This window comes from Callorhinchus milii, unplaced genomic scaffold (assembly GCF_018977255.1).
Source record: "Callorhinchus milii isolate IMCB2004 unplaced genomic scaffold, IMCB_Cmil_1.0 Scaffold22, whole genome shotgun sequence".
NCBI classification, from domain to species: domain Eukaryota; kingdom Metazoa; phylum Chordata; class Chondrichthyes; order Chimaeriformes; family Callorhinchidae; genus Callorhinchus; species Callorhinchus milii.
Window position 1 is genome coordinate 8,182,041 of NW_024704763.1, and position 72,089 is coordinate 8,254,129.

The window sequence follows — 72,089 nt, forward strand, 5'->3', positions numbered from 1 at the left end:
CACCAGGGCAACCGTCACTCACTCCTCCCCCCGTTACCAGGGCAACCGCCACTCACTCCTCCCCCCCCCCCCCCCCCCCCGCCACCAGGGCAACCGTCACTCACTCCTCCTCCCCCTCCGTCACCAGGGCAACCGTCACTCACCCCTCCCCCCGTCACCAGGGCAACCGTCACTCACTCCTCCTCCCACCCCCGTCACCAGGGCAACCGTCACTCACTCCTCCCCCCCGTTACCAGGGCAACCGCCACTCACTCCTCCCCCCCCCCCCCCCCGCCACCAGGGCAACCGTCACTCACTCCTCCTCCCCCCCCGTCACCAGGGCAACCGTCACTCACTCCTCCTCCCCCTCCGTCACCAGGGCAACCGTCACTCACCCCTCCCCCCGTCACCAGGGCAACCGTCACTCACTCCTCCCCCCCCTCCTCCCCCCCCCCCCCCGCCACCAGGGCAACCGTCACTCACTCCTCCTCCCCCCCGTCACCAGGGCAACCGTCACTCACTCCTCCCCCCCGTCACCAGGGCAACCGTCACTCACCCCTCCCCCCGTCACCAGGGCAACCGTCACTCACTCCTCCCCCCGTCACCAGGGTAACCGTCACTCCCCCAAATCCCCACATCCCCACACCCCGTCACCAGGGCAACTGTCTCTTAGCCATCACCAGCGCAACCATCACTCCCCCGGTCACCAGGGCAACCGTCACCTCCGCAACGACCTCACCTCCTGAGTCACTCTCCTTCACACACACCTTCCGTCTGTTATCCTCGACATTCCTTTCCCACGTCACCTGTGGCGTTCCTCAGGGCTCCATCTCCTCCTCGATGTTTACATTCTCCCACTCGGCGATGTCAGCCACACAGGTTGGCTTCCACATGTATGCGGACCACACCACCCAACTCTAGCTCTGTTCTGACGAAGGGCCTGAAACGTTGACCCACTTCCCTCTCTCCATAGATGCTGCCTGACCTGCTGAGTGTTCCCAGCGATCTCTGCTCTTGTTTCTGTCTCTGTCCCTCCATCCTTGATTCCGGCACCACTGCCGTTGTCCGTCAGGTGAAGTCCTGGAATGAGAGCTAACTTTCTCCAGTTGAATACCGACAAGACAGAGGCTCTCTTGCTTGGCTCCCGCCAGTGCCTCCGCACCTCAGGCGCTGACAGCATCACTGTTAATGGACGCACACTCCACCTTACGGATGGTGCGGAACTTCAGTGCCTTGTTCAACTTTCTACTGTGTCTACTGTGGTGTCTACTTCCAAATGTCCTTCAAACTCCACGTCCGCAACATTGCTCAGCTCTGCCCCTACCTCTCCGCTTGGGCCCCTCTCCTTGATAATAATTGAATTTACCAAAAGTTATCAATTGGTGGCAGTAAAGCTCCACCGCGATACTGTTAATTCCTTCAATAGGAAGTCACGGATGAAAGAAATTTAACAACGGGAAACTCGCTTTAGGTTGGTCACCATTTATTTTTATTATTTATTGTACGTTACTTGACAAGGATGTCCCTGTAAAAGAATGTAATTTATTTTTATTAGAGAAAATTGTAACCATTGTTTGTATATTTTTTTGCCTCATTCTCTTCCCCCCCCCAAACAAACCAGAATTATCCAAATAAATGAAGGCCATTCTATTACAATGGCTTTGGGCTATTTTTAAAATGAGTTACTTTTTTTTAATATATATTTAAAAAATAGCCACACAAACTGAACTCGACTGACAGCCATTGGCACTCACAGGACCCACTTTGAGGAAATAGGGTTCTGCATTAAGGCCTTACAGACAAGGAATTCTCTGTCGTTTGGTTTGGTAACTCTTAAGAATGGCGATGGATTTCCACAGGTATCAGATATCCTCCTCTACATATTTCATCAGACAAAATACCTTCATGGGGTAAAGGCAAGGGGGAATTCCATAAAACAATGCCATCATCTGCATCCTGGATTTCACCTGACATGGCAAGAGCCTTGGGATGTCCTCTTAAATCGTCATCCTCACTTTCAAGGCCCTCCGCTGACTTGCCCGCTCCTACCTCTCTGACTTGCTGACCCTCTATGAACACTGTCCGCTCTCTCCGTTCAGCAGGCTCCAGCCTGCTCCTTGTCTCCCGCCCGACCCGACCCGCCCTGCCGTCAGCGGCCAGGCTTTCAGCCTCTCTGCCCCCACCCTTTGGAACTCCATCCCACAATCCCTTCGCCTCCCTCCCTTGCCTCCTTCAAGGCACAACTGAAGCCCTTCCTTTTCGACCTTGCTGTCAGCCACCCTCCTACCTCTCTGCCCTCCTCATCCAAACATTGCTCAGATCCTGATCCCCGATGTTCAGAGCGCCTTGATGTGAAAGGCGCTTTACAATTGTCATTTTTGTTGTTGCTGTTGAATGTATCCTTATGCAGTATATTTCAGTATTGTGTACACCTCTATTCCGTGTACACAAATACCAGATTTAGAAACTCTTGAGCATCGAGCAAAAAACCAGACCTAAGATTTGTTCTTTATGCTAATAAAGGCTAACTATAACTATGGCTGTAAGTAATCCAACAACCTTTACCCTAGTGCTATTGGATCTGTCTGAATCCTGTTGAGTTTCCTGGAAATATTGAAATAATGGACTTTTTAAAATTATTTAACTTAGACAATTAATTGTGTAACATTTGGAAATGATTCCTATGTTGGCAGTTTGTGGAAGTTACATTGGAATCAGTTTCACAGAGGTAGCCATTAGATTCGTTTGTCAAAAAGCCAAATGCTTATCTGTGGTGATAAATGAGCCTGTTAGTTGCTGCAGACACATGAATTACAGAAGTCTCATTTAGTCTTAAGATTTAATTGTCAATTGAAAGCAATTTTGTGTTGCACAAACAGAGAAAGCTGACACCAAGGTCTAATTCCTCTCATACCTTAACTTTATGTGTCAGTGATCCAGCTATTAGTGTGATCCGTCAGGGTAGTAAAACTCTTGCAGACACTCAAGGGAATGTTTTTCTTAAGATCTGAGTGGCACTCCTAGTCTGCAAAGAACAAGTTGTTAACTATAACTAAGGCTTTAATGAATATTCTTGCATTTGATATCAAGTCGTCAAAAATCCCAAAGTACTTCACAGGACTGAGACAAAATGAATAGATATGTTTAAAAAAGAGATAAACAGAGACTTGGGTAGTTGAGGTATAAAGAGGCAAAGTGAAAAGGTGAGCCATTGCTATTAAAAGATCTGCAAAAAACTTATAAACTTGTGAAAAATGCAGTGAGCTGAAAGGCCTCCTCTTATTACTGATATCCTATGTTCTAATTCCATTCTTTAAATGTTATATTGCACCTATTGTTCGCCTGTGAAAATGAATATTGGCAGGCATCACAGCTAAACCCAACTGTTTATATAGAGAGAATCAGGTAAACAGATGAGTTCCTCCTCAGGGAGAATGCATATTCCACTCCAAACACTCAAATTTCCATTTATAGGTGGGATGCATGCAACTCCCAGTCTGATTTGGATATTCTTAAACAGAGAGGGTCCAGGGAATGAGCAAGGAATTGGGAGGATAGAGAGTGTAATTATAGGAACGAACGGCGACACTAATATAGTGGATTGGATGGCCTCCTACTCAACGTTGGCCTATGAACGTGCCGAAATGTGAACCCACATGAATGACGCTATACATAGAGTGCAGTTGCTGCTGAATCCACAATCACTACACCTGACAGCAAATCCAGTGAAGCGTTTTGAGTCATTCGGATGCTGTGACAGACAGATGATGCATAATGCTGATTATCATGACATAGTCACCACTGTTAAGCGCTCTGAGATGCTAACCTGCAAGGAGGGCGTTATATAATAATAATCCTGGCATTTGATACAGCGCCTGATCTTCGAGACGTCGCAAAGCGCTTCACAGAATACACAGTAAAGTGAATTGACTGCATGTTTTGTGGGCGAAACGCGGCGGCCAATTGCGCACAGCAGCGTCCCACAGACAGTCACAGCTTGAGTGACCAAATTTTGTTTTGAGGAGCGATTATTTCCCCCGGAAAAGCGATCCGCCAGTCGACTAACAATCCGGGTTCCTACTTACTCCTGGTACACAGAGGCGGGTGTGGAGTAAGGAAACTTGCCCAACTGTGTCTCGCCCCCGTGCCCGGGAATCAACCCCACATCCTCTCGCTTGCGAGGCGAGGGCTCCAACCACTGAGCTACAGGACCTCCACAGGGTACAGCAGGAAGGATGCAGTGATGATGATGATGATGATGCCCTCCTGTGAAGCCAAGTGAGGACCAGCCAGGATGGCCGGAGCGCAAAGCATGCCGGCTATTGTAGTCGTGGACTCAGCCCGTGACGAGAGAAGCGCGCGTTGCACCGCGGGAACTACATCCCCCAGAGTGCACCGCGCATCTCCATGGTGACCCCCACCCCAGCGAGCTGCACCAACCGAGTTCAGGGGGAGTGGGGGGGGTATGGTGGCGGGTGATCTATCCCCAAATACACCCTGAAACTAACCGAGGACGGCGAAGCAATACCAATACAAACGCACAGGTTGATTAGCTATGAGTGCTCGGTGTGACGTGAGCAGTTGGGGCTCTGATGGCTGATCTTGTCGGGGTGTTTGTGAAGGTTTCCCCCTCACCCCCAGCTCCGGTGGTTCAGGCCGGCTGGGCCCGGGGTGGGGGCGGGGAGCGCCCGCGATGGAGCGGGAGGTGGAGGCTGTCGGCTCCTCAGCGGCCGCCGAGCGGCGGCACAGGGTCCTGGTGGCGGTGACGGGCAGTGTGGCGGCTCTCAAGTTACCAGAGCTGGTGCGTGAGCTGCGGGGTCTGCGTCAGGTGAGTGAGGGAGAGAGGGAGGGGGGGGAGGCCGCCATCACTCCCTCCCCCTCCCGCCCCCACCGTCACCATGGCGACAGGAGGCCCGGCCCGGCCCGGCCCGCCCGCCAGGCTCCGGCTTTGTTATATATATCCGACAATAAGAATAATAGTAATCTTTGCATTTGATACGGCGCCTTTTATCACATCTCCGAGGCGCCTCAAAGCGCTTCACCGGATACGCTGCCAAAGTCTAAGGTGTAGTGACTGTATTTCAGATCTAAACCCTTCAGCAGGCTGCCGCCTCGCCCCCTCCCTCGCCATCTCCAACCCCACCTCAAGACCCTCCTCTTCGACAGTGCTTTCGATCTCCCGACCCCCACCCCCCTCCCCCACCCCGACCCTCAGCTCGGGTCAGAAACTCTGCCCCTCCAGCGCCTTGGGACGTCCTCTCGACGTGAAAGGCACTTTACGAGTGTAATTTTGTTGTTGTTGTTGTTGCATTGGAAACAGCTGGGGCCAGGCTGGACTGACTGTCAGCTGATGTTGTGCAGGATTTCACTGCGTGCGGGTGTGCTCGCGGGTGTGCGGGTGCGTTCGTGCGTGGGTGTGCACGCGCAGGTGTGCGTGGGGATGCGGGTGTGTGTGCGCGTGCGGGTGGGTGTGCGCGTGCGGGTGGGTGTGCGCGTGCGGTGGGTGTGCGCGTGCGGGTGTGTGCGTGCAGGTGGGTGTGTGCGTGCGGGTGTGTGCGTGCGGGTGTGTGCGTGCAGGTGGGTGTGTGCGTGCGGCTGTGTGTGCGTGCGGGTGTGTGTGCGTGCGTGCGGGCGGGTGCGTGCGTGCGGGCGGGTGCGTGCGGGCGGGTGTGTGTGCGTGAGGGTGTGTGTGCGTGAGGGTGTGTGTGCGTGAGGGTTTGAGTGCGTGCGGGTGTGTGCGTGCGTGCGGGTGTGTGCGTGCGTGCGGGTGTGTGCGTGCGTGCGGGTGTGTGCGTGCGTGCGGGTGTGTGTGCGTGCGGGTGTGTGTGCGTGCGGGTGTGCGTGCGTGCGGGTGCGTGCGTGCGGGTGGGTGCGTGCGGGTGGGTGCGTGCGGGTGGGTGTGTGCGGGTGGGTGTGTGCGGGTGGGTGTGTGTGCGGGTGTGTGTGTGTGCGGGTGTGTGTGTGCGGGTGTGTGTGTGTGCGGGTGTGTGTGTGTGCGGGTGTGTGTGTGTGCGGGTGTGTGTGTGTGCGGGTGTGTGCGTGCGTGCGTGCGGGTGTGTGCGTGCGTGCGTGCGGGTGTGTGCGGGTGTGTGTGCGTGCGGGTGTGTGTGCGTGCGGGTGTGTGTGCGTGCGGGTGGGTGTGCGTGCGGGTGGGTGTGCGTGCGGGTGTGTGTGCGTGCGGGTGTGTGTGCGTGCGGGTGGGTGTGCGTGCGGGTGGGTGTGCGTGCGGGTGGGTGTGCGTGCGGGTGTGTGGGTGCGTGCGGGTGTGTGGGTGCGTGCGGGTGTGTGGGTGCGTGCGGGTGTGTGGGTGCGTGCGGGTGTGTGGGTGCGTGCGGGTGTGTGGGTGCGTGCGGGTGTGTGGGTGCGTGCGGGTGTGTGGGTGCGTGCGGTGTGTGGGTGCGTGCGGGTGTGTGGGTGCGTGCGGGTGTGTGGGTGCGTGCGGGTGTGTGGGTGCGTGCGGGTGTGTGGGTGCGGGTGGGTGTGTGTGTGCGGGTGGGTGTGTGTGCGGTGGGTGTGTGTGCGGGTGGGTGTGTGTGCGGGTGGGTGTGTGTGCGAGTGGGTGTGTGTGCGGGTGGGTGTGTGTGTGCGGGTGGGTGTGTGTGTGCGGGTGGGTGTGTGCGGGTGGGTGGGTGTGTGCGGGTGGGTGTGTGTGTGCGGGTGGGTGTGTGTGTGCGGGTGGGTGTGTGTGTGCGGGTGGGTGTGTGTGTGCGGGTGGGTGTGCGGGTGCGGGTGGGTGTGCGGGTGGGTGTGCGGGTGGGTGTGCGTGTGCGGTGGGTGTGCGGGTGGGTGTGCGGGTGGGTGTGTGTGTGCGGTGGGTGTGTGTGTGCGGGTGGGTGTGTGTGTGCGGGGTGGTGTGTGTGTGCGGGTGGGTGTGTGTGTGCGGGTGGTGTGTGTGCGCGGGTGGGTGTGTGTGCGCGGGTGGGTGTGTGTGCGGGTGGGTGTGTGTGCGGGTGGGGTGTGCGGGTGGGTGTGCGGGTGGGGTGTGCGGGTGGGTGTGTGCGGGTGGGTGTGTGCGGGTGGGTGTGCGGGTGGGTGTGTGCGGGTGGGTGTGTGCGGGTGGGTGTGTGCGGGTGGGTGGGTGCGGGTGGGTGCGGGTGGGTGGGTGCGGGTGGGCGCGGGTGGGCGGGTGGGCGCGGGTGGGTGTGCGCGGGTGGGTGTGCGCGCGGGTGGGTGTGCGCGCGGGTGGGTGTGCGCGCGGGTGGGTGTGCGCGCGGGTGGGTGTGCCGCGGGTGGGTGTGCGCGCGGGTGGGTGTGCGCGCGGGTGGGTGTGCGCGCGGGTGGGTGTGCGCGCGGGTGGGTGTGCGCGCGGGTGGGTGTGCGCGCGGGTGGGTGTGCGCGCGGGTGGGTGTGCGCGCGGGTGGGTGTGCGCGCGGGTGGGTGTGCGCGCGGGTGGGTGTGGCGCGGGTGGGTGTGCGCGCGGGTGGGTGTGCGCGCGGGTGGGTGTGCGCGCGGGTGGGTGTGCGCGCGGGTGGGTGTGCGCGCGGGTGGGTGCGGCGGGTGGGTGCGGGCGGGTGGGTGCGGGCGGGTGGGTGCGGGCGGGTGGGGCGGGGTGTGCGGGCGGGTGTGTGCGGGCGGGTGTGTGCGGGCGGGTGTGTGCGGGCGGGTGTGTGCGGGGGTGTGTGCGGCGGGTGAGTGCGGGCGGGTGAGTGCGGGCGGGTGCGTGCGGGCGGGTGCGTGCGGGCGGGAGCGTGCGGGCGGGTGCGTGCGGGCGGGTGCGGGCGGGCGGGTGCGGGCGGGCGCGTGCGGGCGGGCGCGTGCGGGCGGGCGCGTGCGGGCGGGCGCGTGCGGCGGGCGCGTGCGGGCGGGCGCGTGCGGGCGGGCGCGTGCGGGCGGGCGCGTGCGGGCGGGCGCGTGCGGGCGGGTGCGTGCGGGCGGGTGCGTGCGGGCGGGTGCGTGCGGGTGGGTGTGTGCGGGTGACTTTCCGGAAGAACTTTGATTTTCAAATTGCAAATGTCAGTTTTTATTATTCTCAATATTCCGAGGGCCGAAAATTGACGTTTGCGATTCTTAATGCAGGAGAAGGCAATCGGAATGTCACCGAGTGCTCGTGTTCATGCAAACCCAGAAATAGTGCCCTACTGCTGCTCACCTCCGAGAAACAAAACCGTGGGATGAATATTTGCACCAATACATACATAATAATAATCCTCGAAACACGACAGCCAATTGTGCACAGCAGCGTCCCACAAACAGTCATCGATTGAGTGACCACATTGTTATTGTTTTTTTTCAAAGGATTATTCTAAATCTTCACCGTTTAACGTCTCAGATTCTTTCAAGATCAGCAGAGTATTTGCCTGCAGGAGCATCAAAGCAGCATCCCAACTCTTCCCTCCACAAACTGTAGATTATAGGGGGACGTGACCACAGGCACAGTCGAATAGGAAGGTCTTCAGACACAACCTGAAGATGGGGAAGGAAGGGGCAAGGCGTTAGGATAGAGGAAGAGTCTGACCGAGCCTTCAGCTCCCCTCTCGACTCTCTTCCCCCTCCTCGCTCCCTCCCTTCCCTCCCCTCACCCTGACCATTTCCCCCTCCTCGCTCCCTCCCTTCCCTCCCCTCACCCTGACCATTTCCCCCCTGCTCGGGTCATGACCCAACTGTGCAGCGCCTTGGGACGTCCTCCTGACGTGAAAGGCGCTCTATAAATGGAATCTTGTTGTTGTTGTTGTTGAGTGTTCCAGAGTTTCAGGGCGCAGCTAAAATTGGTTATTCACTTCATAGCTGTTTGTGGGACATTGTTGAACACAGACAGTGTGCTCGACTTCAAGATCTTCACACTCTTGTTCAAATGCCTTCACTCTCCTGCACCTCCCTACCTCTCCGAACTCCTCACTCTCCAATCCACCACCTGGCACCTCCTGTTGACTGACAACTGCCTCCTGCTCGTCCCTCACACCCTCCACCCCACCATCGGAGGTTGCGTTTTCAGCCACTACGCCCTGAAACTCCTTCGCCTTGCCTCTCTCCCCTTCATCACCAACCGTGTTTGCAACCACCTCCCCCCACCTCTGAGGGCGCTGTACAAGTGAAAGTTGTTGTTGGAAGCAAATACCTGTAAAGTGCTTTGAAGTGTTTCATAGTGAAACACAAATACAGGTATTCCTGATGATAAGATTCCAGTCCCTTCTTAATCGATGAATATTTTCCCTTGAATGCATCAGTGGAGTCCTGTAGCTCAGTGGTTAGAGCACTCGCTTTGCAAGTGAGAGACCTGAGTCCAATTCCAGGCAGAGGGCGAAACCTTGAGGAAGTTTCCTTACTCCACACAGAGCCTAATAATAATCCCTCCAAAACCAAAAACAATAATAAATTGGTCATTTTCAATCTACGACAGTTTGTGGGACATTGCTGTGAGCTATTGGCTGCCGCGTTCGCCCACAAATATACAGTCAATTCACTTTACAGTGTGTTCTGTGAAGCGCTTTGGGACGTCCTCCCGACATGAAAAGCGCTATACCAAATGCAAGGATTATTATTATTATTCTCTACAGTAGGGGGCAGTGTTTTCCAACAAATTAATTGCTTCTGGACGTTGTAGATTCTTTAATTTGTAAAACGCAAAATGTGCCATGTAAAGGAGAATAAATACCAAGACTTGTTTACACAAACAGTTGTTAGGATGTGGGATACACTGCCGGGTGTGGTGGTCAAGGCAGGATCTATCTTCGTTTTTAGGAGGGAACTAGATAAATATTTACCTAGCAGTACGTAGTAACCCGCTTGTTAGTCAGTTAGTGGAATACTCCCTGGGGGTAATAATCCCTCCCAAAAATATATGGTCACTCAATCCATGACTGTTTGTGGGATGCTGCTATGCACAATTGACTGCCCACAAAATGTACAGTCAATCCACTTTATAGTACATCCTGTGGCGCTATATCAAATCCAAGGAGTATTATTATTAATAATAATATTTAAAAGGGGAACCTTTGCAGTGGTTTGGGGAAAAGGCAGGTAAATAAATAGCAATGACTGGATTGTTCTTTCACAGAGCTAGCACAGACAAGATGGACTGAATGGCCTTCTATGCTGTGAAAAATGATATGGTTATATGGCATATCATTTTGCAGCTTGGCTTAGATGGCAGCACTTTTTTGCCTCTGGGCTTGAATTTGGCAGGCTGACATTATTGCAGTACAGGTGAGAGTGCTCTGTTGGTGCTGCTTTTCAGATAAGATATTAAGCTGATGTTCTGCTTGTTTACTGGCGTTAGGTAGCAATCAAATTTCATATTAAAATATTTGAAAACAGAAAGGAGTTTCTTCCTATTGTCCTGACCAATAGACCCCTGGACGCACCAGTGATTGGGTTAACGGTTGATTTCCAAGTGCGAAATGCCGTCGACTATCCTCCAGGCCACAGTCGCTATGTTCGACAAAATGTATTGTGAAATGCTGTGAGACTTTTTGACATATAAGGTCTTTATAAAATTACAAGTTATTTTATGTTTTTCTTCTATTAAATAAAAGTAATGCAAAAATATAATCCCTATAAATCATTAATATATGCCAATTTACCAGAAATATTTTTCCTATGTGTTATCAGCTTGACACATTGGTAGCACTCCGAGTCAGAAGGTGGTGGTTTCAAATCCCACAGCGGGGCTTGAATGCACATAGTCTAAGCTGATGCTCCAATGCAGTGCTGGGAGCATTTTGCATTGTTGTAGGTGCCGTGTTTTGGATGAGATATTATACCGAGGTCCTGTCTGCCTTTTCAAGTGAATATTAAAGATCCCACAAACTATTTGAAAAGAGAAGGGAGTTTCTCCCAGTATCCTGGCCAACAATCTCCCAAAGAAAATTGGTGATTTGATTCATGGCTGTTTGTGGGACATTGCTGTGCGCAATTGTCCTGCCGTGTTTAGCCACAAATATAGTCAATCCACTTTACAAATATCCTGTGAAGCACTTTAAGCCGTCCTTCTGACGTGATAAGACGCTATGCCAAATGCAAGGATTATTATTATTACATTTCAATACGTTTTTTCCTTATCCTCTTGTAAAGTCTGTTTTGTCTCCCTCTCCCCATTCAACTTTCCATTTACTATAAAACACACCATTAAAATGTCAGATTACAGTACTTTAAGTGGCGACACCTGGATAGTGTGAGCATGGCTGTTAATTTGCACTTTAAGCAGTTTAAACATGTTTTTAAAACACTTGACACACTGCAGTTTAAATTAATGAGACCTGTATAGCAAATCAGAACTGGCTGCAGCATTGAAGCACATTTGGTGTTCCACCATCTGTTTCAAGTGCAACTTCAGATTTTTCATCATGACTTTCTTTTCATGATATCTCCTGTATTCCCTTGAGATCTCTGTGTCAGGGTGACTCAGTCGGTAGCACTCTGGTCTCTGAGTTAGAAGATTGTGCATTGAAGCCCCACGTCAGGACTTTGAACTCCCTGAAACTAATGCAGCATTGGGGGAGTGCTGCATTATTAGAGGTGCTGTCCTTTGGACAAGACATTAAACCGAGGTCCTGGCTGCCAGTTTAGGTGGACATTAAAGATCCTATGGCACTTCTCAAAAAAGAAGGGAGTTTTTCACAGTGTCCTGGCTCGTAATGCTCCAGGAAAAAATTATCATTCACTTCATCCCAATTAGTGGAACATTGTGGTGTTCAAATTGGTTGCCTAATTTACCAACAGATGCATAGTCACTACACTTAATAGTAAATCCTGTGAAGTGTTTTGAGACATCTCAATGACATGATAAGGTTCTGTATCAAATGGAAGGAATAATATTCCATGATGAGCACGTGCTCCCAGTCCAACACCAATAGGCACTCTATAACCAGGTTCTGGGAGATAGCTTATAGTATCCTGGACTGACTGACACTCCGAGATTCATCTATCCCTCTCCATTTCCACCATGTGGGAAATGGCTGCTGTCCACTCAGCACTTCTCCAAATTATCTGGGTGGATATTAGAGCTAACATTTATATATTTAAACATTAACAGTCCCGGGCATTGTAACATTCCCTTATAAAACAGACATATCTGGCACAGCTGAAGTATAACATAAGTATGTATGTATAAGTACAACAACAACAAAATTACATTTATAGAACACCTTTCACGTTGGGAGGATGTCCCAAGGCGCTGGACAGTCAGGGGTCAGGAGAACTTAAATATGTTCGCCTGCAAAATACATAATCACTATGCTTTACAATATATCCTGTGTAGTCCTGGGAAGAAACAGATGGGAGGTGAGGAGAAATTTTTTCACACCGCGTTTTGTTCAGATCCGGAATGCATTGCCTGAAAGGGTGGGGGAAGCCGATTCGATAACAACTTTTAAAAGAGAAGTAGCTAATTATTTGGGGAGGACAAGTTTGCAGAGCTATGGGGAGAGCACGGAGGAGTGGGATTGATTTGGAAACTGTTTTTCAAAGAGCCGGCACAGACACGATGGGCCAAATGGCATTCTTTTGTGCTGTATAATTCTATGATTCTCTGATTCTCTGATAGTGCTGTGAGGCGTCCGGCAGTTGCGGTTGTCTGGGAATGAGAGTAGGAGTGACATTGGAGTTCCAGCAGCCTCGGCTCTTGGTTCATGGTTGGGATTTTAGATTGACTTGGCCTGCAAAGAACGCAAGCTCGAGGTAGCTGTTGGTTGGGCAGAAAGCTCTGCGTTTGAATCCTTCTTTGAATCCAGCGCCTTGGGACGTCCTCCTGACATGAAAGGCGCTCAATAAATGGAATCTTGTTGTTGTTGTTGTTGTTCTTTGCTCACAGCACGGAAACTGCTCTGGTCAAGGTGACAAACGACATTTTATCCACCTGTGACCAGGGCTCCCGTTGCCTCCTCATCTTCGACCTGTCTGCTGCCTTCAATACTGTGGACCACTCCATCCTCCTCCATCGCCTCTCCTCTCACCTCAACCTTCACAGTTCTGTCCTTGAATGGTTCAGGTCTTATCTCTCACACCATCTCCAATTTGTCTTCGCCAATGGTTTCTCTTCCATCCCCCGCCACAGTCTTGTGTGGTGTTTCTCAGGGCTCTGTCCTCAGTCCCCTCCTCTTCAGCCTCTCCATACTCCCGCTTGGTGACATCATCCGTAGACATGGGGTCAACTTCCACATGTACGAAGGTGACACCCAACTCTATCTGCCTCCACCCTTGATTTCAGGACAACTGACGTTCTGAATATCTGTTTGACATCAAATCCTGGTTGAGGCCCAACTTTCTACAGCTGAATGTCAGCAAGACTGAAGCCCTCCTGATTGGCTTGGGTCAGCACCCCCGCACCTCAGGCATTGGCAGCATCAGCATCCATGGTTGCACACTCCAGAGTCTTCCTACCCCCACGCTCGAGTCTTGATCCCTGACTGTTTAGCAATTTGGGATGTCCTCCCGTGTAAAAGGCGCTTTACAAATGTAATTTTGTTGTTGTTGTTCTATCCCAAATCCGTGCCATGACCCTCTCTGCCTTCCCCCACCTCCACAACATCGCCCAGCTCTGCCACTGTCTCAAACCGCATGCCGCCGAGACCCTCATACACGCATTCGTAACATCCAGGCTCGACTACGAAAACTCCCTGCTTGTCGGCCTCCCTAACTCCTCCCTCCATAGGTCACAGATCATCCAGAACTCTGCAGCCCATGTCCTCTCCTGCACCAGGCTCCACGACCCTATCACCCCCATCCTCGCCCAACTCCACTGGCTTCCCATCACACAGAGGATACAGTTCAAAATCTTGGTCCTCGTCAAGGCCCTCCATGGTCTTCCTCACCCCTACCTCTGGGACCTCCTAACCCGCTACCAGATGCTTGCTCCCTCCATCCAGTGGGCTCAGGCCTGCTTCAAGTCCCCTGCCCTCCCCGCCATCTGGCACTCTATCCTGCAGTCCCTCCACCTCACCCCCTCCCTTGCTTCCTTCAAGGCACGTCTTAAGACCCTCCTCCTCGACTGTGCCTTCAGTCATCCTCCTTCCCTTCCTGCCCTCCACCCTCCCCTATCCCAACCCCCAGCTCGGGTCCAAATCATTGACTGTCCAGTCCCAATGTGAAAGGTGCTATACAAATGTAATTTGTTGTTGTTGTTATTGTAGTGGCTGAAAACGTGGCTACCGATGATGGAATGGAGGGCACGAGAGACATGCACAAGATTACATTTGTACAGCGCATTTCACCTTTTAATGCCTTTTTCGCCTTTCTCTGCACTCTCCGACCTTGCTGACCTCCTGTCTCCTCAAAACAGTATCTATTGCCTCCGTTCCTCCAGATCTGGCCTCCTCCTTGTCCTCCGCTTCACTCTCGGCGGCCGTGCCTTCAGCCACTATGCCCCGAGGCTCTGGAACTGCCTTCCTCACTCCCTTCACCTCGCTCCCTCCCCATTTTCAGATCTCTGCTGAAGACCTTTCTTTTCAACCGTGCCTTTGGTCACCTTCTTCCCCCTTCCCCTGGCTCGGTCCCAGGATCCGTTACTGTAAAGTGCTCTGAGATGCTGTCCAGCATGTAGGGCGCTATATAAATCCAAGTTGTTGTTGTTGATAATAAATGCAGTCCACAAATATACCCTGGAGGTAGGATGAGGGGAAGAGTTAAGCGGAGGTTCCTAGGGGTTGAACCAGCGCCTTGGGACATCCTCCCGACGTGAAAGGCGCTATACAAATGTAATCTTGTTGTTGGTCCAACTTAATTTGTGCTCCACCCTGAAAACCATTTAGTTCTGGCAATAAAACCAACTGCAGTTTTGGTCCTTAGTTTATTAGCTTGCCAATTCACATGTTTCAGTTCAAAACTAATGTGGCCCACGCAGTGCTAACACTAAATACACGTGTTAATCAGAAAGTTCACTACATATAGGATGTTAATTGAGCTTTAAAATAATTATTTCGGTATTTAATATAAGTAGTTGCCAAAATATTTCAAAAAACTGCCCACTTAGATTTATTGACGTGCTTAGCTGATGGCAGATTCTTCATTTTTCCTGTTAGTGGACATTTTTTCCCGTTATATTGACCTAAATCCAAAATTCTTTTTACCATTAATTCAGTGTTACCATTTTCCTGGAATAAAAGTTCCTGGTGCTTTTACAGTAAAAGTTAAGAATCTGACAACTCTCAAGCTGATGGAGTTCTATGGAAATGACGAGTGTGCATGAGAGATTTTCAGCTAATTAAAGTAATTTTTTTTGAGGGGGCAGCCAGGTCTGATCCACGCGGAAGTCTCTAAAGCAGGAGCTTCGCTCACAGGAAAATCCTTCCGACTATTTTTGTAACTGTGTATTTCTTTGATTCAAATGTAAATTGTCAAGCATTTATTAGCTTGTTGCCTATAATGCTTGTCTCAGTAACGTGAATGGACTTATGTTGGTAGATTTAAAACAGAGCGAGCTTTGACTGGATTCTCAGAAATAACCTTGGAAGGCCTTTCCTTCACCACCAAGTGGAGCCGTGCAGGGCTGGAATGTGCCCTGTCTGATCCTGATATGTGCTGTTAGCTGATTTCAGCTGAGGGCAGCCCCACCATTCAACCATGCTGCTGCTGGTACCCTTACTGCTACCAGTATCATCTTGGTTGGATGGTGAGATCCCTGTTCCCCTTAATCCCTGTACATTGGGACATAGGTTAGCTTTAATCATGAACACATCTTTATTCCAAGGTTATGGGAACACACATAATTTTCCAATTCAAACATATGTCAACATATGAGAAGAGAAAGTACAGTAATACGAAAAATGACAAGTTCACTGTCATCATCCAGATTTGCTAGGTTTACTAATTATTTACTGTTACATAGAGGAAGTAATAATAATAATAATATAATAGTTGTTGCATTTAGAAAAGCACCTTTCACATCGGGAGACGTCCCAAAATGTGAAGACGTGATATATGGTCAAATGTAGTGACTCTGTACTTGTTGGTGAACTGGCCAAGTGTGCACAGCAATTTCCCACAATCAGCCAATTTTATTTGTGGGATTGCTGGCCAGAACACAGGGAGAAACTTTGAGTAGCACCATGTGATCTTTAATGACAGGCAGACAGAACCTCGGTTTAATGTGTCTTCCCAAGGACAGCACATTCAACATTGAAACACACCCCAACACTACATTAGAGTCAGTTTAGTCTCTGTTACTTCAAGTCCTGATTGTGAAGCTTGATCAGACAACCATCTTACTCAAAAGATGATAGTGTTAACCAACTGAGCCAGGCTGACACATGAGGTTCAATAAGTTATTTAATGGCCTTTTTTTGCGCAATGTTGTGTTATCCTAATAAAAATCTCTTAACGTTTCAGCCACCTGCAGATCTGAAGCATTGAGATTGTGGTTACAGGAAAACTGCTGCATTGCATCATTCAAGATTACATTTTATGATAGTTAATAGTTACACCAAACACTTTAAGATATGTGTTTCCTGTAACTTTTTGCTGATAATAAGTGCTTTAGATTTGTAAATCAACTCAAATCCTAGGTCTGAAAGCAAGTATCGAACCATTTAAGGAAAACTGATCTTGACGATATTTCAGGTAGGTGGTATGCACTCTTATTGTTCAAAGCAGCAGAGTGCGACAATGTGACATACTGAGAGCATGTTATTGAAGGATTTCAGAAATTGAGATGAATGTTAGGAAAATAATAATAATAATAATAATCCTTGCATTTGATATAGCGCTTTTCACGTCGGGAGGACGTCCCAAAGCGCTTCACAGAATAGACTGTAAAGTGAATTGACTGTATATTTGTGGGCGAACGCGGCAGCCAATTGCGCACAGCAATATCCCACAAACAGTCGTAGATTGAAAATGACCAATTTATTATTGTTTTGTTTTGGAGGGATTATTAGATCCAGGTCAGTGGTGGGTGGCTGAGGAGAAAGGTAGGGAAGCTCCAGTGAGCTTTAGCGAATTGGAAAACAGAAGAACCAGCAAACGAAATATCAAAATTAATGATTATAATTAGCCATGAATGTTCTTTTTAAACTTTGCTTCAGTGCTATTGCATATAGCCAATATTGACCATCTGAAACCAGAGATTATACTGTTGTTATATTGAAACCTCCACTACAAACATTACTCCAGCATGATTATGAGGTAGAGCTTCGCTAGTAGATGGTTTGGTCACAGAGGTTTGGCATTGGTATAAAGAAGCACTGTTCAGTAACAGAGCACCTTTGAGTTTTGCTCTAATCTCAGTGCAGATGGACAAGCTGGACAGCATTACACATGGTCAACACCACCACAAGCTCTGATACATCCAGGTCTAATCGAGATTCTCACCCCTCTCTCCCATCGAAAACTCTCCTTGTCTACCGCTCCCTAAGCCCCCCGGCTCCTTCCACACAGACATCTCTCCTCTCTTCCCTGTCCCTCTGCTCCGAACGCCTGCTCATAATAGGCGATTTCAACCCACATCTAAACTCCCTTTGCACTACTTCTGCCGATTTCACTGCCCTCCTCTCCTCCCAAAACCTCACCTTTCATATAAATTCACCTACCCAGAACCGTGGTCATGCCCTTGACCTCGTTATCACCCACGGACTTGACATTTCCGACCTCAGTATAGTGGACAAGGCAATCTTGGACCACTTCCTCATCTCCTTCTCCTCTCACATCCCTCTCTCTTCCACCAAGCCCTCAACCATCTTCTAACGCCCTTGGAAAAGGCTACCCCCTGAGACCCTCACATCATCAAACATCCTATCCCTCTGGCCTTCCATCCGCGGAGAGCCTGAAGCAGCCATCCAGCTGCTCCATGATCGCCTCTCCTCCACCTTCAACTCCCTCGTCCCCCTGAAATCCAGGACCATCTCCAAACCCACCCGATCCCCCTGGTACAACAACCATCTCCGCCGCCTAAAAACCCAAACCCGGCTGCTCGAGCGCAGATGGCGGAAAACTGGCCTGACAGTTCTCCGCCAACTGTGGCTCGAGCATCTCCAAGGCTACCGCCGTTCTTTGACACACGCAAAAACAACTTCTACTCCAACATCATCTTGGAGGCTAAACACAACCCTAAAATACTTTTTTCCACCACCCACTACCTCCTCCCTGCCCCCCCTCAGGCCTCCTCCATCTTAATATCAAATGCCAAGTGCGAGGAGGTCATGGACTTCTTTTCATCTAAAATACACAACATCCACCAGGCAGCCTCATCCACCTGCTTCTTGTCACCCACCACCACGCCCTCTCTGTCCCACTCACCCTCCCCATCATCTGCTCCTACCACCACCCCCATCCATTCCTTCCTCCCCATCTCTCCCTCTCACCCACCATCACCTGCTGCCTCGATCCCCTCCCCACCAACTTACTGATCACCCAGCCCCTCCCTCCTCTGCCCACTATTGGCTGACGTCATCAACCAATCCCTACCGCCCTATTTCAAACCTGCCCTTCCTCGCTAAAGTCCTAGAACTCATTGTTGCCAATCAACTTCTCGCACACCTCCTCCCACTCCCTCTTCGAACCCCTCCAGTCTGGTTTCCGCCCACAGTACAGAGACTGCGCTTGTGAAAGTCAAAAACGACATCCTCTCTATCTGTGATCAGGGCTCCCTCTGCCTCCTTGTCCTCCTGGACCTCTCCGCCTTGTTCGACACAGTCGATCACGCCATCCTCCTCCACCGCCTTTCCTCTGTCATCCACCTCAGTGGACCGCACTCACCTGGGTCGAGTCCTACCTCACAAACTGCCAGCAATACATCTGCACAAACGGCTTCTCCTCCTGCTCTCACCCGGTCACCTGCGGGGTACCTCAAGGATCCATCCTTGGCCCTCTTCTCTTTCTGATCTACATGCTCCCTCTTGGGGATATCATCCGTAGACATGGGGTACATTTCCACATGTATGTGGACGACACCCAGCTCTATTTTCCCACCTCTCTTTGCGACCCCCAGTTCCCTGATGTTCTGTCAGCTGCCTGTCAGATCTCAGGGGCTGGATGAACGCAAACTTCCTTCGGCTGAACGTTGACAAGACGGAAGCCATACTCTTTGGCTCTCGTCAATGTCAAAAATCTCACGGTTCTCACCTTCTCCACCTAACCAACCTCCGCCTAAAATCCCCGAACCCGTACGGCGTCAGGTTCAACCCCACATCCGGTCCCTCACTAGTCCGCTTTCTTCCACCTTCGACGCATCGCCCGTCTCCACCAATACCTCTCCGAAAGCCACTGAAACCCTAGTCCATGGCTTTGTCACCTCGCGGCTGGACTATTCCAATGCCCTCCTCGCCGGCCTCTCATCCACTACCATCCATAAAATCCAGATTATTCAAAACTCTGCCGCCCGCATTCTCACCCGCACCAAACTCCACTCCCCGATCACCCCAGTCCTGGCCAGACTGCACTGGCTGCCTGTCCCAGAGAGAATCGACTTCAAGATCCTCACCCTTATCTTCAAATCCCTGCACTCCTCTGCAGCCCCCGACCTCTCTGACCTCCTCTCTGCTCAAAATAGTATCCGTTGCCTTTGTTCCACCGGGTCTGGCCTCCTCCTTGTCCCCCGAGTGCTTCGCTCCACCTTCAGCGGCCGTGCCTTCAGCCACTACGCCCCGAGGCTCTGGAACTCCCTTCCTCACTCCCTTCGCCTCGCTCCCTCCCTTCCTGTTTTCAAATCTCTGCTGAAGACCTTTCTTTTCGACTGCGCCTTTGGTCACCTTCCTCCCCCTCCCTCTGGCTCAGCCCCGGGATCCGTTACTGTGAAGCGCCCTGAGACGCCGTCCAGCGTGGAGGGCGCTATATAAATCCAAGTTGTTGTTGTTGAGCATTGAATCTCTTGCAGTTGGGATTATTGGTAGCAGGCATTGATTCTTTTGCATCGGTGTCTAAATCTCAGGTGGAAGATCTGGTTACTGGGAGTGAGCCAAGTGCTGCTCAACGTAGCTCAGACCTGTCCCTTTATACCTTTGTGCCAACCAAGGATACACATCAGCAGTTTGTGCCTGGTTCAGACCGGATCATTGAATGCCATTGTTCTCTTGCCCTCATCAATCAATGCAGCTATTTGTTAGCACTTCCTATAGTCTTCCAGACTTTCCCAGAACCTTGGTTCACTTACAATCAGCAACTTAAGCCTGCGCTTATCACATTCCACAGGCAGACCTTGACAAGAGCACCAGACATTCAGTACAGACAATCTTCCTCCTCCTTCAAACATCCTTAACCCTTGATGGTACATCATCCATTATACTGTCTATTAATTGGTATACCTCCTCCAACTATCCTACTATCGCATGATATTTCATTAGTCTTGTATTACTTGTCAAGCCACAATAGTTTAGATCAATAGCTGCTTTACTTCAAACGTACACCTCAACATCCAGTCCCTTTCCCAGAATTCTTTTATCCTTCCTGCTTGCTTCTCATTGGTCAATGTCCAATTGCAATATGCAACAGCCCCGAGGTCTATTCCTCATCACATCATGTATACAACTGTTAAAAGTATTCTTCAATTTCTATAATTAGTTTAAGATTACAATAACTAGTTTACTGTTACAAGCATCTTATAATAAGGCTACACAGTTTACTGTCATAAGTATTTTATAATGGGATTACATTTATAATCCAACAGAACATTAGTTGTGTTTGTTGACATGAAATGTACCACACTCCTAAATTTACTTTAGTCTTTGAAACATGTGAGTGGTTAATTAGCCTGTTTTCAATATGTCTTAATAAAAGACATGTTTTATCAATGCCAGCACATACTCAGACTCCTCCGCCTTCAGATTGTGTGGCACTTCAGATTTCAATGTTTACATAAAACAACTTGACAGAATTGCATGTAAAATCACCTGAAATCTTTGTTAGTTGGTGGTGGTGGGGGGAGATCCAATCGGCCATTCTCAAATATACTGTGTGTTCTTTCGGTTTTTGAGGCCCATGTACTGTAAGGATGTTTTGTACATTAAGAGAATTGTGGAGTATTGCAATGAAGGAAGAAGGTAAAGTAAACGCTGGTTCTTCCTGTGCAAAACCACTCAGGAAGCAGAAGTTTGTTTGCATCAGCCGCAACTATGCAATGCAGAAAAACCAGAGGTGCCTAAATGAAACTCCTATATCCTGTGAAGCACTCTGTCTGCTTGCCTCTTTCCGATCCCCAGTGAGAATTGTATGATAATTGGATCTTTGCTTTCCTTATTTTGTAGATGGAAGTAAAAGTGGTGACCACCCATCACGCAAAACACTTCTACGACCAGAAAGATGTCGCTGTTAAAATATACAGTGATTCAGATGAGTGGGAGGTAACGCATTCTCTTTAATTCAATGAAAAGTCAATGAAAAAGCTTGTGCAAATGTCTAGAAGATCTGAAAAGCGCTATATCAAATGCAAGGATTATTATTATTATATATGACCTGTTGATGACCCAGCCAGCCACCCAACACATTCAAATAAAACCTGTTCAACGTATGCAAATTACTAGCCACGATGCGTTTGCATACACCACTTTTGGCCACCTGGGTGGATCTTGCAATAAATAATTGTAATTCGTAGTGATAAGGTACCTTTCACGTCAAATTATATCTCCTGAAGTGCCTTACAAAATATAAATGTTTAGAAATTGAAGTGGATGTTTTTATATGGACAAATCTGCCAGCTAATCTGGGCCGTAAAAACAGCATTTGGTATAAGTCCTAAATTGAGAACTGGGACCTCATGTTTCAGGCTGACCAATGCAGTGCTGGGAGAGAGTTACATTGTCAGAGGTGTCATCTTTTGGATGCAACATTAAGGCCATTTTGTCCATTCAGATGGACAACAACAAATTACATTTGTTTAGCACCTTTCACGTTAGGAGGACGTCCCAAGGCACTCGCCAGTTAGGAATCCGCACCAGAGCTGGTGGTTGGAATCAAGAGGGGTGGAGGGTGCGGAGAGTATACAAATGGACATGGTACTATTTGAAAATGGGGAATTTTTCTCCTGGTGTCCTTTTCCACAAATTATCCAGTTAAATTGCTCATTCTCTTCATGGCTATTTTTGGGAGTATTGTTGTGCGCAAATTGACTGCCACGTTTGCATACAAATACACTTTGGCATAGCTAATAAAATACTAAGATTGTTATTATTGAATATATAAAGTTTTTTGTCAGCTTTTGAGCACAAGGATTTTACTGCTGAAATGAGAAATTGAATACTTTCCCACTTTGGTCATTTATTGCCATCATTGGACATTTCCTATGTCATCACCTACAAATACACAGCAGTCACTATGCTTTACAGTAAAATCCCGTCAAGTGCTTTGAGATCTTTTGATGACGTGATAAGATGCTATATCAAAAGTAAGCAATATTACAACAAGATTACATTTGTATTGCGCCTTTCACGTTGGGAGGACGTACCAAGGTGCTGGACAGTGTACAGCATTTCAGACCCGAGCTGGGGTCAGGTGGGGAGACCGATGGCATGGTGGAAGAGGAGGGTTTTGAGGCGGAACTTGAAGGAGGGTAAGGAGGGGGCGAGGTGCAGTGATTAGTGGATGGAATTCCAGAGGTTGGGGGCAGAGTGGCTGAAGGCTCTCCCGCCAATGGTGGGGCGGGTGGGTCGGGGGACATGGAGCAGGCCTTATTATTAATTTTTTATATATTATATATTTTAATATGTTTTAATAATATTAGTTGTTTTTTCTTGGTCTGCCGGTAGTCCGATACTTGTGGAATACCACTTCCCACCCTCTGCCAGTCTGAGTAGCTACCTTTTAGCCCTACTCTCTGTTTTCTGTCTTGTAGCTTACATCCTATCAGTCTGGCTTGTGTTCAAACCCAAATTCCGGAGGTGGAAGGTCAGTATCTAGCTAACCCACTGAATTATCTACTCGCCCAGTTAAATCCTAGTTGGGAAGGCTGTCTTTATAAAGCTAGTATTGTTCACATTGTGAGCAGTGGACATATTCTGAATTGATATCCTTTTCATATTAACAGAGCTTTAACCTGCTAGTCTCTCAGTATGATAGGGAATTTATTGTGATCAGAGTAAACGAGCGACTCCACACAACCAATATACAGTTCTTAGAACCTAAGAATAGAGGAACCAACTTTCACAGCCAAAAACAGAAGTCACTGGGAACACTCTGCAGGTCAGGCAGCTCCTGTAGAGAAAGGAAAGTGAGTCGACGTTTAGGGTCCACGATCCTTCGTAGGAACTGGGGCATATTAGGAGGGAGAGGCTTTTCAGGGCTAACAGGGCAAGGAAGACAAAGGAGAAAATAGGATAGAGGACGGGGGATAGTAGGTTAAAGAAGTTTTAATAATGAAAAATAAAGGGAGGGAAAATTGTAACAAAATAAGCAGACCGGAGAGAAGAAAAGTGTGTATGGGACCCAGATGATGTGGTAATGGTGACTTTCACTTCAACTCTAATTTAGTATGCTAATGTACAATTCCTCAAACAAGCCTGCCTTAAACCTTTTTAGTTCAAGGAGCGCATTGTTTGCCTGCGTTGATTTTCTTCCTCCGTTTCTTCTGTCTTCTGTAGTTACGACGCTTTATATTATGTTTTCTGCTTGTAATCTCCTGTTCTTGATTTCTCGGGTAGGAGGACGTTCTCTGTTGAAGGGGCTCTGCTCTCTCTCTTTACTCCATTCTCCGAGTCTTTATATCCTTGACGTTTTCCTCCAACTCAGGATACGTGCGACAGTGACTAATCCTTACATACAATGCAGATACTTCCTTTTCCTTAATCTTTGACTGCAGGTTTCAACATTCCCTATCTTACATCCCATGTTTTACATTCGATCCATCTTAGTCAAAATAACAAGGTATCCGACACAATAAGAAGTGACCTTTCCTGTTGCATTCTGTATGCCATCAGCTCTATTTTCCAACGACAAGCGAGTTAGATTTCATAACAGTCAGCAAATTATGTCACCTCAATACCTTTGTATTTTTGTAATAATAATAATCTTTGCATTTGATATAGCACCTTATCACTTCTTCAAGACGTCTCAAAGTTCTTCACAGAATACGCTGTAAAGTGAATTGCCTGTATATTTTGTGGGCGAAACCCAACAGCCAATGAAGTAAAATGGTGTGGCATTTTGTACCAAACAAACATTTCTTTCGGTAAATTGATGGAAAAACATTGTAACTTAATCATTTTTAGGGCATTTTCACAAGAACACATAAAAACTGGTGCCCAAGCCCAATTGATTTTCTGTGTTTTTTCACAGTGCTCTATAATAAGGCTGCTTTCCTCTTAATATCCAGGTTTATTCAGCACCTTAGGATGTTTTTCCGACTTGAAAGGTGCTATACAAATGTGATTTGTTGTTGTTTAAAGCGGTCCGGGATGCTACCTGACATGAAGGGCGCTATATAAATTCAAGTTGTTATTGATGTTCCGGCTCAAATTGCAGGCCTTTCAAGATTGAGTTGAAAATTTATTTTTGTTGGGTTAGGAGGGAAGAGAGTTTTAAGATTTCTTGTCCATTCAACCAATCTGTCCAATGGTCAAGTAGTTGATCTGTTCCCAGGCTCCTACCAATCACACTTGCAAAACAACCAGCTAATTTCATGAGAATGTCTCTTTGCAACTCTCCTTCCCTAAGGAGAGAAGTTAGTGTGAAAGGTTCTCTGATGAACAAAGATATGATTATATAAAGCAAAAAGCAAGAGTTAGCGGTTTTCCCCTGGTTTCTTTACTTCCTCCATTTTTTTTCCTCTCATTTCCTGATGATTCTGACACATGCTAGCTCACCATGATGTAGCTCAAATGAGATTATTGTGGTTTAGTCCAGACACATTTTTGAAAAAGTATTTGAGTGGAAGAGAGAATCTCTATTTAACTCAACCCATCATCCCCATGCTAGAAGGTGGCAGGACAGGTAGATAAAGCTGTTAAAAAAGCATAGGGGATACTAGGCTTTATAAATAGGGGCATAGAAAACAAACGTCAGCAAGTTATGATGAACCTTTATAAGAGTAGAGTTTTACTCAGCGAGAGACTGTGTGGGCCCCACACTTTAGGAAGGATGCCAAGGCATTGCAGAGGGTGCAAAGGAGATTCACCAGGATGGTACCAGGAATGAGGGACTTCAGTTACCAGGAGAGGCGAGAGAGACTAGGATTATTCTCCTTGGAGCAGAGAAGGTTAAGAGGAAACTTAATAGAAGTTTTCAAAATTATCAGAGAATTTGATAGGGTGAACGAGGAGAAGTTATTCCCACTGGCGGATGGGTTAGTAACCCGAGGACACCGATTTAAAACAGTTGTTAAAAGAAACAGGGGAGGTGAGGAGAAATGTTTCATACAGCGAGTTGTTGGGATCTGGAATGCATTGCCTGAAAGGGTGGGGGAAGCCGATTCGATAATAACTTTTAAGAAAAAAGTTATACCTTCTGTCCTGTATAATTCTATGATTCTTGCATCAAGAATTACAGACACTGGTTAGGAAAAGGAATCTTTTCCCAACCTCTTGCTTATGTTGAGGCTTAGCTGGAGCTTCAGGATGGTGGAACCAGGGAGTGCGTTAAAGTGCAGGCAGCAGGTAACATAGGCATGAACGAGAGTTTTGGTAAACAAAGCAAAATGCTAATAATAAAATTGATGTTATTAAAATTGTTATAGTGCAATCAGACCTATGTGCTTTGCTCCCACAGGTATGGAAAAAGAAGTCAGATCCTGTGTTGCATATCGATCTGAGGAGATGGGCTGATCTCATGGTGATAGCACCTTTGGATGCCAATACTCTAGGAAAAATAGCCTGTGGAATCTGTGATAATTTATTGGTAAGTTGATGATGGATTAACAGTGAAAGAATGCTTGAAACATGAAACTGGGTTTTGTTTCATAATGCACAATAAACAACAGCAATATCTGAAGATAATAATGATGCTTGCATTTGATATCACAGTATATCGCCCCATCTGATCTCGTGGTCCCAGAATGCCCACTCCATCATCCTCCTTTCACAGCATCAGACTTGTTTTAAATGAGTGCAGTGTACCCGGCAACTTGTTCCTGGCAACTTTTTCCAGTTATTAATTACCTTCTGACTGACCGCCGGGTATTCTAAACTTCTGCCCACTAGTTCAGCTATCTTGGTGCATCCTAATGTATTGTTCTGGGTTTACTTTTTCCAATCCCATTTAAGTAACGTTTTTCACATCGGGGCTGGCTCAAAGTGCTTCAGCCTTTTATGTATCGTGTGGATGCTACTTACATGCCTCAAAGTAGATGAAACCTACATACTTCAAATTTTGTGCAGATGAAACCTACACATCTCAACTCAAAGTTCCTTCTGAAATTCAAACTTCCTTTTTAAAAAGATTTGTCAGATAAAATGTTTCTCATGGCAGCCAACGAAATGTGTCATATGAGCTACTCTGAATTTTAAGTACCTCCAGTCAAGTGATTCAATGATTCCTTTCAGGACATGTGAACTACTTTCTGAGCAACTATTTGCACAATTTCCTGAAAACAGCCAAACCCACACTCAGTCCCCAAGGGAGACTTTTCTTGTTAGTTTCCGCATTTCACATTGTGCATCCTACGCTTCACGTAAATCAAGATTTCCTATTAATCCCTATTTTGGATTAGCTGCAGATGTTTTTCATCACTTTTTAATGATGCTCTGAACAATGATAGTGTTCTGCTTGAAACAGAGTAGATAGTATGAAGAGGAGTCCCTTCATAATGTAAAGGTTATTTATAGTTCAAATGCTCCCAAGTTACAGTGTGGCAACAAACTGTGTAGAATTAAAAGCAACTCAATTTGAGCTGTGTATGAAACAGCACCTTTGTGAGTGAAGAAATTTGCCTACAAAATAGTTACTCCATTTTACAATATAACCCTGTGAAATACTTTGAGGGGTCTTCCCGACATGAAAAGGTGCTATATGTAATGGAAGGATTGTTATGGTTATAAATTTTTCCTAACCTCTCCCCTAATTTTTCTACTGCAGTTCTGTTCCCATCTTTCTTTTGCACGTAATTTCTTATATCTGTCTGAACACCGCTGACCATTAGTTTTGGCGTAGGAGGAGATTAAAGCATGCTCAAATGCCCACTTCTGTGTGTGCTTTTGCTAAGGTTCTCCCCATTATTTTGAATAGTCCCTCATACTCGGTTGGGAAGTTCACATAATGGTGACCGAGAGAGGGTGAGGTGAGGGGTCATCTTAAGCTATGTGCAGCTATGCTATGTGCAGCTTATACCACAAGTTGCTTTTCAAAATTCTAGGTAAAGATTTTCGTCTGTGGGAACATAAGGGCACATTTTAGTAGTGAATCATTTTAAATGCTTTGATTAGTAAGAATGGTAGTTTCCATTTAACTGCACAGTGATGCACTGAGATGACAAATCCAAACATAATTTCAGCAATTTGTTGACGTAATTTAACCACTTTAAACCTGCACTTTTGTTCTTGATATTTTCCCATGCTATAATACCAGGAACACATTCAGAACCAACTGACTAAGATAGACACTGACACAATAAAATGGGCCGAATACCATTTACTGTGTTGTACTTTTCAGTCATTCCGTGGTGTGGCCAAATTAGGGAGTAACCTGAAGATACTGGACCGAGCAGGGGGGGAATGGTCAGGTTGAGGGGAGGGAAGGGAGGGAGCGAGGAGGGGGTAGAGAATCGAGAGGGGAGCTGAAGACACTGTCGAAGAGGAAGGTCTTGAGACCGGCCTTGAAGGAGGAAAGGGAGGAAGCGGTGAAGGCACTGGGGGATGGAGTTCCAGAGCCTCGGGGCTGAGAGGCTGAAAGCCTGATCACCGATGGTAGGGCGGTTGGGGAGGGAGGTGTGGAGCAGACCGGAGCCAGAGGAACGGAGGGTACGGGCAGGTAAGTAGGGGGATAGTATGTCGGAGAGGTAGGAGGGAGCGAGGCCGTGAATGGCCTTGTAGGTGAGGTTGAGGATCTTGAATTCGATCCTCTGGGGGATGGGGCGAGCGAGGGTGGGAGTGATGTGGTGGCGAAGCCTGGTGCGGGACAGTACACGAGCTGCAGAGTTCTGAATGACCTGCAGTTGTGGAGGGAGGGCCGGGAAGGCCGGCGAGGAGAGAGTTCCCATAGTCCAGCCTTGAGGTGATAAAGGCGTGGACCAGAGTTTCAGCAGCGTGAGGGGTGAGGTAATGGCGTAGTCTGGCGATGTTCTGGAGGTGATGGAAGGCGGTGCCAGTTGTGGCGCGGATATGAGGAAGAAAGGACAGCTCAGGGTCAAACAGAACACCGAGGTTCTGTTTAAGTAAATTATTCTTTCTGTTTTTAACCTGAGGCCTTTGACGGATACAGAATGCTCATCGAGGAGTGGGGGGAAACCCATTGGTGTCTGCTTGCAAAGCCATTAGATTTAAATGTTTTCCTATTTATTTCCCTTTCGTCACACTCTCTTCTCACCCGCCCTTTCCGAACCATTAATACATCCACTTTGAGTGGGAAGTACAATGTTTTTGTTCACGCTTGCAAATGATTTAACGTTTCTCCTTGTAGGAGGGCGGGCAGGGGGATTACAATTCCTCAGCGACAGAATGACTCTCAAAGCCCAAAGTCCAACTTGAGAATCATTGTTTAGTCATAGGATTTTAACCATGATTTTTACCTTAATGAAGTTCCCATAAAGTTTTATACACTGCCTGTCAAATGTTGACGACATAGTTTTAATTTTTGTGTGAGATAACTCTTGTAAACCCCCATTCCCAGTGCAGCACCTATTTGTTGAGCTGAAATTGTTTGCAAGTACCTGTATCTCTCTTAACCCTTTTCTTCCAACTTGAGGCAACTGAGTCAATCTGCAGCTCTGTATGTTTTACTGCAAACTTTCACCATTTCACCAGCAGAAATCTACATTTGCATACATGAGGGAGAAGGGAATAGAGAGGTTTCGGGAACAGACTCACGTGGAGGTTAAACACCAGCACAGAGTTGATGATCTGTTTCAGTGCTGTACAGTCTAGGTAATTAATTTGTGCACTGTATTAGGGTCGAATGCATCACAGATCTGATGTAATAAAGTTTATTGTCTCCGTGGGAGGGATGCTGGTAGAATTAGGATAATTAGTGTGAGGTTGTAGCGTCTGTCTGAACAGTTAGGAGATTGTACCAACTGTAACACTGCATTTCCAGCATTCAGCCAGCGGAGACCGCTAGAGCATTTACAATTCACTTGTTGAATCAATTTGTTAGAATTCACTGAATTTTCAGAAGCAGAGCTTAACATTGAATCGGCCTAGATTCATGTGAAGAGTGATTTTGATGCTAAAGGTGCATCACAAATGGGCTTTACTTGAAATAAGAGTGGAATATACAAAACCTCCAGCTGGACCATAAAAGCTCCATTGATAGCGATGCAGTTAGAACATGTAAACATTGAAGATTGCCCAGGATCTGCTGAAAAACAAAAGGAAAAACAACATTACAAGACATTACACCAGACTTGCCATCTGGACTCTCTAGTTTTGAAGAGATTAAAGTTGCTCAAGCAAGATACTTCAATAAGATTGGAACACGACAGCTTTTTCATTAAAAGAAATCAACAGATGCAGTAATCGCAACTGTGAAGATGCAGGAAATAGGGGGAGAGAGAGAGAGAGATGGGGACACTTGAGAATTTATGGCTCTGTTAACTGACAAATTGATTTGTCAGACTTCAAATAGACTTTTAAAGCAATGAGCAATCGAGCACTAGTATTGTTGACTTAAAAAAAATGGATGAATTGGTGAACCAGAGAGTTCACTTGTGCCTGCCACGCAGTCTTGAGTTCAGTTGGTGAGTGTTCCTGCTTGATATCCTCATTCCCACTAGAGCTGAGGTTCCCAAACCTCGTCACAGTGAACCTCCCTAAGCCAAGGATAAGAAAACATTGCACCTCCCCACAGTTCTCCAAGGCAACATAAAGTACTGAATATCCCATCTGCCGCCAGAATATGAGCAACAAGTAGAACAGTTACAATAAGTACAGTTACAATAAGAGTATGAGTGTCAGAAGCACCAGTTCTGCTTCACAAAGCCCCTCGGTGCTATCCCACGGCTCTGCCCAAAAAGGAGCACAAATCGCAACTGCCAAAACAACTGCACAAACAATCCAGGAAATCGCAACACCAAACAACTGCAGACCATGTGGGTACATTACCCACCCGTCTAACCCGTCGGTGGGAGGAGTGAGCCTACCTCCTCGCTGTACAAAAGTGGAATTCCGGGTTGCAGCGTGGTTAGGTTATGGTGGGGTTTGGCTGTTACGGGCAGTGCCGTCACAGGGCCTGGCTGTTGGGAGCAGCCGGAACGCTGGGTCAGGCCCACTAAACCCACGTCTGTTGGGAGGCACACAGCCGTTGTCTACCTCAGCACACATCCGCACCCTCTTTCTCCCGCCCCCGGGAACCTGCTCCAGATGATCCCAGGATCCATGGTACAAAGCAAAGCATCCTTCTAAGGGTTGCAAAGAGTGAGCTGTACTAACATTGAGTGCATTCTCCAGAAGTTGTGTCTGAATAGGAAACCAGGTGCTAAATAAAACTGCTCAAGTTATAGCATTAGGTTAGCGACTGGCAAGATAAAAGGTGTCCTAAGTAGATTCAAGACATCCAACGTTATTCATGAAGGTGCTTCCTTTACTTTTCATTATGATTTCTGTTAATGGTAAAACTTTGAAAGTCACTTTATCAGGCCAAACCATGATCTCATAAAGCGCTGTGTCCTGTGCACAGGGTGGAGATAAAGCTTAAACTTGTGTGGGATATAAAAGCAGTTTGTAACTTCAGCTGACATCTTATCTTTGCTTGATTGAATATAATGAGCAGCTGCATTCAAATGGTTGCGGATTGCAGGCTGTTTTTGGCTGCCAATTGTATCCATTTGACTGAACTAATTGAAAGTCAAATAATGTAGTTCTCATCTGGATTGTTACCCTGTGCTCTCCCCATGAGAATGAGAGAATAACGATTCCGTTTGCTTGTCCTTCTAAAACCACACTTGATTGCGAGGTCAGTAGTTCAACACCCAAATGCTTTGATATGTGTTTCTTAAAGTCATTAAGAAACTTCCTTGGAGTTTCCGACCATTTGAAGATCAGTGGGCAAAAGAACAGGATGCGATTTATCAAGAATGTAGTTTTCCTAATCCGTCTTTGACTGATGATCTGTGATGATCTACGTGCTGTATCTTCCAAACCAAATATTTTGAAATATGACATTCTTTGAAATGTTTCAAAAGGATAAAGCACTATAAAAATAAAATGTCTTTACTCATCCTGTATAGATGGAGACAGTGCAAGTGCTGCTGAAGAGCCCCTTTCTGGACCATTTTATTTTGGTTCTCCGAGATATCTGTCAGTTCAACTTCTTCACTGTCCAATGGTTAGGTCCTCAACTGAAACGCTGAAGGTCCCCAGAGGGCCTGGAGTAGATCCTCTGTCTTAAGCAACCGTCAAACATTTGCATCATAGGGTTTAGGGTCTATATTTGTCAATGGCATGAATAGTGGCTCTTGGATCCACTTAAGGGCTTGAGGGATACTCATCTTCATGGAAACAACAGCAAGTTGCATTTATATAGCACCTTTCATGAGGGGTAACGTCTCAGAGAGCTTAACAGTGGCGGAGACCGACACCGAGCTAGAGGGAGGGTGTGTGTGACCATAAGCACAGTTGAAGAGGAAAGTCTTCAGGCGTGATCTGAAAATAGGCAAGGCGAGTTCCAAAGTTTCAGGACGTAAAAGTAGTTTTCCACTCTCCTGTGCAGTACAGCTTGACTACTTAAGATATTGAAGGACAGATTCAGGGCATCTCTCTCCCTGGAGGCATGCACACTGCTTAACTAATTTTGGAGAGTACAGGTTGGCAAGAGCGAAGGCTTGGGGATGCCAACTGTGCTGTGTGTTGGGGTACTGTGGAGTTAGGCAGCTAGAGATCCTAGAACGCTCAGATGAAGTATTGCCTGTCTGTCATCGCCTGTGGCATGTGCAGTTAATGGTCTGATGAAAATTCTCTCTTCATATTTCGTTACAAACCAAAGGCAGTTAGTTGGTTTTATGACCTGAGAAGTGAAAGATGGATATTAATTGAATAGGAACATAATAAATTATAACAAACTATGACTAATTACTCTGTCAGATACTTGAAATGTTGCAAAGTCCTTCAATACTTGATAACAAGCAACATAATAATCTACAATTATTGAGCTGTTCAGACTGGATTTTCTGGCAGGTGATTGACAGAGAAAATCATATTAGATCATATTAATAATAATAATAATCCTTGCATTTGATATAGCGCTTTCACGTCGGGAGTCGTCCCAAAGCGCTTCACAGAACACACTGTAAAGTGAATTGACTGTATATTTGTGGGCGAACGCGGCAGCCAATTGTGCACAGCAATGTCCTACAAACAGTCGTGAATTCAGTGACCAGATTATTATTTTTTAACGTTTATTTGATTCAAGCCGTGGAATCTGAGGTTAGTTTGTCAGAGATTGGAAGTTGACCCCTGAGTTGTCAAGTCAGGTCAATGGCCTTTCCATATTCTTGACATTCGTGCGCAAGGGCGCACTTGACGTATTTGACTGTGTGTTGGGGTACTGTGGAGTTAGGCAGCCACTGTTAAGCTCTCTGAGACGTTCCCCCTCATGAAACACTTGACATTGAAAATGACCAATTTATTATTGTTTTTTGGTTTTGGAGGGATTATTATTAGGCTCTGTGTGGAGTAAGGAAACTTGCCCAAGGTTTCGCCCTCTGCCTGGAATTGAACTCAGGTCTCTCGCTTGCAAAGCGAGTGCTCTAACCACTGAGCTACAGGACTCCAAACAATATTAAACAAGCGTGTAACTTTAGCACGTGTAAATCAACATGGAACTGAATGTTCCATTCATTGTCCTGGACCCTCAACTATCTTTTCTTCCCCACATCCAAGCCATGACCCGCTCTGCCTTCCTTCACCACTGTAACATCGCCCGACTTTGCCACTACCTCACTCCTCAGGCCGCTGAAACTCTGCAGCCTGTGGATGGAGGAATTGTGAAGGCCGAGAAGCAGGGCATTTGCATAGTCAAGCCTGGAGGTGATGAAGGCTGCAGAAAATCCAGATCACTGCAGCTCGTGTCCTCTCCCGCACCAAACTCCGTGACCCCATCGCCCCAATTCTCGCCCAACTCCATTGGCTTCCTATCCTTCAGTTCAAAATCCTGGTCCTCACCTACAAAGCCCTCTATGGCCTCGCCTACATCTGCGACCTCCTAACCCCCTACCAACCCACCTGCTCCCTCTGCTCAGCCTGCTCCGGCCTCTCCACCCCCCGACCCACCCGCCCCACCATTGGTGGGAGAGCCTTCAGCCACTCTGCCCCCAACCTCTGGAATTCCATCCCCCAATCACTCCGCCTCGCCCCTTCCTTAGCCTCCTTCAAGTCCCGCCTCAAAACCCTCCTCTTCCACGATGCCATCAGTCACCCCCCTTCCCCTCCCCTCCTGACCTCAGGTCTGAAATGCTGTATACTGCCCAGCTCCTTGGAACGTCTTCCCTACGTGAAAGGCGCTATACAAATGTAATCTTGTTGTTGTTGTTGTCCTGCTTGGGGAGGACAGGTTTGCAGGACTGTTGGGAGAGAGCGGGTGTGGGATTGGTTTGTACGGCTCTTTTCAAAGAGCCAGCACAGACGTGGTGGATCGAATGGCCTCCTTCTATGCTGTATAATTCTATGATTCCATGAGTCACTTTGTAGCTCAAAGCCATCTATTATTTGGAACTAATTTAAACTAAACTCACAATCCAGGGTAGTCCTGCAGGTGTGCTGCAGTGTCATGGGTGCCGTCGTTCAGATGAGACATTGAATTGAGGCCCCAGTTCAGGTGGACGTTAAAGATTCCCATGGCACTATTTGAAAAGAGTTTGAATGCGGACAACACCCAACTCTATCTCTATGCCTCCACGCTCTATTCCAGGACCTCTGTTGTCCTGATGGATGAGAGCCAATTTTCTCCAGTTGAATAATAACTGGCCTTCCTGTTTGGCTCCTGCCAGTGCCTCCTCAGCTCAGGCGTTGATAGCATCACTATTCATGGATGCACTCTCCAACTCACTGAGCCAGTACGGAACCCTGGTTCGACCCTCAACTGACTTTTAAACACCACATGCATTGCCATCCATGATCTGTCCTGCGGTTGATTTAATGTAAATGGCCCAAGAATGGGTGCAGTGACTATGCCAAAGAGCTGTTCGAAATATTAGAAGCTTCTCTTTGCTGTTGGTGCAATAGGTCACCTGGTTTTCTGCTTATTTCCATTGTATTGAAATAAGTACTGAACGAATTTGCATAATTCCAAGGATCTGATAAACATAATGCTTAGCCACAATTTTCTTCTGTGTTCTGTGCAATTGTTTTCCCTTGTCGGTCTTCTACTGATCATTTTTGGGAAGTGCCAAACTACCAGCTCAATTGCCTATCTTCTTTCTCCTCTTCTGAAACTTTGATTTGGTTTTCCACAGGTGCCAAGTTCCTATTCACATGTCAACATACACCATGACTGTCAGGAAGGGAGGGAAGTAGAGGTAGCATTACAATTCAACAACAACAAGATTCCATTTATAAAGCGCCTTTCACGTCAGGAGGACGTCCCAAGGCGCTGCACAGTTGGGTCATGACCCGAGCAGGGGGGAAATGGTCAGGGTGAGGGGAGGGAAGGGAGGGAGGGAGCGAGGAGGGGGGAAATGGTCAGGGTGAGGGGAGGGAAGGGAGGGAGCGAGGAGGGGGAAGAGAGTCGAGAGGGGAGCTGAAGGCACGGTCAAAGAGAAAGGTTTTGAGACCGGCCTTGAAGGAGGAAAGGGAGGAGGCGGCGAAGGCACTGGGGGATGGAGTTCCAGAGCCTCGGGGCTGAGAGGCTGAAGGCGGTTGGGGCGGGGGACGTGGAGCAGTCCGGAGCCAGAGGAACGGAGGGTACGGGCAGGTAGGTAGGGGGATAGTAGGTTGGAGAGGTAGGAGGGAGCAAGGCCGTGAATGGCCTTGTAGGTGAGGATGAGGATCTTGAAATCAATCCTCTGGGGGATGGGGAGCCAGTGGAGGCGAGCGAGGGTGGGAGTGATGTGGTCCCGAAGCCTGGTGCGGGACAGTACACGAGCTGCAGAGTTCTGAATGACCTGCAGTGTGGAGGGAGGTGGCGGGAAGGCCGGCGAGGAGAGAGTTCCCATAGTCCAGCCTTGAGGTGACAAAGGCGTGGACCAGGGTTTCAGCAGCGTGAGGGGTGAGGTAGTGCCGTAGTCTGGCGATGTTCCGGAGGTGATGGAAGGCGGTGCCAGTTGTGGTGCGGATGTGAGGGAGAAAGGACAGCTCAGGGTCGAACAAAACGCCGAGGTTCCTGACTGGCTTTGAGAGGTGGAGAGTGCAGCCTTGGATGCTGATGGTGTCAGCGCCTGAGGTGCGGAGGCGCTGACGTGAGCCAATCAGGAGGGCCTCGGTTTTTCGCACGTTGAGCTGAAGAAAGTTGTCTCTCGTCCAGGACTCGATGTCGGACAGGCAGCTGTCAGGACATCGGTGGTCGTGGAGTTGAGAGTAGAGGAGGAAAGGTAGAGTTGGGTGTCATCCGCATACATGTGGAAGTTAACTCCATGTCTGCGGATGATGTCACCGAGGGGGAGCATATAGAGGGTGAAGAGGAGGGGACCGAGGACAGAGCCCTGAGGGACACCACATGAGACAGTGGCGGGGGTGGAGGAGAAGCCATTCGTCGAGACAAAGTGAAGACGGTGAGAAAGGTACGACCTAAACCATTCAAGGACAGTGCCTTGAAGGTTGAGGTGGGAGGACAAGCGGTGGAGTAGGATAGCGTGGTCGACCGTATCGAATGCTGCCGATAGGTCGAGGAGGACGAGGAGACAGAGGGAGCCCTGGTCACAGATGGTCAGGATATCATTGGTGACCTTGACCAGGGCAGTTTCTGTGCTATGGGCAGCACGGAAACCTGACTGAAGGGGTTCAAAAAGAGAATGGGTGGAAAGGAAAGAGCGCAGTTGGGAGGCGACAACTCTTTCCAAGACCTTGGAGAGAAAGGGGAGGTTGGAGATGGGCCGGTAGCTTGATAGCTGCGACGCATCAAGGGAGGGTTTTTTCAGGGTGGGCGTGATGATGGCAGTTTTTAATGGAATGGGGACAGAGCCAGAGGAGAGGGACAGGTTGATGATGTCAGTGATATGTGGGGCAAGAAAGTGGAGCTGGGAGATAAGGAGTGGAGTGGGGATGGGGTCAAGGGAGCAGGTGGTTGGTTTTAGGGATAGGATGAGTTCAGTGACAGAGGGTGGGGAAACGGGTACGAAGGTGTGTAGGGGAGGATGGGTAGGAGTCGGAGTGTGGGAGGGAAGGGGTGGGTGGTGGGTGGAAGTTGGAGGGGAAGTGACCGCGGAGCGGATTCCCTTGATCTTGGATTCAAGGAAATCCAGCATCTCCTCGCAGTGAAGGTTGGAGGAGATGACCTGCGCGGGGTGGCGGGGGGGACGGAGGACGGAGGACGGAATTCACCTCAATCCTGTCTACATATACGTACTGAATAATAATCATTGAATTTGAGATAGCACCTTATCACATCGTCAAGATATCTCAAAACGCATCACAGGATATACTGTAAAGTGTATTTTTGCGACAAAATCACTTTTAAGGCGCACATCAGGAGCAGGAATCATGGCTGACCAGTCTATAGCCCATCTCGTCCATCATCTACAATGCAGTTTTAACTAGTTAAATTCTAGCAGTTACCTCTGAGGCCCTCAAGCTCTTGTCCACCTGCATCGAATATTCTCCAGAATTAGGTACCCAAGGAGAGCGTGCACATTCCATTCCAGGCAGAGGCACATTTCCACAGATAGGTGGTATAAATATGGTATTTTTCACAGGTTTCCTCAGGTAGGTGGAACTCCTAATCTAATTTTAGATACTCTTAAAAGCATTTGTTGGATTTTCACTAGGTACCCAAAAAAAAGTATTTCTCTTATTCTATTATATCTTATTCTGAAAGAATCCAGGAAATCTCAGAGACCTAGATTTCATATCATTTTCCTGCTCCTTATAAGTGATGCTTTTATTTCTGCAAACAAGGATGTGCAAACAAGGATGCATTAGGCCACTAAATACATACAGTCATTGCACTTAACAGTACATCCTATGAAGCGATTGGGTCATTCTCCCGATGTGAAAAGCGCTACATTATTGTTATTTGCTATCAGAGGTACAGAAATACAAGGAGATTGTTTTCACAGATTCTAACTTAAGCGCGCCAAGATTTTACCCTGCGTGAAAGGCGATATATAAATACAAGTTGTTTTTGTAGGTTTCTACAACAACAACAACAAGATTCCATTTATAAAGCGCCTTTCACGTCAGGAGGACGTCCCAAGGCGCTGTACAGTTGGGTCATGACCCGAGCAGGGGGGAAATGGTCAGGGTGAGGGGAGGGAGGGAGCAAGGAGGGGGGAAATGGTCAGGGTGAGGGGAGGGAAGGGAGGGAGCGAGGAGGGGGAAGAGAGTCGAGAGGGGAGCTGAAGGCACGGTCAAAGAGAAAGGTTTTGAGACCGGCCTTGAAGGAGGAAAGGGAGGAAGCAAGGCGAAGGCACTGGGGGATGGAGTTCCAGAGCCTGGGGGCTGAGAGGCTGAAGGCCCGACCACCGATGGTAGGGCGGTTGGGGCGGGGGACGTGGAGCAGACCGGAGCCAGAGGAACGGAGGGTACGGGCAGGTAGGTAGGGGGATAGTAGGTTGGAGAGGTAGGAGGGAGCAAGGCCGTGAATGGCCTTGTAGGTGAGGATGAGGATCTTGAAATCAATCCTCTGGGGGATGGGGAGCCAGTGGAGGCGAGCGAGGGTGGGAGTGATGTGGTCCCGAAGCCTGGTGCGGGACAGTACACGAGCTGCAGAGTTCTGAATGACCTGCAGTGTGGAGGGAGGTGGCGGGAAGGCCGGCGAGGAGAGAGTTCCCATAGTCCAGCCTTGAGGTGACAAAGGCGTGGACCAGGGTTTCAGCAGCGTGAGGGGTGAGGTAGTGCCGTAGTCTGGCGATGTTCCGGAGGTGATGGAAGGCGGTGCCAGTTGTGGTGCGGATGTGAGGGAGAAAGGACAGCTCAGGGTCGAACAAAACGCCGAGGTTCCTGACTGGCTTTGAGAGGTGGAGAGTGCAGCCTTGGATGCTGATGGTGTCAGCGCCTGAGGTGCGGAGGCGCTGACGTGAGCCAATCAGGAGGGCCTCGGTTTTTCGCACGTTGAGCTGAAGAAAGTTGTCTCTCGTCCAGGACTCGATGTCGGACAGGCAGGCTGTCAGGACATCGGTGGTCGTGGAGTTGAGAGTAGAGGAGGAAAGGTAGAGTTGGGTGTCATCCGCATACATGTGGAAGTTAACTCCATGTCTGCGGATGATGTCACCGAGGGGGAGCATATAGAGGGTGAAGAGGAGGGGACCGAGGACAGAGCCCTGAGGGACACCACATGAGACAGTGCGGGGGGTGGAGGAGAAGCCATTCGTCGAGACAAAGTGAAGACGGTGAGAAAGGTACGACCTAAACCATTCAAGGACAGTGCCTTGAAGGTTGAGGTGGGAGGACAAGCGGTGGAGTAGGATAGCGTGGTCGACCGTATCGAATGCTGCCGATAGGTCGAGGAGGACGAGGAGACAGAGGGAGCCCTGGTCACAGATGGTCAGGATATCATTGGTGACCTTGACCAGGGCAGTTTCTGTGCTATGGGCAGCACGGAAACCTGACTGAAGGGTTCAAAAAGAGAATGGGTGGAAAGGAAAGAGCGCAGTTGGGAGGCGACAACTCTTTCCAAGACCTTGGAGAGAAAGGGGAGGTTGGAGATGGGCCGGTAGCTTGATAGCTGCGACGCATCAAGGGAGGGTTTTTTCAGGGTGGGCGTGATGATGGCAGTTTTTAATGGAATGGGGACAGAGCCAGAGGAGAGGGACAGGTTGATGATGTCAGTGATATGTGGGGCAAGAAAGTGGAGCTGGGAGATAAGGAGTGGAGTGGGGATGGGGTCAAGGGAGCAGGTGGTTGGTTTTAGGGATAGGATGAGTTCAGTGACAGAGGGTGGGGAAACGGGTACGAAGGTGTGTAGGGGAGGATGGGTAGGAGTCGGAGTGTGGGAGGGAAGGGGTGGGTGGTGGGTGGAAGTTGGAGGGGAAGTGACCGCGGAGCGGATTCCCTTGATCTTGGATTCAAGGAAATCCAGCATCTCCTCGCAGTGAAGGTTGGAGGAGATGACCTGCGCGGGGTGGCGGGGGGGACGGAGGAGTCGGGTTGTGGTGGAAAACAGTAGCCTGGGGTTGTTCTTCGCCTCCAGGATTATCCTGGAGTAGAAGGACGACTTGGCCGAGGCTAGAGTGGAGCGGTAAATTTTGAGGAGGTCCAGCCAGATTTGTCGGTGGACCGTTAGGCCAGATGTTGCTATTGGAGATAAGCTGAAGTGATCTGTCTGTGAGCTGATATAGACTCGATGGGCTGAATGCCCTCCTTCTACGCTGTAGATTTCTACGTTTACCATTTCGAAAACTGGTTGTAGTGAATTTGCAAAATGTTCTAGGAGACGGACTGGGCTTGTGCCACAGAGCAGAGGGATGATAAGCTGCATGTGATTAATGAGGATTGTTGAGCACTTGATCAAGCTATTTAAATCGTATTCATATATGCACGATTAGAATAGTGCTGGGAGCATGATTGTGGAGGTTCGCTCTTGACCAATATTCTGCAGCTTATGACTCGTCCAAAGCATGACATCTCCCAATGCAACACACCCTAGCATGGAGTGTCAGCCTGGACTGTGAGTTCAAAGTCCAGACATGTAGCCTGAGCCCACAACATCTGAGCCAGAAGCAAGAGTCCTACTTCCTGAGCCAGGCTGAAACCGAGGTTATCGAAGGTTAATTAAACAAGAATATTTTAAATCGGTTGATTTCTCCCTTGAAGACGATGACTGAAGATAGAAAAATTCTGCCAAAACAAGAGCCCAGTGTTACACTAATGGATAGTAATAACAGTATTGGGTATCAGAGCAGTAATTTGTCCACAAGACCATAGTTGCACTTCAAAACACTGAATTTCTATACACCATTGTTATCTAAACCAAAGCATGTATCTGCTTCGCCCAGCATTGCGTGTGTCAAGGATTACTTGGTATCTATTGCTGAAAGAGTTGATAAGCATCGCTCATAGACCCATTTCGCATCTATTTGCTGTGTGATAGGAGCATTTTCTCTTGTGTTTTTGGGTGTCTCACTGAATAGATAACATGAATCTTTATCAATCAGAATCAAGTGCAGTCGGCTGGCTTTGACACCATTGGCTTTGACAGCTAATCTATGTTGCACATTGCAGCCTGAAGAGCATTGGAATGAAAAGACCTTTCTTGTCCATTTGGCTGATCCCAAAGTCTCAAAAACAAGTTGTGCGCTACTCTGTCTCGGACCTCCATTTGCCAAACAGCTGTCTAATTTCTTTGGAATTTGCTTCCCTATCTTCCTTCACAATCTGTACTGGCTCCCTGGGTCGCCTATTCCACAAATTCACTGCTCTCAAGTCATTAAATCGGAACTGTCTGTTCACCTTCCATCTGCGGAGGGGAGCGCTTGTCCATTATTCTAGACTCTTTGACTGGGTTAAACACAGAATGATCTTGACTTCACTACATCAGCGTTGTGCTTGCTGGACTCTCCAGCTCTACACAAAATGCTTTACAGGGAGGAAAACATAGTAGAATTAAATGGTAACACTTGTATGTTCCCTACAGGCAAGTCAAGACGTTTGTATCTTTCACCATCCAAGAGTCGCTCCAAATTGCTCTCCTCTTTTTCAAGGCACATTTCAAAACATACTTTTGTCATCTTTCCTCTCCCCACCCTGCTTGGCTTCCACTCCCAGCTCGGTGCCCGTCCAGCACTTGTGAAGTGCATGGAGATGTCCTCCCAACATGATGCTATATAAGTGTAAATTGTATTGTTTCTGATAGCATCAAATGAGCAGATTTCACTGATCTGCAACCTTCGTAATAAGTCAAGCCTGCAGTGTCATTAATTCTTTCCGTTTCTCCCCCCCACCCCCTCTCCATCACAGACTTGCGTTGTCCGAGCCTGGGATATGAAGAGGCCACTGCTGTTCTGCCCGGCCATGAATACAGCAATGTGGGAGCATCCCATTACAGCAACGCAGATTGAAACACTGAAATGCTTTGGTTATATTGAAATCCCGTGCATTGCAAAGAAACTAGCGTGTGGAGATGAAGGTTGGTGATAACAACAACAAATTACATTTCTATAGTGCTTTTTATGTCGAGAGGAAGTTCCAGGACGCTGGACATCCTAAGGCATCCCATTTCATCATCATAATATGGTCCTGTAGCTCACTGGTTAGAGCCCTTACCTCACAGAAGACCTGGGTTTGATTCCCGGCAGGGCGATACGTTGGGCAAGTTTCCTTACTCCACACATCTCTGTTTACCTAGCAGTAAGTAGGAACTCAGTTGTTAGTCAGTTGGCGGATCGCTTTTCCGATGGTAATAATTCATTCAAAATAAATAAAAATAAATCGGTCACTTCAATCCACGACTGTTTGTAGGACGCTGCTGTGCGCGATTGGCTGCCACGTTTCGCCAACAAAATATATAGTCAATTCACCTTACACTATATCCTGTGAAGCGCTTTGAGACATCTCGAAGACGTGATAAAGCGCTGTATCAAATGCAAGGATTATTATTGTTGTATGTATTGGTACAAAGTCTATCCCACAGTTTCGTTTCTCGGAGGTGACATTCCGGCTGCCTTCTCCTGCATTAAGATTCGCAAATGCCATTTTCAGCCCTCGGAGTATTAAGAATAACAAAAACTGCCATTTACAATTTGAAAATCAAAATTCTTTAAAAAAGTCACCCGCACGCAGTTGAAATCTTGCACAACATCAGCTGACAGATAAGACAAGCCTGGCCCAGCTGTTTCCAATGCAACCTGTTAAGGTGTTAAGATCTAAATTCAGATTTCAGATGTTCGAAATTCAAAAATCCATAATAATAATAACCCCTGTGTTTTTTATACTGTTATCTCATTAAGTGCCGCAAGACACTTCACAACAAATTGATTGTATTTGTTAGGTGAACATCACAGCCAATTTGTGCACAGCAGTGACCCAGATACATCCAATTAATAATTGAAGGTTTTGGGCAGAATACCAGTGGAAACTCCCTTCCCTCTTCAAATAGCCAGGAGGCAGAGAAGCAAAAGAAAGGAGATTTGGAAAAAGGAAAGAAGCAAAAAAATTAAGAGGACTGCAGGCTAAACTTAGCAAATGCAAGGATTATTATTATTATTAACATTATGAAGGATGCAGATAGTGACATGAGCTCTTTAACATCCACCTGAATATGCAGGTAAGGCCTTAGTTTGAAGTCACATTTGAAGGACGGCACCTCCAACGATGCAGCCCACTCGTACTTTGTACTGGGGTGTCAGCTTGACCATATCCTCCACATAGGACTTGACCTGGAAACTGCTGATTCAAAGGCGAGAGCTCTACCAACTGAAATTTGGAACATCTCAATCGCATCACAATTAATCCAAATATTTTATTTATCAGCTAACATTGTACAAGATTTCAATCATGTTTGGGGAACTTTTTGAAAGAACCAGAGCTTTTATTTTCCAATTACAATTCTGAGTGTTGACTTGCAATTCTTAACCCGCACAAAACCTTTCTGATTTTCCAGTAATTTGAAGAATAGTGAAGATTAATGCCACGGTAACTTCAGTCTGCTGGGAATATAGATGCTTCTAGAAAAGAATTATACTAATAATCCTTGCATTTGATGTAGCGCCTTATCACGTCATTGACACGTCTCAAAGTGCTTCACTGCAAAGTGTAGTGATTGTATATTTTTGAAGCAAAACGCCCACACAATTCAGAGGAACAAAGGGAGTAAACATTGTTTTCTAACTGGGCGCTTTCAAATCCTGTCAGCTTAACTGTGTTACCTTCAAATAAGTTATCATTCTACTTAGCTTTTACATAAAGTAAGAAAGATTAATTTAAAGATTTATTAAGGAAATTACAATTAAAGACTTCAGATGGTTAGCAGGAAGGCTCGACACATTAAATTCTAGTGTTTTCAGTTATGATAAGCCTGCAGCCATCATGTTGAAAGTGTTTAAATTGCTTAGAACTTCAAGAAAGTTCTCTGTAGCATCAACAGATTTATTTTTTTACTCTGTCTCAGAGGGTGTGGGCGATGTTGGCGGTGATTATTGCCCTGAGTGGGTGGTAGTGCAGTCTGTGTGGTGATGTCGCTCCCACCATGGTATTGGGTGAGGAGTTTCAGGCTTGTGGAGTCCTATAGCTTAATGATAAGAGCACTTGCCTCGCAAGTGAGAGACCTGGGTTTGATTCAAGGTGGGGCTAAACTTTAGGCAAGTTTCCTCACTCCTCACGCCTCTGTTTACCTAGCAGTAAATAGGAAACTGATTGTTAGACAATTGGCAGATCGCTTTTCCGTGGGTAATAATCCCTTCAAAAAAATAGTAATAATGTAGTCACTCAATCCACAACTGTTTATGGGACACTGCTGTGCGCAATTGGCTTCCGCTTTTCATCCAGAAAGTATACAGTCAATTCACTTTAGCATATATTCTGTGAAGCACCTTGAGATATCTCAAAGACATGATAAATAAATAATAATCCTTGCATTTGATATAGTGCTTTTCAAGTCTTTGATTCACTCTTTCAAATGAATTGACTATATATTTATGGGCGAAACGCAGCAGCCAATTGTGTACAGCAATGATAAGGTGCTATATCAAATGCAAAGATTTTTATTATTATTATTGTTGTTGTAACCCAGTGATGATGAAGGAACGCTGATATAAGCCTCCGTCATGATGGGGAGTGCCTGGAAGGGGCACGTGGAGATGGTGGTGTCCCCATTGATACCACTGTCTTCCTGTACGGTGGAGGTCACAGGGCTACGAGATGATGCAGTACTTTCTGGACACGATACGTCCTCAACCACAAAGGGTCAGTGAAAGAGAGAATGAATTGACCTGAGTATTATTCCCCTGTGGTCAAAGTGGTAGTCGCGTGATAATTGTCAACGTTGAGCTATCTTAGATTCACTTTCCCTCCAGTTTATCTGCAGCTACTTGTATTTATAATCTGCCTTTCATGTATAAGATTATCTCTCGGTCTTAACAGAAATACACAAGTGATCTTGAAAGCAGTGAGATGGGTGGTGAGGCTGAGCAGTTTTGCAAGAGCGTAACAGAGGGCTGAGGTGTGGTGGCTCCAAGTGCTTGTGACATTATTGATTCATTTATTTGGCAGAATATTGAGACACTTGAGAATTTCAGCCATTAAAAATAGGCCCCTACTTGCTCTAATGATGAATTATTCTAAAATGTTAATAATAGTAGTTGGCTTCACGTGTTAATTTTATTTCAGAACGGAAATGAAAATCAGATCCATTTTTAAAATTCCACTAACGCCCAGTGCAAGGATTATTGTTATTGTATTATTATTCAACCCCATATGGGTGTTAGGAATAGAATAGGCACAGTATTCTTAAGGGCAATGGCTGACTTGCGGTCAGAATACAAACATTGTCACTGGCATGTATCAAAGCATTGTACTAACAGGTGAATTTTAACGGGAATTTATGTACCTAACAATACAGTCTTATTCTTGTGGGTCCAAGTGAGGAAAAGCAGCCTCTGAACATGCAAACATTTTCCAATGCAAATGTTATGGCATATTTAATAAGGAAAAGAGGTTTGTCCAATGCAAATCCAAATGTGCAGCTGATAAGCTATCAAGTCTCAACAGTTAACAATACTGAGTTGTGTAGCTTGGTGATTACAGCATTCGCCTTGCAAGGAGAGGACCTAGGTTTGCTTCTCGGTCAGGTGCGAAAACTTAGGCAAGTTTCCTTATTCCACCTCTCTCTACCTAGCAGTAAGTAAGAACCTGCTTGTTGGTCGATTGGCGGATCGCTTTTCCTGGGGTAATAATCCCTTAAATAACAACAACTTGCACTTATATAACGCCCTCCACTCAGGGTAGTGTCTCAGAGCAACGTAACACAGGGTAGCATCTCAGTAAATAAATGTTGTCACTCAGTCAGTTTTTGGGACTTTACTATGCACAACTGGCTGCCATGTTTCACACATAAAGTAGCATCCACTTTACAATATTATCTGTAAAATTCTTTGACACGTCCCATTGACATAATAAGGCGCTACATCACATGCAAGGCTTAGTATTATTAGTTTATTATTAATAATAATGCTTGCATTCGATGTAGGGTTAGGCATTTCAGAGGAGTGTTTCAGAAAGTTGGGGCAACAAAAAAGGAAAGGAAGAACGCGGGGGAGGGAAGGCTGAGGAGGGGAGCGAGAGTGGACTTCGGGCCTCGGGAAGGAGGACATGGAAAAAGAGAAACTTTAGGGGAGGGAAGGAGAGACGCTCTGTATAAAACAAAATAACTTGTTTGAACCTGTGTTCAGTGTTTGCAGCAATGGTATTGTGAATGCGCTGGTATTCAGTGTGCCACAACAACTTATATTTACTGTATATAGCACCTTTCACCTACGTAGTGTCTTGGGAGTGCCTAACAGTGGCGGGGCCTTGACGCTGACCCGGGAGATGGGAGAGGTGACTGTAGGAACGGTCGGAGAGGAAGGTCCTCAAGTGAGAACTGGAGGAGGGGGCAAGGTAGAGGGATTGAGACTGAGAGTTCTGTAGTTTCTGGTAGAAGTGACTGAAAGCATGGCCGCCAATGATGGAACGTAGGATATAAGGAAGGGGATGAGGGATGTGCAGGATGATGGACCCAACTAAATAAAGGGGCGGGTAACAGAGTAGGATATAAGCAGGTCAGAGAGTTAATGGAGTATCAGGGAATGAAGTGGTTTGTTTGCGTGTGTGAGGATCTTATAACTAATCCTTTCTGCAATAGTGGAGCCTGGCAAGGACTGGGATGGTGGGGGCGTGGATTAGGACCCAGTGACAGAGTTTTGAGTTAATTCTCAACTATCCTTTCTACCCCACATCTGCGCCTTGACCCGTTCTGCCTGCCCCCACCTCCGCAACGTCGCCTGGCTCCGACACTGTCTCACACCGCAGACTGCCAAAACCATCATACATGCCTTCATTACTTCGAGGCTCAACTATGCAAACTCATTGTTTGTCGGCCTCTCCAATTCTCCCTCCACAGGCTGCAGATCATCCAGAACCGTGTCTTCCCCCGCACCAGGCTATCACCCCCATCCTTGCTCAACTCCACCGGCTTCCCATCACACAGAGTTCAAGATCCTGGTCCTCATCTTCAAACCCTCCGCGGTCTTGTTCCCCGCTAGCTCTCCGACCTCCTAACCGCCTACTATCCTGTTCGCTCCGTCCACTCAGCGGCCTCCAGCCTGCTTCATGTACCCGGCCTCGCTTGCCCCACTATTGGTGGGTGGGCCTTCTGCCATCTGCCCCCATCCTGCAGTCCCTCCACCTCACCCCCTCCCTCACCACCTTAAAGACCCATCTCAAGATCCTCCTCTTCAACCGTACTATCAGTCTCCCTGCTTCCCCCTCTGCCCTCCACCCTCCCCCACCCCCAGCTCGGGTCCGAAACTCTGTCTGTCCAGAGCCTTGGGACGTCTTTTCAACTTGAAACACACTATACAAATGTAATTTTGTTGTTGTTGCTGTTGTTAATCGGACGTTATGAATGGTGGGAGCTGGGGAGACTGTCGAGGAGAGCATTGAGAGATAAATCAAGACAGGAGGTGATGAATGCTTGAATAAGGGTTTCAGTTGTGTTGGATATGAGACCACAGTGTACAGAAAGAGACTCGAGCTCTGTGAAGAAGAGCATTTCACTACATAAATAGTAATGTAAATCCTTTCTATATATAAACATTGTAATGGCAGCAGCACTGTTTAATGTATATGTCTTTCCCAGAAGCTAAGGTGTGCTGGATTAATCCCACTTAACATCCTCAAACATTCATAAACCACTCTACTCTCCCTGGTTATTATTCTCGTGATCATAAGAAACTGGCTGGTGCATTCACCTAAAATTACAGTCACTTACATTTGATAGCAATTCCCTCTGAAACACTTTTGCCGTATTTAATTTTATTTAGTGAACTGCTGCCTCCAAAGATGATCAACATGTGTGTGTGCATGTGTGTAATCTCGTCTAATGACTCAATTTTAGTTATTGTCAGAAGATATCTGTGCTCATCTCCAATATTTGAAAGTTAAGACAATTAAAATTGTTTCGATTAAAGTTATACTGTACAGTGTTGGTTGCTTAACTGTATGTCAGCAAGCATTAAGCATTGTACAAGGTATGGGCAGAATATACATTTATATTGTGACATGAAGAGAATCGTTTCGAGGCAAATAAAGTCCAAAAGGTTAGTTGCCTCACCCCAAAACATTATGCAAATTTTTAATGCAAATTAATTTAATATTCGAATCGGATGACTATCCAATAGATAGCTGACGCGGGTCGGTTATATCCTCAATTTCCTTCTAGTTGGCTAGGATTCCTAAATGAGCTTTGCATGTACTTGTCTTATACACAGTTCAGGAGAACATTCTGTTTCCAATGTGTAATAATATAAGAAGATAAATGCTGGACGAAAAAAAAACAATGTCCATCTAGTTCTCCTTCCACCTTCCTGGCGCTTGCATGAACATTTGTCCCAAACTGCCTACCGATGTACTATCCCATACTGTTATTTCCTCAAAGAAAACAATCTAATCTGTGTTCTTAAAATACAATGTACTACTACAACAACAACAACTTGCATTTATATAGCCAGGGGAAGGGGACTTTAAGCAGGATCAAAAAGGAAGGTTTTTAGGCGGGATTTGAGTGGGGAGGGAGGGTGCAAGGCGGAGGGATTGAAGGAGAGAGTTCCAGAGTTTCGGGGCATAGTGGCTGAATGCACGGCCACCGATAGCAACAACAAGACAGTTCCTTTACATCTGCCTGAATACCAAGGCAGACGGAAGCTAAATTAATAACAAATATGTGAACAGAGGGGGGAGTGGATTATCCTAAAATCGTACACTGTCACATCAATCACATTATTCCAGCATCTTTCAGTGAAGAGTCTGAGATGAATTAATTCAGATTTGATTTAACATGTGGAATGGCTCGAGCTGTCCACTTGACGAAATATTCCATTGAAAATATGCAGTAACCGGCCACAAACAGCCAGATGGTGTGAGTGCAGTGGGAGGCTTCCATACTCTGTATCTCAGTCATTCTAGATCTACTCAATAAGACATCGCATCATGTACTCCAGCTGTAAAAGACAGTTGTCGCGGAGATGATTGCAGGCTAGAGAAACCGTTAGCGTAGAGAGGTTGTCGAGGGATAGCAGTCAAATCGCTGCCTGTCATTTTTCGCCCAGAATTTTCAGGGAGCAAATTTGTGAAGTATTCTGATGTGTGTTGGATCAGAAATTCCAAGAATTGTTTGGCAGACACTTTAAGGCGTCCCAACCAGTTTATGAAATTTGCTGCAGTTCAGCTCAATAGAGAAAATGCATCTGACTCTCTCGGCTGTTCAGAGTTGAAACAAAAGAGGGGAACTTGGGGTGGGGAAAAGATATATTTTGTAAAATGCAGCAGATCTGTGACCAACTGGATGGTCTATTGCTGAGAAGAGCAGCAACTTGTTTGAACATCTCCCAAGTGCTTCACAAAGAGCTTGCAGGATGTGCCTGGTGTTTTCAGCTGCTATTTGTATCCTCCTTCACAGTCCATTTCAGCAATATCCTCAACCACAGCTCGAGTCTGTTATCTGTACGTCCGAGCCTGGGACCGGCTTAAGAGCTTAGCAGTTGAGATGGCTAATGTACAGAGTTACCAATGTTGGCATTGTTTGTCGGGGTGGGGGAGGTAAGTGTAAATACTGAACCAGCTCCAATGTGATGTACTTGGCAATGAATGTCAGCATTGAGTCAGTCATCTGGTGTGATGAGTTGTCCGGATGCTAAGTCAGGCAGGTCTGCACTCTCCAGAGCACTACTGATGACAGCTACCTGGCTTGTCTGGCTCATTGTCAGACTCTATCAATGTAAAGCCCTCCGTGCATGAAGGGCCCTATGTAAATGCAAATTGTATTGAGCGCTCTGAGACACGACCCTGCGTGGAGGGCACTATATAAGTGCAAGTTGTTGTTGTCAGCAGGGCTAGGAAAGACTCTTCCCACGCACCCCATATTAACCCTCCAAGCCAAAGATCTAACAGGTAGAGTGGTCCTAACTGGATAAGCAGCAAGAAGCTAGCGAGACAGTGCGCTCTGAAAGCTATAATATAATAATACTCGCATTTGCTATACCTCCTTTTCACATCTTCGAGACGTCTCAAAGCGCTTCACAGAATATACCGTACAGCGAATTGACTGCTTCAGTTTTATCTGGTTAAACCTCCAGCAATCACCCCAATACACCCTCTGGATGAGGATCCCAAGTCTTGGCTCTCACCAACTTCCACCTAATACGCCTGAATTCAAGTTGCGGGGTGCGTCCCGACAGGGAGAGAGTGCGCATTCCATTCCAGACGCGGGAATTTCCAAATGTGGGTAACATAACGTGTGGAACTCTAGGAAAGGTTTCGATACTCCTGAAGCACAGTGATTGCTTTCAGCATGTGTCAGGCATTCGACTGACCCAAAAATATTTTTTCTCAACTTCCAGTTTTCTCTTGCAACAGATCCGCTCATTTTCTCAGCTTGCTCTTGTGTTTTCCTGTCTGAGTTCGGAGCAGCATGTTTTTAACTCTGTGTCATAATACTGGTCTTGTTTTGCACATTCGGGGATGTGACCTTGTACTTTGTTGGCCAACTGCTGTATTTTGTTTGTGTTTTAGGTTATGGCGCAATGGCAGAGGTGTGCACAATCGTAGAGAAGGTTGAGGAATGCCTGCAGCAACGTTTTCCTGCAGCAAATCAGGATGAACCTTGAAAAAAATACATTCTTTTATTCTTATTCGGAATGGCATCCTACATTGTACTCACAGCATCGGTCTTGAGTTCTTCCCCTTAATTGGGAGAAACGTGGAATTGTTTTGCAATTCAGTCGATTTGCAGTTAATGGAACTACAGTACTGGGATTCACATCGATTCTTTCTTAGCAGCTGAAGGGCACCAGATCGACAGTCAGCCTTTAAATACACAAAGTACTGACTTGTGACTCATGCTGCCAGCATCGTTTTGCAGCTGGATAATCCCGAGAAATATCGCAGAGGTGACTGAGCATTCCCACATCACTGGTACAAGGCCCCACAGAGCCTTTTAGCTTTCCTCTTTCCCTCTGACATCAGATGCTTTCAACACCGTCATGAATCTCGCCTGGTTAATTTCACTCATGTTCTAGCCCAACCATCGCATGTGCGTGGTTGACAAATGGTCCATGGTTAAATTTTAATATCAGAGCAAGTATTGGACTTTTTAGCGGCTTGGGACGTCCTCCCGAGCTGAAAGGCGCTTTACAAATATAATTTTGTATTGTATTTTGTATTGTTTAGCTTGGACGTGTTTGGCAGTCTGGAGGCCGGCCTGATCCAGGCGTATTGTGATGGATTTATTGCACTACGACTGTTCCTTACATTTATTTGCATCTCCACAGCTGTTATCATTTACCCGCATCGCTACTCTGGCGAGTCATTGCATTGTTGGAGCATGAGGCGAGCTCCTGAAAGTCCTGCCATGCGTTGTTTCCCACGTTACTGGCGCTCAAATTTTCTACAACAAACTTACAAAGAATTGCCTTTTTTTTAATGGATATTTATGACCCAAAGATCAGGCGCTGAGGTTAAAATAATCCATCTAAAATGGCTGTGCACTTCATTTATCCATATAAATTACCTCTACATCACAAAGTAAAATGAAGCCAGAGTCTCAGTATTTTTTTTAAAAAGAGTAATGCACAAAGTGCCCTTTTGTTTCTTCCTCTCCCACTGCCCCCGCCCCTGAACGATGGCTCAGCAAATTTATTCTGTGAGCTGCTAAACCATGCCAACTAGGAAGTTGTTGGGTCAAGTGCAATATACAAGCTGAGTTAGAAAATTTCAGAGCCGGGTAGACAGCTTGTGCGTTTCAATCGGCTTCAGTAGCCTGAGTCAAGAAAGAGAAATCAGGCAGCGTTCCCGTTCCTGATTGCTATCTAATGACATCTCCGCCCCTCCCAACCCCCAGAAGGCGATTGTGTGTGAAATTTACAGTACAACAGTACAGAACTGCAATACGAATTTACATTGATATAGCACCTTTCACATCAGGACTTCCCAAGCCACTGAGCAGTCCAGGGTTTGACCCGAGCTGAGGGTTGTGGGGTGGGGGGGACAGATGATCGAAGGAGCGGTCAATGAGGAAGGTCTTGAGGCTGACCTTGAACGAGGCGAGGCAATCTACACCAATATCAGGCCTGAATAATTTGCGTACATTTCTCTCTGGCATAACAACAACAACAAGAAGATTCCATTTATAAAGCGCCTTTCACGTCAGGAGGACGTCCCAAGGCGCTGCACAGTTGGGTCATGACCCGAGCAGGGGGGAAATGGTCAGGGTGAGGGGAGGGAAGGGAGGGAGCGAGGAGGGGGAAGAGAGTCGAGAGGGGAGCTGAAGGCACGGTCAAAGAGAAAGGTTTTGAGACCGGCCTTGAAGGAGGAAAGGGAGGAAGCGGCGAAGGCACTGGGGGATGGAGTTCCAGAGCCTCGGGGCTGAGAGGCTGAAGGCCCGACCACCGATGGTAGGGCGGTTGGGGCGGGGGACGTGGAGCAGACCGGAGCCAGAGGAACGGAGGGTACGGGCAGGTAGGTAGGGGGATAGTAGGTTGGAGAGGTAGGAGGGAGCGAGGCCGTGAATGGCCTTGTAGGTGAGGATGAGGATCTTGAAATCAATCCTCTGGGGGATGGGGAGCCAGTGGAGGCGAGCGAGGGTGAGGGTGAGGGCGAGGGTGAGGGCGAGGGTGGGAGTGATGTGGTCCCGAAGCCTGGTGCGGGACAGTACACGAGCTGCAGAGTTCTGAATGACCTGCAGTGTGGAGGGAGGTGGCGGGAAGGCCGGCGAGGAGAGAGTTCCCATAGTCCAGCCTTGAGGTGATGAAGGCGTGGACCAGGGTTTCAGCAGCGTGAGGGGTGAGGTAGTGCCGTAGTCTGGCGATGTTCCGGAGGTGATGGAAGGCGGTGCCAGTTGTGGTGCGGATGTGAGGGAGAAAGGACAGCTCAGGGTCGAACAGAACCCCGAGGTTCCTGACTGGCTTTGAGAGGTGGAGAGTGCAGCCTTGGATGCTGATGGTGTCAGCGCCTGAGGTGCGGAGGCGCTGACGTGAGCCAATCAGGAGGGCCTCGGTTTTTCGCACGTTGAGCTGAAGAAAGTTGTCTCTCGTCCAGGACTCGATGTCGGACAGGCAGCTGTCAGGACATCGGTGGTCGTGGAGTTGAGAGTAGAGGAGGAAAGGTAGAGTTGGGTGTCATCCGCATACATGTGGGAGTTAACTCCATGTCTGCGGATGATGTCACCACAGGGGGAGCATATAGAGGGTGAAGAGGAGGGGACCAAGGACAGAGCCCTGAGGGACACCACATGAGACAGTGCGGGGGGTGGAGGAGAAGCCATTTGTGGAGACAAAGTGAAGACGGTGAGAAAGGTACGACCTAAACCATTCAAGGACAGTGCCTTGAAGGTTGAGGTGGGAGGACAAGCGGTGGAGTAGGATAGCGTGGTCGACCGTATCGATATAACCCTTGTTCAGTAATGTTTTGCTATTTATCTTATATCATCTATGGATGTTACAGTAGATTAACTTATTCTTAATTTAGATGTTTGATCACTGAGAACTCATATGATCTGTTACAGCAGCGCTGATATGCTGTACATATTCTGACCCCCAACGTCTATTTCCATTAATTTATATCTTTCGTTTATTTTAAATCCTTCACATATTTTAATCCTTGAGTAGTGCAATAATGAAACCATCTCAAACACACGTTCTCACATTTTATTGTTTCTTCACATTTTCTTACAACTAACATCAAAGATAACATTTAACCCTCAGAGCTACAACCGATGGTGATAGATCGATGCTTGATCCCCTGTGGTTAACCTGTAACATCCCACAAATAGATGCTAAACAAGTGACCAATTTTTATCCGACCAGAAAACCCGGAGAAAGACATCTTTTTCAAATCATACCATGGGATCTTTGATGTCTATTTAAACGGTCAGACGGGACCTCGGTTTAATAGCTCACCTGAAAGACGGCACCTCCAACAATCCAGCGCTTTCCCCAGCACTGCACTGCAGTGTCAGCCTAGACACTGAGCTCACATGGCACTTGAACCCACAAGCTTCTGACACGAGAGGGTGAGAGTCCAACCAACTGAGCCAGGCTGACACGAGGAAGCAGAGGAAAGAAATCTCATTGAATTGCTTTGGGATTCACGACTAACAGGCACTCCACTAAGGCGCTTAATTTGATTTCAGGTCAGTTAGCTCTAGGAGCATAACACAATATACCAATTGTAGCTTTCAGAAAATTATTTAATATTCATGTAAACCACTATATGACGAAAGCACTTGCATTTTCTACAAGTTTCTCAGAAAACAAGGTTGTACTGTATTACAAAGCAGCATGGAAGAGAGTGGGTGGGGGTTGGGGATGTGGGGAACAACCACATATTCCCACACACTAAATGGGCACATTTATCCACCCACTTATAATGAGCACTGTATTCTACCAGTTAGAGAATGCAATGAAATACATTATATTAAAGAATGCAATTTAGAAAGTAGTGAAACTGCCCTTTGGTGATTTCGTAAAGGTTGAGAGAGTCTCAGCTGCCTTAACTTTCCTGAAGTGTGCCTCCACCAGATGAAAGACGTGCTGCTGATGTTATTCGAATCAGTCCGAGTGACTGATTTGAACGTGTCTGTTTGTAAATCTTAATGACTCACAAATCACCCAAGCCTACTTTCTTGACAAGAAAGATGGAGAAGAATGATGCTCCTCTGATGCTCCTGGCGAAACACTAGGATATAAAGTGTCAGCCTGGCTTAGTAGGTCGCGTTCTCATCTCTTGAGTCAAGATTGTAGGTTCGAGCCACAGTCCAATTTGGTACTGAGGCGCTCTGCATTGTTGTATCCCACAGTCACCATATTCTTGCAAGTATTTTCCTTTTCAAGATTTAATATTACTTTCCTTCAAGTATTCATCCAGTTGCGTTTCAAACCTTATAATGGTTTCCTTAGTAATTCATCAACTACATTTTTACTTCATATCAAAAAGACGGGGACGATCCCTTTTTTACCGTAGAGAAGAAGTGCGGCAGATGATCCATTTCTAGGCAAATTAACAGGTAAATTGCGTGTCTAGTCTATCTCACTGAGTAGCACTTTCACTTCTCAGTCAGAAGGTTCAGAGTTGAGAGCTGCCATGAGGACTTTGAGCTCACAGTCTAGGCATGATTTGTTCTTGAACCAGAAAGAACCTATTATGGAAATATTGCTATTGCTAAGCTTTGCCAACGAAATGTGAATTTGCAATCATTTTAACGTTGATGATCTGTTTGTGGAAAACCACAGAACATTTGCACCTCTGTACAGAGGGTGTTTGCATTTAATAATAATAATCCGTGCATTTGATATAGCGCTTTTCACATCTTCTAGATGTCTCAAAGCGCTTCACAGAATATACTGTAAAGTGAATTGACTGTATATTTGTGGGCGAACACGGCAGCCAATTGCACACAGCAATGTCCCACAAACAGTCATAGATTGAAAATGACCCATTTATTATTGTTTGTGGTTTTGGAGGGATTATTATTAGGCTCTGTGTGGAGTAAGGAAACTTGCCCGAGGTTTCACCCTCTGCCTGGAATTGAACTCAGGTCTCTCACTTGCAAAGTGAGTGCTCTAACCACTAAGCTACAGGACTCCTGTAGTCCTGAAATGCAGGGCATTTCTTTAGAAGTGAGATAATGATATTAGTATGTGTGATAGATAGTCATAGTCAGAACAATAGACATTGTGGTGTGACTGGAACAAGGAGAAGTCACACATGAGGTATAAATATACCCAGTGTTGCTACTGCTAGTTGGAACAGATCCAGGAGAGAAGACAAAAAGAAGAAATTTTTGTAACTACCTATGAATTACTGTGGAAACCACAATAGCATTCAAACAGAATTGGATGATTATTTGAAGGAAAGTTATATTAAGCAACTTTCAAAAGGGAATTGAATAGGTAGTTGAAAATGAAAAACTTGCAAGGATATGGGGGCAGCACGGGGGAGTGGGACCGAGGGGGTACAACATCTGTGGGAATGTGCAATCGCTTGTGGGTAACCAGAATTTGTGGAGTCCTGTAGCATATTGGTTAATGCACTCGCCTTGCAAGTGAGAGGACCTGGGTTTGATTGCTGGCAGGATGAAACTTTGGGCAAGTTTCCTTACTCTGCACCCCTCTGCTTACCTAGAAGTGAGTAGGAACCCGGTTATTAGTCCGGGAGTAATAATTCCTTCAAAAAGGATAATAATAAATTGATCACTTCAAGCCACGATTCTTTGTGGGACGCTGCTGTGCGCAATTGGCTGCCGTGTTTTGCCCACAATTATACAGTCAATTCACTTTACAGTATATTCTGTGAAGCGCTTTGAGATGTCTCGGAGAAGTGATAAGGCACTATATCAAATGCAAGGATTATTATTATTAACGTTAGCGTGCTCAGTGTAAGTTTATTTTCCATAACCGACCACAGAATATGTGAAGGTGGTGTGGTTGTGCATGTGAAGGGGCTCCAGCCTTACACTATCTTTACATGACCGAGACATTTAAGAGGGACATATCGTGAGCTCCAAAAGCGACTGCTTATCAGCTAATCGAGGCTACGAGAAGGCTTGCGTTCACGATGCAGCCTGCTGGTCTTTGCCTTTCAACCATGTGCAGTGTCTTCCATTCGCCCACGTTTGACCTGCTCAGGTCTGGAGGCCAGCTAAACCTCACAGTAACATGAATGCTTGTGGTGATTTAATCTACTGAATTCACTCAGTTACCCACAAGATCAAGGCGAAGATCCTTCTCAACTTAAATGTCCGTGTTGATTCTGCAGAGCCATGAGAGTGCTGTTTAAAAGGCTTTCTATTCTTGTCATATAGCAACTAGAATGTAAAAAACGCCACAGAGGGCTTGATGGGTAATTGCAGCAAATTGTAGGGACTATCGTAACACTAATGACCCTGATCTTTGCATATGATACAGTGCTTTATCCCATCATTGCAACATATCAAAGCACTTCACAGGAGTTACTGTAAAGTGTGGGTTTGCTGTGTAGGTGAACGCAGCATTGTGCCATGAACAACCGTAAAGTAAATGACCAAATTATCTGTTGAATTTTTGGCCGGGACACAGGGAGAAACTCATTTCTCTTATCAAATAGCGCCAGGGATTTTTAACTCAAACAGGAACAGGCAGACAGGACTTTGGTTTAACCGCACCATCTGCAATTCAGCACTGCACCAAAGTGTCAGCCTAGAGTGTGAACTCAAGTCCACATGTAAGGGTTAAAACCAAAAACTTGGGAGACAAAAGTGTGACTGACTGAGCCATGTTGTCAGACAGTTGATATTGATAACAAAACATTTCAACCTGTAGCTAGAGATTATTCTGTACAGAAATGTTAGCAGCTGATGTGTCCTGCTGCATTTGTTAGGCTTAGTGACTGTCTTGCCGTGTGCAATAACTTTAAAATCTAAATTTCACATTTCATTACAGTTTAATAACACTAAATGTAAAATAGATTAGTGTCCCAGCAAGTATTAACTTCCATCAGTAACAGCATCTGCTGTGTAAGTATTGCTATTGCACCAACATATTGCTCAGAGCATTTATTTTACGCAAAAGATAGTGAAAATCTGGAACTCTCTCCCTCAAAAGGTTGTGGATGCTGGATCCATTCAAACGTTCAAGACTGAGGTGGATAGGTTTATGTTAGGTCAGGGTATCAAGGGATATGGGGTAAAGGCGGGTGATTGGAGTTGAGGTACAGATCAGCCATGATCTGACAGAATGGCAGAACAGGCTCAAGGGGCTGAATGGCTTCTATTCCTATATTCCTATTAATCATGAGCATTCACACAGCTGGGACCTTTGGGGTGTATGGCTCCCAAGTCTGCCTCGGGTTACTGCTGACCATCATGTCTCCTTGGGCCCAGTTCAGTCCCAGTTCATTCCCTGCAAGTGGTGATTTAACTCCCAAATGTCTTCTAGTGTCCTGGTCACTAAAATTGATCATTCACTTCATGGCTGTTTGTGGCAAAATGATGTGCACACATTGGCTGCTGCATTCACCTTCAAAATACAGTCACTACACATTACAGTGAAGCGCTTTGAGATTTCTTCCTGATATAAAACACTCAATATCAAATGCAAAGATTATTATTTTATCTCACTTCTATCATTCTAAGTTTAGAAGTGGTTCAGTTATGTGTATATGAACACGTATAGTTGGTTGAAGGAGAACCCAAACTTCTTTGGTTCTAAGTTTATCTTAACACCCGCTGATGTGAAGCAGACAGTAAAACAACGAGGTGTGTGATAAAGTGCTCAGCGCCCTGGGAGCTTCCTCCTGAAGTGAACGATGCTATACAAATGTAATTTGTTGTTGCTGTTTATGGACAGCGAGAGCAGCCCCTAACACTATCACCACTTAAACTCTACCAAGAACAAAAAAAGTATCCACATCAGCGAGAAAGCTGAAGGGTAAGAGATGTTTGTGGGACATTGCTGTGCGCAATTGGCTGCCGCGTTCGCCCACAAATATACAGTCAATTCACTTTACAGTGTGATCTGTGAAGTGCTTTGGGACGTCCTCCCGACGTGAAAAGCGCTATATCAAATGCAAGGATTATTATTATTATTATTATTATGGTGAACAGTGATAAAAAGTGACAAGTGCATGTGAAGTGTAAAACCAAGCAGAAATCCACAGCAAGTCAATCAACATCTTGAAAGAGGTAGATAGGATCCAGCTTAATAAATAGCTCCTCACCAGAGAGAAATCAATGAGAGAAGCAAGCCAATGCCTATCAGCCGAGTGAGTGACCGACATTATCAGAAACCCATTAACGTGGATAAAAGTTTCCAAACCAAGCCACTGAGAGCTCCACATAAGCACGATTGTGATTTGACTTGCAGACAGTGCTCACTCTCCCCACCAGTAGGACACATAATACACCTTATTATGGTGAATTTAGAGCCAAGGCTTGGGAGAACTCTGAGTACACGTGCCTCAGGACATCCTCCCGCCGGGGAAAGGCGTTACATAAGTGTAAATTTGTATTGTATTGCATTGTTGGGGTGACTGATGAAGCTTAGCCAGCAAAAAACACAGCTTACCACTGCAAACACTGGCAAGCTTCCCCTCTGCTTATGGAGTGAGGACCACACATACCCAGGCTTAGCCTTGCAAGGAATAACAGGAGCTCATAAGAAGAAAAAAATACAGAGAGGAGGGAATCTAAAACTGTTTCGAGAAATGGGACACCCAACAGATTGTGCAATGCTGTAGCTGGGAAGTTGTGGAAGAAATGAAAGCAACTGAGGCAGATGTGAGATTCCGATAAGGCTGAGAGAGAAATAAAACACAGCCAAGAGGCCAGGACATGTGAAAAGTTCATGTTGAGGATAGCGGGCTGAAGTTTCCAGAGATGAAGCTGCAATGTTTGTGTTGGGCTTTGCAATGAAGCAGTGTTGGAGGCAAATGTTTCAGGAAGATTTAGTGTGTTGCCTGGGTTAGGAAGTTGTGATTCTTTCCCCCCCTACCTCTGCAACCTCCTAACCCGCTACTATCCTGCTCGCTCCCTCCAGCCTGCTTCACGTCCCCCGCCTCACCCACCCCACCATTAGCGGGCGGGCCTTCAGCCTCTCTGCCCCACCATCCCGGAGTCCCTCCGCCTCACCCTCTCCCTTCCCACCTCAAGACCCTCCTCTTCAACAGTACCTTTGATCACTCTGCTTCCACCCCTGCCTTCCACCCTCCCCGATCCTGACTTCCCAGCTCGGGTCCGAAACACTGACTGTCCATTTCCTTGGGACATCTTCCCGACGTGAAAGGGCTATATAGATGTAATTTTTTTTTGTTGTTCTTTTGACCAGCCAGGTATCCAACTCTTGCGGAAACCCAACAACAACAACAAATTACATTTGTATAGCGCCTTTCACATACCAAGAGGACATCCTAAGGTGCAAACCCATCACCGTGCTTAAAAGTATCCAAAACCAGATAAGAATTCTATATCTGAATGCTACTTAGAAATGGAAATTTCCCCGTGTCTGGAACGGATAAATAATAATAATCCTTGCATTTGATATAGCGCGTTATCATGTCTTCGAGACGTCTCAAAGCGCTTCACAGAATATACTGTAAAGTGAATTTACTGTATGTTTGTGTAATATATAAATATATATATATATATGAAATACATTTGCTCTGAAAGTAACAAATGTGAACTTTAGCTTTTTTAGCCGTAGGTTATTAAACCATTTGAAGATTCTTAAAGAGCTATAATTCTTGGATATTTGTACAGAGTGAGTTCTGTTCAGCTCCTGATCATGTTGCTCAAAGTTACACACTGATATGTGTGTCTGTGTGACGTTTTGCATAATGCAATCTGCATGATGATAAGACTGAAGAATGGGTTCTTTTGAAGCTCACGGTGGTGGAAAATGAATTTGTCTATCAACGAGACAATGTGTGGTGTGTTGCCACAAGTCTGAACCAATATCGACACAGCAGTGATACCTGTTCCATTGGCAAAACTTCTTTCTGTGTACAAGTAACTAAAAAAAGTTAAAAATATCTACTAATATCCTCACACTAATACATACACTACACATAATCCTCCACATTTTTCACTCAGTTAAGATCCCTGATGATTGAAAAATGATTGAAAACCAGAGCACATAGTTCAAATAATACATCATCTGGATAATGCTTATTTCCTATATTGAAAACTATGTTTAACCATATTAATGAAACAGCAATCATAGTCAGGCATTGTGAAAACACATGTCATTTTAACAGTACAACTCACTCTGTGAAGGCGCGATAACCATAATCAGGGTATCAAGGTTGCGACATATTGCTATGCCTGAGTTGGTCTCGATAAAATAATCAAGCTCTGCCAGCATGAAATATATATTTGCAATCATTGTAGATTGATAATATCTTTTCAAGTGGCTATTATGTTTCTGTACCGAAAAAAAATTGGGTCACTCAATCCACGATGTTTGTGAGACACTGCTGTGCGCAATTGGCTGCTGAGTTTTGCCCACAAAATACACCGTCTATCCGCTTTATAGTATATAGCTGTGAAGCACTTTGAGACGTCTTAACGATGTGATAAGGCACTACATAAAATGCAAGGATTATTATTATAATCAAAAATTTAATTTAGCCACATCAGCATTCCCAGTTAGCCACACATGGCTAGCATTGGGCAACTCTGTGTTCGAGGAGTGAACTAGAGTGTCATGGTTGGCAGTGAGGGGAGGGAACTGGCATTGTGATCACATGGAGGTAGAGGTGGAGGGTGACCGGATGGAAAGCAAGGTCAAAGAACCGAGGTGACGTGGGAGGAGGAGAAGACGAGAGTGGTGACACAGGAAATGAGGTGGGTGGGTGTGATCAAAGATCTTTATCAAACCCCTGTCAGATGATCTTATCAGCTCACACACATCATATGCAATGGGACCCCCTGAGTTTTTCGACCACACTGGGGCTAAATTAGAATCAGTATCTCTTTGCGGTTTTATAGTTTCCACTAACTGCCATGGGCCCGTCAAACACTGTCGTTATCTCACACAAACCTATTGGGGGTCCCGAAGCATATCGGTAAGAGCATTCGCCTCGCATGGGAGAGGACCGGGTTTGATTCCTGGGCAGAGCAAAATGTTTGGCAAATTTCCTTACTACCCACACACACACACACACGCGCGCGCCTCTGTTTACGTATTAGTAAGTAGGAACACGGTTGTTAGTCGATTGGTGTATTGCTTTTCCAGGGATAATAATCCCTTCAAAAAAATTAATAATAATTTGGTCACTCAATCCACGACTGTTTGTGGAACACTACTCTGCGTAATTGGCTGCTGTGTTTCACCCCAAAATAAAAATATACAGTCAATTCACTTTACAGTAATATCCCGTGAAGCGCTTTGAGACGTCTCAGAGATGCGATAAGGCGCTGTATCAAATGCAAGGATTATTATTATTAAACCAGAAAGGTAAACACTGAGGTACCGGAGTGGAGTGAGCATGAAGTGAATTTCAGAGTGTCTCCCCAAAGAGTATGATCAAACAGATAGTTTTTAAGAGGATTTTGGAGGCAGAGAGAAAAGGAATACCCTGAAATTCTCACCCCTCTGCTCCCTTCTCAGTATCTCCGTGAAGCACTTCTACACGTTCCTCCTGTGTGAAAGGGCTCCGTGTAAGAGCACGTGGCTGCAGTGTTGAACTTTCTGGTTCGTGTGAGATAAAGCCGAGGTTTCAGTTTAACACCCCCAGAGCTGCGAGTGGAAATTCTACAAAACCTCAAGAAGGCACAGACTCTAAATTGGTCTCAGTGTGATTGGTAAAGCGTAAGGGGGTCCCATGACATATGATCTATGTGAGTCAGCCGTGTGAGCTGACAGAACATCTGATAACAATCTGGTGGCAGCTGAACGCAGATAAAACAGCTTTGGTTAACAATCTACAAGTGGCCTAAACACTTGTAACACAATGATTGGCTGATGAAGTGAGACGTGGAGTTGTAACTCGGATACTTATTGAGCATCAGACGGTTTAGAAAGCTCCCAGGTTTGACTCAGTTCACTGGTAGTTTGTTCCAGCCCTGATCAGGAAAAGCGCAAACTACAAGGAAATAGGAACTTAGCATCAGGAGAAGGGCATTTACCTACAAACACACAGTCTATCCACTGTACAGTAGATACTGTGCAGTACTTTAAGACATGAATTTGTGCATAGCAGTATCCCACAAACAGCCATGGAGTGAGTGACCAATTTCATTTGGGCCAAGACACCAGGAGAAACTCCCTTCTCTTTTTAAATAACCCCATGGGATCTTTAATGTCCACCTGAACAGGCAGACAGGACCTCGGTTTAATGTTTAATCCAAAGGACGGCACCTCCAACAATGCAGTGTTCCCCCAGCACCCTGGAGCGTCAGCTTAGACTACATGATGTGAAAATGCAAACCCAGAATACTTAAGGATGTATCAAGATTGCAGAACAAGACGAACAAGAGGACTTTTTACTCGCAAACGACTTGAACAGGTTATCAGGAAGGGTGATTGAGGCCAGGACAATGGACTAATTTGAAAAGCAGCTTCATGCTGTGATGCGAGACAGTAACCAACCATCACCTACTGCTCCTCCGCCCACCCTCTCACACCTCGCCCATTCTCACCTCCATTGCCAACTGTGAGGCGATGCTGGACTTCCTCGAATCCAAAGTTGAGGGGATCCATTCAGCTGCCTCTGCCCTTCTCTCTACTATTCCTTTCCCATCTCCCCTTCTCAAAGCCGTCCATGGTCTTGCTTCCCCCTTCCTTTGCAACCTCCTAAACCCCTAACATCCTGCCTGCTCCCTCTGCTCAGTGGGCTCCAGTCTGCTTCACGTCCCACGCTTCGCCTGCCCAACTATTGCTGGGCAAGCCTTCCACCACTCTGCCCCCACTCTCTGGAACTCCATCCCGCAGTCCCTCCGCCTCACCCCTCCCTTGCTTACTTCAAGACCCATCTCAAAACCCTCATCTGCGACCGTGCTTTCGATCACCCTGCTTCCCCGCCCACTCTGCCCTCCACCCACCCCGACCCTGACCCCCATCTCAGGTCTGTGACTGTCTGTCCAGCGCCTCGGGACGTCCTGCTGACGTGAAAGGCGCTTCACAAATGTAATTTTGGTGTTGTGGCTGCTGTTGTTGTTGTTGGGTGGATGTTCTGGAGGGAGGAGATCAGATGGGCTCAAAAGCCTTCTTCACCTGAACCGATCTTGTGATTGCCTTCAGTGACAATGACGATGTGCAATTATAATGGACGGAATCTGGTTAGAAGCTGAATACCATATTGACTGAGGTTTTCCTAGGCTAATGCATTAGGGCACTACTCCGCTATCGCCACAAATATTAGAATTATATTTACATTTCACATAACACCTTTCACAACAACAACAACTTGTGTTTATATAGCCCTCCTCACACAGGGTAGCGTCCCAGAGCACTTGACAGTGCCTGATATCCAGCCGGGGGGGGGAGAGGGTGGTGATCATAGACACGGTCGAAAAGGAAGGTCTTCAGGCGCGACCTGACGATGTGGAAGGATTGGTGCAAGGGGGAGGGATTGAGGGAGAGTGTTAGAGTTTCAGAGCGAAGTGACTGAAAGCCAGCCACAAATGGTGGAATAGAGGGTATGAGGGACATCCAGGAGGCTGGAGTCAGTCGAGCGGAGACAGTGGGTACTGGGTTGAGGAGTAAGCAGGTTGGAGAGGTCAGGAGATGACAGGGCATGTAGGGCATGTGAGGATCTGGATGACAGGAAGCCAGTGGATCTTGGCTAGAACTGGTGTGATGTGTGCCCAGAGCTTAGTGTGGGCGTGAATGCAGGTGGCGGAGTTTTGGATTAACTAGATTTTGTGGATAGTGGTGCTGAGCAGACTGTCGAGGAGGGCATTTGAGTAGTCTAGGTGAGAGGTGACAAACGTTGACGGTTTGCAAATAGCGACACCTAAGGACGTATCTCCGAGCCTCGACCACGATATGGCAGCAGTGACTGGTCATGAAGTGAGATCCCCAGCAAAGTCGTGCTTTACCTCCCATTACCTTACTTCCTTTGTTAATTAATTGGTGGAGAATCCTTTTGAAGAGTGACCCACGTAAATATAGCGCCAATAAATTATCTTTCAACCTGCTTCGACCTGTGAAAGGAGTGCTAATCACAACTTGTTTCATTCGGTCGATCACCTCCCATTCCGCCTCTGTCGATTCACACCTACATTTTTGTTCACAGTGAAAAATAATGACCACAGGAATGTCAGGCATTTAGGGTTGCTTATAGCAGCGGATCAACAGAATATTGTTTACTTAGTTTCAAAGGATTTGTTTAATTCTGAAATAATATTAATAATAATCCTTGCATTTGATATAGCGCTTTTCACGTCGGGAGGATGTCCCAAAGCGCTTCACAGAACACACTGTAAAGTGAATTGACTGTATATTTGTGGGCGAACGCGGCAGCCAATTGCGCACAGCAATGTCCCACAAACAGTCGAGATTAAAAATGACCAATTTATTATTGTTTTTTGGTTTTGGAGGGATTATTATTAGGCTCTGTGTGGAGTAAGGAAACTTGCCCAAGGTTTCGCCCTCTGCCTGGAATTGAACTCAGGTCTCTCACTTGCAAAGCGAGTGCTCTAACCACTGAGTTACAGGATTCCACAATCACTTAGTGTTCCGCCTTACGTTGACACACACCTGCTGTGTACCCCAAAGCTCCTCCATCTTTCTTTTCCTCAGTTGCATGCGCTCTCTCAGCAATGTCATCCGCAGACCTGGGGTCAACTTCCACAAGTATGCGGATGACTCCTAAATCTATTTCTCCTCCTCCAGCTGTGACCCCAGGTCCTCTGATGTTAAATCAGCTTGTTTGTCAGACATCAAGGCCTCTTTGAGCCCAAACTTCCTGCAGGTGAATGTTGACAAGACCTGGAAGCCATACTCAAACGCAAAATACTGCAGATGCTGGAAATCTGAAACAAAAACAGAAGTCGCTGGGGAACACTCAGCAGCTCAGGCAGCATCTATGGAGAGAGGAAAGTAAGTCAACGTTTCGGTCCACGACCCAAAATGTTGACTCAGTTCTGACGAAGGGTCGTGGACCCGAAACGTTGACTCACTTTCCTTTCTCCATAGATGCTGCCCGACCTGCTGTGTTCCCCAGCGACTTCTGTTTTTGTTTCTGGAAGCCATACTCTTTTGCTCCCATCAATGTCTTCTCTCCTGTGGCTCCAACCTTGTCAACCTTGGTGTCCTGTCCCTAAGACTTCTTTAACCTGTGCGGAACCTAGGTGTCAGGTTCCATCCCTAGCTGTCTTTTCTACCTTACATCCAGTCTCTAAGCAAGACCACTTTCCTCCACGTCCATTACATTGCCCGCCTCCTTACACCCAACACAGCCGAAACTCTCCTCCATGCTTTGTCACCACCCACCTCTTATTCCAATGCCCTCCTCGCCGGTCTCCCCAGCTCCACTATCCACAAAATCCAATTAGTTCAAAACTCTGCTGCCTGTATATTCACCTGCACTAAATTCGTACTCCCACCACAGCAGTCCTTGTCAGGCTCCACTGACTCCAAGATCCTCACACTCATCCACAAATCCCTTCATGCCCTGACACCTCCCTACCTCTCCAGCCTGCTTTCTTCCCACTCCACTACTCGCCACCTCCGCCCTGCTTGGTCCCTCGTGCCCTTCTCTCCACATTCGGCAGCCATGCTTTCAGCCACTGCCCCCCCCCCCGAAGCTTTGGAACTCTCTCCCTCAATCCCATCTTCCCCATTTTCAGACCACACCTCTTTTACAGTACCTGAGGACACCTCCTCCCAGCTCAGCATCAGCCTCTGCCACTGTCAAGTGTCTCGATGTCTCGAGACCCTACCCTCCATGAATGGCGCTATATAAATGCAAGTTGTTGTTGCTGTTGCCATTTTGCTTCGTGAAGTTTCACTTTCTGCCGAGCATTCCTCTTGCTCTTTTCAATCCCCTGCATCTTATTCGCAAATGTGATTTTTACACAGCTGATGCTCGCGTAGATTTTGCTGTTGTATTTTCTTCTCACGCACCGCTGCAAAACTGCAGGACAATGTGATCAATATCAATGCCATGTCACGCTCCAGTCTTAGTCATAGCAAATGAAATGCAAGCCATGCACATTACACCTCAAAGTCTCCAGCTCATCATCTGCGAAAGATCTCCAAGGAAGGCATCGCTTGAATCCCCATTGTTCTTCCTTCACATTGATTGACAGCTACTTGGCTCTTGAATTGGTAGGAACAACCGGAATCTGTCCTCTGTAATACCCAACCGAGGCAGGAAGGAGTACAAAGTCAGGAAACAGACTGGTGCATGCAAGTCAAACCCACCAGCTGCAGGTGTGGAGGCAGCAGATTTATTGTCGAGGACAGAGGGTGATTAAACCATTCACACTTGTCTGACAAAAACACTGTTTTGGATCAACTGGGGTAGTATTAAATGTGCACTCTCTCCCTGGAGGGAGGTATCCTGCTCACCTAATCCCAGATAGTTTAGGCAGGGCTGTCAGCGGTCAATTTGCGCAGTGATGTCCCACAATCAGCTGTGAAATGAATTACCAAACGACCAGATGAAATTCAACAAGAAAGGTTCATTATAGAGGATTCAATACAATCTACTCCTGGAGTATAAACAATGCAAGAACTTACAATGCTGGGAGTGTGCACTTCTGAGTCAGAAGGTTGAGGTTTGAGCCACACACCAGGACTTTGTGTGACAGGACTTGGCGTGGAATTCTTTTCACTCAGCTCTTGTTAACCTTATAAACAAAAGCCCAAACAGATAGGGTGGGCCTAGCTGGACAAGCAGCAGGAATCTTGCCAGACATTTCTTTCAACTATAAACAATGCGGTTAGACCAGCAGTTACCCTGACGCACACCCTCGCTCTGTTCAACCTGCACCTAAGACTCTCCCGAATTTGGTAAGCAGGCTGCGTCCCTCCAGGAGAGAGTGCACATCCCATTCCAGACACAGGAAAATGTCCATGTGTAGGTGGCGTACGTATGTGGAAGCATCAGTCTGGTTTGGAGATTGTGAAGCATGGTGATGGGTTTCAGTTATGTGGTACCCGTCTGACCCCCAAAAGGTAAAACTCATTGATTCCTAGCCACAAACACACAAAAGAAGGCAACCCATGCTGTTACCAAGAACAGAGTACGTCAATAGCTGCTGAGGTTAACTGCACAACAATGAGGCCCAACAAAACCATTTACAACCTATCAGCGTGAGATTCCCAGGTCTGTCCTGCTTAAAACATTGGCAATGCAATCTCATTCGCAGCCCCGAAGTCATTGATGTTAAGCATCATTTCTCTCTCTATCACAGGGTGTCACTCTCTGGCTCACTTTGGTCTGATAGAGAAATTAAGTGGCTTCAGTAATAACAAACCTGTAGCAGTTTGTTATCAATCCTGCAGCTCAGTGGTTAGAGTGCTTGCCTTACAAGCAAGTGGGCGAAACCCTTAGGCAAGTTTCCTTACTCCACATGTACAGGCACACCTCTGTTTACCTAGCAGTGAATAAAAACTCAGTCGTTAGTCGTTTGGCAAAATGCTTTCCGGGGCTAATAACCCCTCCCAAAAAATAATAATAATTTGGTTACTCAATCCACAACTGTTTGTGGAATGGTACTGTGCACAATTGGCTGCCGGATTTTGCCCCCAAAATATTCAGTCAATTCGCTTTACAGTGTATTCTGTGAAGAGCTTTGAGACGTCTCGAAGATGTGAAAAGTGCTATATTAAATGCAAGGATTATTATAATAATAACAAGCCACAGTATGATTAATGGGAGCTTTGGAAGTGATGAATGCTTTTGTAATCAGCTTGAAATCTTTTAGACAAGTGGTGACATGCTCAGTTTAAATTGCTTGACTCTATTTGCCCTTTTTGACATTCCAGTGAAAGGCACTTCTGGCCTGAAGCTTTTTGGCTCCGGCACAGATATTGTCTTAGCTATGCCAGGTGTCACCCTGACTCATTCTGCTGTGGATTGAGTTTTCTCTTGAGGAAAAAATGGCAAACTGGATACATTTGTGATTCGGATCAACACATGTACGTTCGCCCGTGCAATTAATTCCCCCCATCCAAAAAGATGCTTCTATTCAGGACTTCCCACGTTCAATTACTGCTATCTCCGTTTAGAAACACAAGAGCAGGAAGAAGCCATTCAGACCCGCGAGCCTGTTCCACCATTCTATAAGATCGTGGCTGATAACAGAATGGCAGAACAGGCTCGAAGCGGCTGAATGGCCTACTTCTATTCCTATGTTCCTAACACCAAGTTGCATTTATTTTAAATGAGCCTCAACATCCAAAAGTATTGTTCTATCTACCCTCTCAATCCTATTTTAGGGTGCAAATTGAAATGGCAGCAATGGAAAGACAATGGCCACCATAGGGTTACTAGGATAATACCAGGACTGGCAGGTTACTGCTATCAAGCTAGACTGGGTTAGGCCTAGTTCTTTAGAGAAGAGGTGTTTAAAGAGGGGACCTAATAGAAGTGTTCAAAATTATACAAGGGTTTGATGGTTAGTTTAAATAGTTGTTCCTTCTTGTTGGAGAGTCCATAACCAAGGCACACAAGTATTAAAATAATAATAATAATAATCCTTGCATTGGATATAATGGATATCACATCTTCGAGACATCTCAAAGTGCTTCACAGATTATACTATCAAGTGAATTGACTGTGTATTTTGTAGGAGAAAACATAACTACTAGGGATTCTAAACGAGAACTTTAGAAGGAATTTCTTCACACAGAGATTGTGAGACTTGTGCCTGAAGTGGTGGTTGAATCATTCAAGAGGCTAAACCTTCGCATGAGGGAGAGGAGAATGGAAGTGTGTCGGGAAGAGTAAAGAATGGGTGGAGACTTGTGGGGCATAAACATTGGCACAGAGATGTAAAAGCATGTGGTCTTTCAACTAATTAACAATGAATGAGGTGGATGAGGCATTTATATGTTGATATCATCAAATATCACTTGACTAGCTATCTGCTGGGTTCAGGGTGGATCTAGTTTAAAAAAGAATGATGCAATCTGGCAGCAATCCACAAGGATACATGTTGCCAATAGTTTAACAAATGGAGAAAGGGATTTATCCTTTTGATAATCCAACCATTTCAACAAGTGTACACAGAGTTCCCGGGGTGAGTTAGTGGAGGTAAATAGGTTCCTCTTATACACGGTGTTTTAGAACGGTTCCAGTCCACTCAAAAAAGGGAATTGCTCTGCTCAAGAGGAGGAGAAACAAAACGTTTTCAATCCTAAATCACAAACTCATCTCAATTTTCATCGTCTTTTGGAAATAAAATACATAGCAAAAGAAAACAATATCCTACACACTTCTCTGTGTCCACTGAAGGACCTTTTGATGGTCACTGCAACATTCAAATATTTGCCAAACAAATACGTCAAGTGTGCCCTTGCGCACGAATGTCAAGAATATGGAAAGGCCATTGACCTGACTTGGCAACTCAGGGGTCAACTTCCAATCTCTGACAAACTAACCTCAGATTCCACGGCTTGAATCAAATAAACGTTAAAAAATAATAATCTGCTCACTGAATCCATGACTGTTTGTGGGACATTGCTGTGCACAATTGGCTGCCGTGTTTCGCCCACAAATATACAGTCAATTCACTTTACAGTATATTCTGTGAAGCGCTTTGACACGTCTCAAAGACTTGATGAGACACTATGTCAAATGCAAGGATTATTATTGTCATTATCATTGTCATTATTATTGTTTGTAATGGCCAGAAAAGGTTGTTACACCAAATCAACAACAACAACTTGCATTTATATAGCCCCTCACATCGGTGGTGTAACAGAGCACTAACAAGCCTACAAAGGGAAATGATCAATGGAATTAGCAACAAATAAAACTTCTGTCCCTCTAAACCAAACTTGTGCTCGAATACATCAGCGCTGAGAGAGGAATACTTTTTCAGATATTGTCACTGAGTGTCAACATTGGGTTCCCCCAATTTAGGTTCAGTGCATCCCAGGGGCAAAGCTCCCTTATTTATTTCCTCTCTCTTCCACTCCCCGCCCACTCCAACGCATGTATTTTAACTCCAACAGCAAAAGAGCACTTCATTCATGATTTTAGTGCTCCGAGAGACAGCCCCACATGATGGATGCTATATAAATGCAAGTTGTTATTGTTGTTGTTTTCCCTCCATACACTGTTACACGAGCAATGATTGTGGGCTCTCTCAGTAAATTTTAATGTTTTTTCAGCAAACTATCAGCCTGGCTCAGTTAATAACATGCTCGTCTATAAGTCAGAAGGTTGTGGATTTAGGCCTCGGGACTTTGAACACACACAGTCTCGGCTGAGACTCCTTTGGATGAGCCCTCAAACTAAAGTTGCATTTTCCTATTCTGGTGGATGTTAAAACCTCTGTGGTGCTAAAAAAAAGAAGAGAATTTCTCCCGGATGTTCCTGACCAACAACCCCCTGATAAAATTAGTCATTCATGGCTGTTTGTGTAGCATTGCTGTGTAAATTGGCTGCCACGTTCACCCACAAACACACATTTAAAACCCAGAACTAGATCATGTGAAGAGCTTTGAGACATCCTCCTGACTGGAAGACATCCTCCTGAAATGCAAGGATTATTATTACTGTCTTCATGCTAGATTAAGGACAGTTTTTGTGCCTTGAACTCACATTGATTGTGAAATTGTCTGCAATTGCCCAACCTCACTTCAGGCACAGTAGGAAATTTGCAACCTGCATAGAAGGACATGTACACGCAACCATATGTATTAGATAAACTCTCCTGTAAGCATCATGAAATTAATGGGTAAAATTTGTAGTATTATTCTTTAACTTAATTTACACCAGCATTAAGAAACACCACAGATTTTACCGTGTTGTGTTCGAAAAAACGTCTTCAATAATAATCCTCACATTTGACTTAGTGCCTTATCTGTCATTGAGACATCTTAAAGCGCTTAACAGGATATATAACGTGTATTTTGAGGGAAAAATGCAGCAGCCAACAATGTCCCACAAACAACCAAGGAGTGAGTGACCAATTTTATTTGGGGGGAATCATTGGCCAGAACAAATGTGTATAAGAACTTTTATAAATGTTGTATTGGTCAGTCGGAATGCGGAAAGCCAGATTCACGAGAGTCCAAACCAGACTGAGGGTTCCACATATTTATGTGTGGCCACCCACACGCATAAAAATTCTCTGAGCCTGGACTGAAATTACTTTCATAAAATAAAACACGATGCAACTTGATACACTATCATGCATAATCGCATGTATATGATTATATCAAAATTTGTGAAATAGGTGGTGATAAACTCTAACGCCCAAACGATGTTATCTTTTCTCTCTATCTCACATCTCAGCCCATGACACTGAGTTACCAGCCTTTAAACAATTTGTCCAATCCACTGGGTAAACAAACATCACTTGTGTTGCAAATGTATTTGTTCCAGATTTGCAAAGTCATTTGCTTTCAGCTTGAGTGGAGCCATCAGATAATTTCATAGAGCACAAAAAAAGAACGACTTTGCTTGTTAATCGATACTGAAAATGGGAGGAGAATTAAGTATCGGGAATATTAGACCTTAGCTGGTAGCATCTGGCATAATCGCAACAGCATATCTTTGTAAAACAGCGAAGGTTATCAGACAAATATCTTTGTAAAACAGCAGGAGCTTATCAGACAAATGACAGGACAAAGTCACCAGACTAGGCTTGGCCCTTTGAACCTTAATTGGCACGTGATAGAAACCCTGGGGTTTACTTGTACAAAGTCACAGGGTAAACCTTGTTAGTTTACTTCTGGTTCTTTGACCTTGGCGCATTCACTGTTTGCTCTCTGTCCAGGTTACTGTCACCCATCACAATGTTCGTTGCATAAAGTTCTTGACTAGTCTGCATTGCAAAAGTCAATTCTTTTTAATTCTTTTTACAGTATTTTAAGTGACAATAATAATAATAATACTGATCCTTGCATTTGATACAGTGCCTTAACACGTCGTCGAGACATCTCAAAGCGCTTCACAGAACATATTGTAAAGCGGATTGACTGTGTATTTTGTGGGTATTTTGTGAGCACAACAGCGTCCCATAAACAATCGTAGATTAAGTGACCAATTTATCATTTTTTTAAAGGGATTAATTACCCTCAGAAAGCAATCCACCAATCGACTAACAACCAAGTTCCTACTTACTGCTAGATAAACAGAGGTGTGTGGAGCAAGGCTTAGCTTAAAGGGTTCAACAAAGATGCCTCTGGTGTCAGGAACAGCAGAATTGATAGGAGCAGGAATGGGGGGAATTAGCCC

At 46.4% G+C, this 72,089-nt stretch overlaps 1 protein-coding gene across 2 annotated transcripts; it reads left to right on the plus strand.

Annotated features, from left to right (window-relative positions):
- Window positions 1-4,620: 4,620 nt before the first annotated feature.
- On the plus strand, window positions 4,621-50,787 carry ppcdc (phosphopantothenoylcysteine decarboxylase). Of its 2 annotated transcripts, XM_007909429.2 has the most exons (5): window positions 4,621-4,807; window positions 21,087-21,182; window positions 25,537-25,665; window positions 40,962-41,130; window positions 49,767-50,787. In XM_007909429.2, exons 1-5 carry the CDS (start codon window positions 4,673-4,675, stop codon window positions 49,859-49,861), a joined length of 624 nt encoding a protein of 207 aa, XP_007907620.1. In that variant the 5' UTR covers window positions 4,621-4,672; the 3' UTR covers window positions 49,862-50,787. The 2 variants fall into 2 exon arrangements, with proteins under 2 accessions (XP_007907620.1, XP_007907630.1); XM_007909439.2 differs by lacking the exon at window positions 21,087-21,182.
- Window positions 50,788-72,089: the final 21,302 nt, after the last annotated feature.

Coding starts and splice junctions, on each gene's coding strand:
- ppcdc (XM_007909429.2), top strand. CDS start 4,673: ATGGAGCGGGAGGTGGAGGCTGTCGGCTCCTCAGCGGCCGCCGAGCGG. Junction 4,808..21,086: donor AGCTGCGGGGTCTGCGTCAG/GTGAGTGAGGGA, acceptor CTTATTTTGTAG/ATGGAAGTAAAAGTGGTGAC. Junction 41,131..49,766: donor ACTAGCGTGTGGAGATGAAG/GTTGGTGATAAC, acceptor TTTGTGTTTTAG/GTTATGGCGCAATGGCAGAG.